The 72,089-nt window shown below is 44.1% G+C and overlaps 1 protein-coding gene across 2 annotated transcripts; it reads left to right on the plus strand.

Annotated features, from left to right (window-relative positions):
* The first annotated feature begins 1,026 nt into the window (after positions 1-1,026).
* On the plus strand, positions 1,027-53,223 carry LOC122922744 (carbonic anhydrase 13-like). Of its 2 annotated transcripts, none has more exons than XM_044273452.1 (7): positions 1,027-1,119; positions 25,451-25,660; positions 29,437-29,555; positions 31,743-31,838; positions 44,449-44,511; positions 49,203-49,358; positions 52,702-53,223. In XM_044273452.1, the coding sequence occupies exons 2-7, from the start codon at positions 25,468-25,470 to the stop codon at positions 52,837-52,839; spliced, it is 765 nt and encodes a 254-aa protein (XP_044129387.1). In that variant the 5' UTR covers positions 1,027-1,119; positions 25,451-25,467; the 3' UTR covers positions 52,840-53,223. The 2 variants fall into 2 exon arrangements, with proteins under 2 accessions (XP_044129387.1, XP_044129386.1); XM_044273451.1 differs by having other exon boundaries at positions 1,044-1,143.
* Positions 53,224-72,089: the final 18,866 nt, after the last annotated feature.

The raw sequence follows: 72,089 nt of genomic DNA on the forward strand, positions 1-72,089 counted from the left end.
AAATATGGCCAAACTGGTGGCAAGTGGCATCTTGGCAGCTGCACGCTTGACTTTTCTCAGTTCATGGGCAGTTATTTTGCGAATTGCTTTTTCCACACGCTTCTTGCGACCCTGTTGACTATTTTGAATGAAACGCTTGATCGTTCGATGATCACGCTTCAGAAGCTTTGCAATTTTAAGAGTGCTGCACCCCTCTGCAAGATATCTCACTATTTTTGACTTTTCTGAGCCTGTCAAGTCCTTCTTTTGACCCATTTTGCCAAAGGAAAGGAAGTTGCCTAATAATTATGCACACCTTATATAGGGTGTTGATGTCATTAGACCACACCCCTTCTCATTACAGAGATGCACATCACCTAATATGCTTAATTGGTAGTAGGCTTTAGAGGCTATACAGCTTGGAGTAAGACAACATGCATAAAGAGGATGATGTGGTCAAAATACTCATTTGCCTAATAATTCTGCACTCCCTGTACAGTTGAAACTTTGTTAAACAATACTGGTATATGCTATATACAATACATGATAAGGGTTATTTAACATTGAACTGCTTTTTCTCTCCATGCTAACAAGTTGAATAGGTTATCATAGTTTTCTGTCATTGTATGTGAGGTGAGATGTTAAATAACCTTTTGTTCAGGCAGGCTGCTATTGTGTCCAGCAACTTGCAGAGGTTGTGAGATATGTTAATTTGAGGTACTGTATTCCACAAGAGATGAGGGTTGTATAATATATATCTGTGATGTATCAAAAGTAAGATTATGAAAAATCCCTTCAATATCTCACCCGGTCATTAGAGATACATCTGACAAGCGATTAAAGACATGATACGCGTTACATTTGTAGAATGCTGCTAAAGATGACAGATCATTTGACTGATGATATATAGATAGTCTCAGCAATAAAAACATCAGACAAGGTCAGACATCTATGCTTTTAAAGGTGACATGTATTCTAGCTGTCCTGTCATCCTGTGCTGCTCCGCCCATTCCCCAGGCTTGGCTTGAAAAACCAGTCTGACTTACTGTGTCGGTGTTGTGCCACTGATGTATGTATAAAGAGCGTAGTAACAAGCAGAAGGGTGATAGAAGAAGAGACAAGTGACCGGACGTGCGAGCTGTGAGTACGGAGAAAACCATAACAGTATGTATGACAATATCTGATACATCGCTATTACTGGACGCTCATGATAATGGTCTTCAGGGAGGACTAATGGAATTCTAATGCTTTTTATTGTGTTTATTTTAAATTTTTATATAAAACGCCAGAAAGGTTAAGTCATTTGCGTAGAATTTAATTTTCTAGATCTACAGTAGTGGTAACAGAATATGAAGGAGCAGTGATGCAGTATTGGATAACTGCCAATAATCTTCACATTGCGGATCGCTGCTAATGACGAGGATGGAAATAACATTGTAACCGCTGCAATCCAATGGTTAAACGTATCTCCAGTGGATGTGTTATCTATCTCACAGACCAGAGTAACGCAACACGTTGCTGGCTCCGCGCTGCTCATCGTAATGTCCTAGGACGCTTTCCCAGACTGTAAAGGCATCGTACGGTGCTGACCAAATTTAAGCAATAGCTTGAAAAATATACAGCATGTTATTTAACCACCTCAGCTCCCCTAGCTGAAACCCCCTTAATGACCAGGCCACTTTTTACACTTCTGCACTACACTACTTTCACCGTTTATTGCTCGATCATGCAACTTACCACCCAAATGAATTTTACCTCCTTTTCTTCTCACTAATAGAGCTTTCATTTGGTGGTATTTCATTGCTGCTGACATTTTTAATTTTTTTGTTATTAGTCGAAATTTACAGAAATTTTTTCCAAAAAATGACATTTTTCACTTTCAGTTGTATTTAAAAAAACAAACAAAACATTTCTATATAAATTTTTCTCAAAATTTATTGTTCCACATGTCTTTGATAAAAAAAAAAAAAAATGGTTTGTGGAAAAGCTATAGCGTTTACTAAACTATGGTACAAAAATGTGAATTTCCGCATTTTGAAGCAGCTCTGACTTTCTGAGCACCTGTCATGTTTCCTGAGGTTCTACAATGGCCAGACAGCAGAAAACCCCCACAAATGACCCCATTTTGGAAAGTAGACACCCTAAGGTATTCACTGATGGGCATAGTGAGTTCATAGAACTTTTTTTTTTTGTCACAAGTTAGTGGAAAATTATGATTATTTTTTTTTCCTTACAAAGTCTCATATTCCACTAACTTGTGACAAAAAATAAAAACTTCCATGAACTCACTATGCCCACCACGAAATACCTTGGGGTGTCTTCTTTCCAAAATGGGGTCACTTGTGGGGTAGTTATACTGCCCTGGCATTTTAGGGGCCCTAAAGCGTGAGAAGAAGTCTGGAATATAAATGTCTAAAAAATTTACGCATTTGGATTCCTTGAGGGGTATGGTGAGTTCATGTGAGATTTTATTTTTTGTCGCAAGTTAGTGGAATATGAGACTTTGTAAGAAAAAACAAACAAAAAAATATATATATTTCCGCTAACTTGGGCCAAAAAAATGTCTGAATGGAGCCTTACAGGGGGGGGGGGGGGTGATCAATGACAGGGGGGTGATCACCCCATATAGACTCCCTCATCACCCCCCTGTCATTGATCACCCCCCTGTAAAGCTCCATTTAGAGGTCCGTATGTGTTTTGCGGATCCACGGATCCATGGATCGGATCCGCAAAACACATACGGACGTCTGAATGGAGCCTTACAGGGGGGTGATCAATGACAGCGGGGTGATCAGGGAGTATATATGGGGTGATCACCCCCCCTGTAAGGCTCCATTCAGACTTCCGTATGTGTTTTGCGGATCCGATCCATGGATCCGTGGATCCGCAAAACACAGAGTCTATATGGGGTGATCACCCCCCTGTAAGGCTCTATCCAGGCGTCTGTATGTGTTTTGCGGATCCGTGGATCTGCAAAACACGGACACCGCGGATCCGCAAAACACATACGGATATCTGAATGGAGCCTTCCAGGGGGGTAATCAATGACAGGGGGGTGATCAATGATGGGAGGGATCAGGGAGTCTATATGGGGTGATCAGGGGGTTAATAAGGGGTTAATAAGTGACGGGGGGTGTAGTGTAGTGGTGTTTGGTGCTACTTTACAGAGCTGCCTGTGTCCTCTGGTGGTCGATCCAAGCAAAAGGGACCACCAGAGGACCAGGTAGCAGGTATATTAGACGCTGTTATCAAAACAGCGTCTAATATACCTTTTAGGGGTTAAAAATCGCATCTACAGCCTGCCAGTCAACGATCGCCACTGGCAGGCTGTAGATTAGCTAGTTTACCTGCACTTCCTGTGAACGTGCGCGAGTTCACAGGAAATCTTGCGTCTCGCGAGAGGACGCCCCAGCGCGTCCAGGAGGAATAACAGGGCCGCCGCAAAGACGCAATCCTGCGTGCGGCGGTCCTGTAGAGTTTAAGGGACCCTGTTACCATGAAAATGCAGTGGAATTTTCAGCCATCTTGTTATGGAGCAGGAGGTGCGGATATACAGTACAGACCAAAAGTTTGGACACACCTTCTCATTCAAAGAGTTTTCTTTATTTTCATGACTATGAAAATTGTAGATTCACACTGAAGGCATCAAACCTATGAATTAACACATGTGGAATTATATACATAACAAAAAAGTGTGAAATAACTGAAAATATGTCATATTCTAGGTTTTTCAAAGTAGCCACCTTTTGCTTTGATTACTGCTTTGCACACTTTTGGCATTCTCTTGATGAGCTTCAAGAGGTAGTCACCTGAAATGGTCTTCCAACGTCTTGAAGGAGTTCCCAGAGATGCTTAGCACTTGTTGGCCCTTTTGCCTTCACTCTGCGGTCCAGCTCACCCCAAACCATCTTGATTGGGTTCAGGTCCGGTGACTGTGGAGGCCAGGTCATCTGGCGCAGCACCCCATCACTCTCCTTCATGGTCAAATAGCCCTTACACAGCCTGGAGGTGTGTTTGGGGTCATTGTCCTGTTGAAAAATAAATGATGGTCCAACTAAACGTAAACCAGATGGAATAGCATGCTGCTGCAAGATGCTGTGGTAGCCATGCTGGTTCAGTATGCCTTCAATTTTGAATAAATCCCCAACAGTGTCACCAGCAAAGCACCCCCACACCATCACACCTCCTCCTCCATGCTTCACGGTGGGAACCAGGCATGTAGAGTCCATCCGTTCACCTTTTCTGCATCGCACAAAGGCACGGTGGTTGGAACCAAAGATCTCAAATTTGGACTCATCAGACCAAAGCACAGATTTCCACTGGTCTAATGTCCATTCCTTGTGTTCTTTAGCCCAAACAAGTCTCTTCTGCTTGTTGCCTGTCCTTAGCAGTGGTCTCCTCTTAACAGTTGTTCTAGAGATGTGTCTGCTGCTAGAACTCTGTGTGGCATTGATCTGGTCTCTAATCTGAGCTGCTGTTAACCTGTGATTTCTGAGGCTGGTGACTCGGATGAACTTATACTCCGCATCAGAGGTGACTCTTCGTCTTCCTTTCCTGGGGCGGTCTGCATGTGAGCCAGTTTCTTTGTAGCGCTTGATGGTTTTTGTGACTGCACTTGGGGACACTTTCAAAGTTTTCCCAATTTTTCGGACTGACTGACCTTCATTTCTTAAAGTAATGATGGCAACTCGTTTTTCTTTACTTAGCTGTTTTTTTCTTGCCATAATACAAATTCTAACTGTCTATTCAGTAGGACTATCAGCTGTGTATCCACCTGACTTCTCCACAAGGCAACTGATGATCCCAACCCCATTTATAAGGCAAGAAATCCCACTTATTAAACCTGACAGGGCACACCTGTGAAGTGAAAACCATTTCAGGTGACTACCTCTTGAAGCTCAACAAGAGAATGCCAAGAGTGTGCAAAGCAGTAATCAAAGCAAAAGGTGGCTACTTTGAAGAACCTAGAATATGACATTTTTTTGTCATGTATATAATTCCACATGTGTTAATTCATAGTTTTGATGCCTTCAGTGTGAATCTACAATTTTCATAATCATGAAATTAAAGAAAACTCTTTGAATGAGAAGGTGTGTCCAAACTTTTGGTCTGTACTGTATAGTTTTATGGCACAGATTCAATACAATTTGTAGTTTTTTTTTTCATTTAAAGGGTAACTGTCATATTTTTTCTTAAAGTAATTGGCTTGGTCTCACTAAGTTCCCTAGGCAATACTTTTCAATAGGTATTGAATTACCTAGTAATAAACAACCTTTAGAGCACTGGTGTTGAGCACGAATATTCGAAAAGTGAATTTTAATCTCGAATATCGCCACTTCGAGAACTCTCGAATATAGTGCTATATATTTGTTATATCGAATAGTCGTCATTTTTTCCATCTAAACACGATTCCTCCTTGCTTCTTGCTTGTGGGCCAATGTGTCATTGGCCCAGAAGCAACTTAAATAGGGAGGAATCATGACTTCAGATGGAAAAAAAAGGCGACTATTCTAAATTACGAATATCTAGCACTATGATGAATATAGTGCTATATATTCGTTTTTAACACACGCCTGTATTGATTGCATAATATTCGCATATAACGCGATCATTACCTTGCCGATTTTCTAGTAAAAAAAAAAGAATGTCGAATATAACGAACATTTGAATCCGCAAATATTTGACAAATATTCTACAAAATATTTGCGAAATATCATGAATTTGAATATGACCCCTGCCGCTCATCACTGTAGACCTCAGCTGGGTGGCACTGCCCACGTTCCCCTTTCAGAATAACAGCTCTCCCAAGTCAGGTCTTTATTCCCATTATAGGTGGTGCGCTGCCTCCAAGCCTTTTGCAAATGTCCCGTGGAAGAAAAACACATAAGCGGCACTCACCAAAAATGGGTTTCTTTGTTCCAAAATTCTCACATTACATCGATATAGGCATGGGGCGGATCAGCATAACGCAGGCATGTAACTCGTGGCAATGGCCGTTTCGCACCTCAACGCTTTCTCAGGTCACTGACATTCTGACTTACATTCGTCATCTTTATGTGCCTGCGCCTCCGTGCGGCTCATATGAATTCCGTCACCGAGGAGTCGGCTCAATACATAAAAACATATCCTAAATATATAAAATAAAATCAAAATGAAAAAAAACAATCAAAAGGGTATGCTATTTACAAGAATACTCCCAAATCATTTCTGTCATTTAAACCTAATGGGCCCATAGCTCCGGATCATAGTGTCCATCTTGCTCCCCTTCTCAAGAGCTCTCAATGTCTGTCTCCCCCTTGTGGTGGTTTACATACTAGCTCAATCCCTGCAAACCTTAAAACTAGGTACATGGACGACGTGGGCCCTGCCTTCTATTCTGTCTCCTATTATTCCAATCAAAGACTCCGCCACGGTCATAAACCTGTTTGTCCCTCAAAAACTAGTAATTGCAGCTTGCTCTTTGCCCTCCCAGGCATTTCAGTGGTGCGGCTAAAACAGCGTTGTTAAGTGTCTTCCGTATATACAGAAGACGGAGGACTTAGCAGTGGTCAGTCCTGAACGCTGCGTGCGCGCTCCCTTCCTGTTCGATCGCTGAAGTGACTTGCTTCCAGAGCGATGTAATTCCCTCTCTAGGGAGTAATAAAGCGCCAAGCGCTCTCAGGAGGGAAAGCCGATTGGTTGGGGTGAGGCTGCTCATTCCCGAGATGATCCTAAGTAATTCTGGGTAGTTAGGGAGGGCGGTCTTAGCCTCAGGGTAAGGGCATCACCGGCCATCTTTAGAAGATTATCAGAAAGAAGTCTTGTGAGGAGCGGTTGCTACGGACGGAATCATATTAACAAGTGACATGTGAACACAATAATTAGTGATTATGGAATATCACCACAGCAGCAACAACATATATGAATATAGAATTTTTAGTGAAAATATAAGTTACCCTTTAAATCCCTGCTTTTCCTATGCTTAGGAGTCATGTGGGCGGTCCTAATCAATGGTTGACAGCTGACTTTGCATGAATAAGCATTCACAGATAGCTGTCAGTCAGTAAAGGCGGATTTTTTTTTAAAAGTGGGAATTGTGCAGAAATCTTTTTTTATTTTTTTATTTATTTATTCATTTTCAAATGCAACTTAAGCACAAAAACATCTCCACAATATATTACATATTTTCCCAACACCACAATCCATACCCCATGGAGAGAGAGGGAGGAGGTACAAAACAACAAAAAAAACACATATATTATTGAGCCATTGATTCCATATTTGTATAGTACAATCCTTCATCCCCCTGTTATCATATATTATCCTTTCCATTTTTATCATATTATTCACAGATTTCTTTCATTCATTCACAGAAGGCTGGGGTTTTTTTTAATCGATTTTTTCAGAATAAGCAAACTTGCCTGGAATAGCAGCTTGCAAAGTACTTGTTTCACAGCCTTCCCCAAGCTGATGTGAATTGTACCCCCCAATAGACAAGCCACAGGATCACCATATATCTGTACTCCTAGAGCTTTATCAATAATAACTGCTATTTCACACCAATAACCTAAACAGCTTGGGGCATCTCCAAATTAAATGCACTAGACCTGCCTGTTCTTCACAACATCTTGGATATTCATCTATGGCTCTTAAATCAATTTTTTAAAAATATTAGGGGTGTACGATGTAACCTATGAATAAGGAAAAACTGGGAAACCCCTTAGTGAGGCCCTTAGTGAGACCAGAGGCCTATTACTCAAAGCATCCTCCCATTTCTCATCTGACAAACCTTCAATATCCTTTTTCCATTTCTCTTTAGCTAATATTTTAATCTTTGTGATAACTTCATTAATATTTCATATCTCCTTGAAATATTCCCTCTAACCTTTCCATCCCTGAGAAACTGATCAATATTTTCTGAGGAGGCTTTTTTATATTTCTCTGAATCAGCTGATGAACTAATTGCATGCCTCATTTGTAAAACAAACTTAGGCCTCTTTCACACTACCGTTTTTTTTCCCGTTTTGCGGTCCGTTTTTGCGTTCCGTATACGGAACCATTCATTTCAATGGTTCCGCAAAAAAACGGAATGTGTTCCGTATGCATTCCGTTTCCGTTTTTCCGTTCCGTTGAAAAGATAGAACATGTCCTATATTTGGCCGCAAATCACGGTCCGTGGCTCCATTCAAGTCAATGGGTCCGCAAAAAAAATGGAACACATATGGAAATGCATCCGTATGTCTTCCGTATCCGTTCCGTTTTTTGCGGAACCATCTATTGAAAATGTTATGCCCAGCCCAATTTTTTCTATGTAATTACTGTATACTGTATATGCCATACGGAAAAACGGAACGGAACAACGGAACGGAAACGGAACCACAACGGATCCGTGAAAAACGGAACGCAAAACACTGAATTCAACATACTGTAGTGTGAAAGAGGCCTTAAAATAATCTTTTTTTGGGATCCCAAACGCCCTACTCAAAATTTCAAAATCCTTCAATTTATCTCCCTCAAAAATGTGACACAACAAACTTACACCTCTAATCTCCCAGTTTACATATTGCTTAATTTTTTGAATTTCACTCAAATTAATATTATTCCATATTGGAGTGCATTTTAAATAACCCTTTATACCCATTATATTTTTAATTTCACTCCAATTGTGATCCATTAAATTTTATATTTGATTATCAGTGCTTGTTTTCCCCAATATACCTGATTCTAAAACCTCCATTAATCTAAACTGCTTAATCTTAAAGGGTTTCTACCATCAGAATTACTGTTATGTAGCTGACTGACATTAGCAATGTGCTAATGTCAGCAGTACATAACAGTGTTCTTTTTGCATTTGTCCCTGCAGCCGTTCTCCTAATAAACACACTTTTACAATATGCTAATGAGCCTCTAGGTGCTATGAGGGCATTGATTCAGCACCTAGAGGCTCGGTCCACTCACCCTTTATCCCGCCCAGGTTCTCCATCTACCCCGCCCCGCTCCTCTTGAGTGACGTCCAAATTCACAGCATTGCTGACGAAATCCCGCGCCTGTGCCGTCCACTTCTGTATTCGGCGCAGGCGCAGTGATTTATTGACGCGCTCCTGTGCCGGCTTTCGCACTGTGACGTAGTAGCGCGTCCTTCACTTACTGCGCCTGCGCCAAATACAGAAGTGGACGGCGCAGGTGCGGGATTTCGTCAGCGATGCTGCGAACGCGGACATCAATCAAGAGGAGAGGGGCGGGCAGAACAGGGGACCTGGGTGGGATAAAGGGTGAGTGGACCGAGCCTCTAGGTGCTGAATCAACGCCCACGTAGCACCTAGAGCAGGGGTGTCAAACTCAAATTCATCGGGGGCCGCATCAGCAGTTTGGTCACCGTCAAAGGGCCGGTTGTATCGGACTTATGGGGGGAATCTGTGGTGACACTTATGGGGGGGGGATCTGTGGTGACACTTATGGGGGGGATCTGTGGTGACACTTATGGGGGGGATCTGTGGTGACACTTATGGGGGGGATCTGTGGTGACACTTATGGGGGGGGATCTGTGGTGACACTTATGGGGGGGATCTGTGGTGACACTTATGGGGGGGGATCTGTGGTGACACTTATGGGGGGGGATCTGTGGTGACACTTATGGGGGGGATCTGTGGTGACACTTATGGGGGGATCTGTGGTGACACTTATGGGGGGATCTGTGGTGACACTTATGGGGGATCTGTGGGTACTTACAACTACAAGCGCTCGCCGAGACTGAGAGGAGGGAGGAGGCAGGAGGCAGGCCGGGAGGACAGGCGCTGGCAGCTTGAGTCATACATCATGCGCCCACGCCGCCTGCTTCATTCATAAAGTGGGCGGCGCAGGCGTGTGACGTATGACTCACACTGCCAGCGCCCAGCCTGCCTCCTCCCTCCTCCCTCCTCTCAGTCTCGGCGAGCGCTTGTAGTTTTATTATCACTTCCTGCAGGGGCCGTCTGCAGGAAGTGATAATAAAAGGTGAATGCCGGCGGCCGGCGGCGGGCCACATGACAAGGTCTGGCGGGCCGGATTCGGCCCGCGGGCCTTGTGTTTGACACCCGTGACCTAGAGGCTCATTAGCATATTTTAAAAGTGTTTTTTTTAGGTGAACGGCCGCAGGGACAAATATAAAAAGAACACTGCTATGTACTGCTGACATTAGCACATCGCTAATGTCAGTCAGCTACATAACTGAAATTCTGATGGTAGAAACCCTTTAAGTCCCATTTTCACTAAATTCCATCTCAACAATGGACTCTCACTCTCCTTCATATGTCCAAATTGTGCCACTAAAAAATATAAATGCCAATTCGGAAGAGATAACCCCCCCCCCTTCAACGGGTTCCTCCTTTCCAGATAAACTCCCCCCCATTAACCTATCCATCATCTTAAAAACGTTATTTGGTAACCAAACTGGAGCATTTTGCAATACAAACAATACCTTAGGGAGAAAAAACATCTTTATCAAATTAATTCGACCCATCATTGATAATGGTAATCTTTTCCAAATATGGATTCTGTTTCTTAATTCCTTTAAAAGTGAAACTACATTTAGTTTTACATACTCCTCCAAATTTCTTGATATATTTATCCCTAAATATTTAAAACTACCTCCTTTATCCACTATGTGTACATCTAAGCTCATATTCAAGTTTCCCTCCCAGGGGCGGACTGAGAACCCTCAGGGCCCCCGGGCAAAATAAATCAAGGGCCCCCTTACAGGCCCCACCCATGTTCTGCTGCAAGCCCCACTCTTGTCCCGCCTCCAGCCACACCCTACACAATCTTTAATAAGATTTCAAAGTTAAAGTGACACAAAAGGCACCCAGACCACTTCAGCTCATTGAAGTGGTCGGGGTACAATGTCCCTTTTGCAAATCGAGCTGCAATGTTCTAGAGAAACTGCATTGTTTACGTTCCAGCAATAAGTCAGCCTCTAGCGGCCGGCAGCCACCTGAGGGCTTCCTGGATTATAACAGACCTTTGGTCCGGTATCTGACGCTGGACGTCCTCACACCCTGCATTATGACCTCCAGGGTCAAATTGATTCAATGCTCTCGTATGGGGTGATCTAATCTCAGCGTCCATTAGTGAGCCTCTGTTAGAAGCAGTGTGGGCATAACTACTGTGAAGGGGGCACATGTCTGGGCATAATTACTGTGAAGGGGGCACATGTCTGGGCATAACTACTGTGAAGGGGGCACATATCTGGGCATAACTACTGTGAAGGGGCACATATCTGGGCATAACTACTGTGAAGGGGGCACATATCTGGGCATAACTACTGTGAAGGGGGCACATATCTGGGCATAACTACTGTGAAAGGGGGGGAGGCCCTTCACAGTAGTTATTAATCCCTTTCAGTAGTCTCCCCTTCAGTGAATGGGGGACTGCTGAAAGGGGTTAATAACTACTGTGAAGGGCCTAGCTGTCTGGGCAACCCCACAGATCATCCCCCCACCCACCTTGTACTTGTTCCACTGATCTGCTACTTGCGGGCTACATGGGCATGAGTTTAGTCACTTCGGTGCGCAATCCCATCCAGCGGCAGGTCTTGCGGGATCACGCGCTGCAGGACGGGATTGCCCACCGAAGTGACTCAACTCATTCCCGCGTGCCCACAGGTAGCGGAACAATTACAAGAGGGGTTGGGAATAGCCAAATAAAAAAATATTTTGAACCAAAAGGTGTTATGGGGGCTCTGTGGATGGCACTGTTGTGGGGGGATCTGTGGATGACACTGTTATGGGGGGGATCTGTGGATGGCACTGTTATGGGGGGATCTGTGGATGACACACTGTTATTGGGGCTCTGTGGATGACACACTGTTATGGGGGCTCTGAGGATGACACACTGTTATGGGGGCTCTGTGGATGACACACTGTTATGGGGGCTCTGAGGATGACACACTGTTATGGGGGCTCTGTGGATGACACACTGTTATGGGGGCTCTGTGGATGACACACTGTTATGGGGGCTCTGTGGATGACACACTGTTATGGGGGCTCTGTGGATGACACACTGTTGTGGGGATCTGTGGATGACACACTGTTATGGAGGATCTGTGGATGTCACACTGTTATGGGGGATCTGTGTATGACACACTGTTATGGGGGCTCTGTGGATGACACACTGTTGTGGGGATCTGTGGATGACACACTGTTATGGGGGCTCTGTGGATGACACACTGTTATGGGGGCTCTGTGGATGACACACTGTTATGGGGGCTCTGTGGATGACACACTGTTATGGGGGCTCTGTGGATAACACACTGTTGTGGGGATCTGTGGATGACACACTGTTATGGAGGATCTGTGGATGTCACACTGTTATGGGGGATCTGTGGATGACACACTGTTATGGGGGCTCTGTGGATGACACACTGTTGTGGGGATCTGTGGATGACACACTGTTATGGGGGCTCTGTGGATGACACACTGTTATGGGGGCTCTGTGGATGACACACTGTTATGGGGGCTCTGTGGATGACACACTGTTATGGGGGCTCTGTGGATGGCACTGTTGTGGGGATCTGTGGATGACACTGTTGTGGGGGGGGGGGGGGATCTGTGGGTGACACATATATAGCACCTTATGCTATATATGTGTCATCCACAGATCCCCCCATAACAGTGTCCCTGTGAGTGAATGATCCCCAATACACTGCGCATGCGCGAAAAAGACGACTAGGTGCAGTAGAGGTTAACAAAATGCAAACAAAAATAAAGGTTAACAAAATGCAAATATCTAGACCTCTTCAGCACCTCTGTGACGTTTAATTGACAGTATTATGTCTATATCGTGGAAAATAGTTTTAAGGAAATGAAATAAAGATTTAAAATTTTATATTAGTCAGCACTTCAAGCTAGACGTAATGTAAAACTATCTCCCACGATATAGACATAATACTGTCAAGTAAACGGAACACCGGCATCTGGTGCTGTAATGGCAGCGGGGCCCGGTGCAGTCACTGTATTCTATTACACCGGGCCCCGCTCACTGTAATACTAATATTCCTATGTGAACAACTTGAAATCCTCTGCGATCCTCTCCCTCTGTCTCTGTACTCACAAACTCAGTAGCAGGCCGGGCGGCAGCGCAACTCACTGACGTCACGCGCCTGCTCCTCCCACTTTATGAATGAAGTAGGAGGAGCAGGCGCCTGACGTCAGTGAGTTGCGCTGCCGCCCGGCCTGCTACTGAGTTTTAGAGATGGGAAGTTCGGATCTTTTTCATGAATCGATTCATTTGAATCAGTTCATTCAAAAGAACCGATTCATGAATCGGATCTTCGGTTCACTTCCTGAGCCGGCAGAAGCAAGTGAACTGAAGATCAATGCGCATGCTCAGCTCATCGAATCTTCGGTTCACTTGCTGAGTCGGCTCTCAAGTGAACCGAAGGTCAGGAGGGACTCGCTCCTGGCAAACACAGCTCTGCTGCAGTGGAGCAGACTGATGTAATTACACTGGAAAATAATAAAGATCGGGTCCCCATCCTGATCATCTCCTAGCAACCATGTGTGAAAATCGCACTGCATCCGCACTTGCTTGCGGATGCTTGCGATTTTCACTCAGCCTCATTCACTTCTATGGGGCCTGCATTATGGGAAAAACACACAATATAGAGCATGCTGCGATTTTCACGCAACGCACAAGTGATGCATGCAAATCAACGCTCATGTGCACAGTCCCATAGAAATGAATGGGTCCGGATGAGTGCGGGTGCAATGCGTTCACCTTCCTTCAGCCTCCCCCCGCCGGGCTCTCCAGCAGCACATTCCTCCAGCCCCGCCGTACTTACTCTGCAGATAGAGTAAGACGGATATCCGGTACATCGCAGGCTGCTATCCCTATGCTGCACAGCCTGCGATGTGCCAGCAACATGCAATGTGCCGGACATTTTTTTCCCCCTGCACTGTATTCGCCCCATAAGATCCATTAACAATTTCCCCCCACTTTGGGGGGGGGGTGCGTCTTATGGGGCGAAAAATACGGTATATCTTTAACCTTCTCTTGTTCCTCCTCCCATTTTTTCAACCTTTCTATTGAGGGGTCAACCACACAACTCACTCTTGCCTCTTTTAACTTCTGTTCTGCAATCTTGGTTTTTTCTTTCACTTTTTTTTCTCCCAATAATTCACCTTATTAAACAAAATTCCTCTTAGAAAGGCCTTTGCCGTATCCCAAATCACTTGCTTATTAGTTGAGTCTGTATTCACCTGGAAAAAAAACTTTAGTTCTTCCTTATCTTTTAACAGAGTTAACCAATGAGAGTTGAACTTACACAGTGAAGGGCCCTGCCTAGTCCCAAGTTCAACCTCCATAACAACAGAGCAATGATCTGATAGAGTCATAGGACTGATTATTTTTTTTTGTTATATTTTTTTTCCAACAGTTTTCTACTTCCCAGGATCATATCAATCCTCGACCAAGTTTGGTGTGTTTTTGAATAACAGGAGTAGGTTCTTTCTTCCGTGTTTAATAGACACCAAACGTCGACCCAGTCAAACTCAGCTATCAGGTTGGCCAGTAGAGATTAGCAAATTTCTTAAAAGTTCAGTTCGGCTGATTCGACGAAATTCACAAAAAAATTCGCTTTGTGATGAATTACTTCACAGTAGCGGGTGCAATGACAGGGAGCTGCGATAGCGCCGCCCCATCATTGTACCCCTCAGATGCCGCATTCATACATGAACGCGGCATCTGAGTGTAAAATTAACAATAAAAAAAATGTAAATCAAACTTACCGCCTCCATTTGCTCACGACGGGCTACCCGCTGCCATCTTGCTTGAAGATCTCTCCCGAAATCCTGTGCGGCGCGAGATTACGTCATCACGCCGGCTGGTGTGGTGACGTATGACGTCATCACGCCGGCCGACGTGATGATCTAATCTCGTGCCGCACGGGTTTTCGGCCGAGATCACACCATGTAAATGCAGAGGTCTCCTTCACTGAGCAAGTAGCCGACTGTTGGGAAGGAACACTTCCTACCAGACAATCGGCCCCTGTAAACCTGACAAGTAGGACCCCACACGACCCCTAAGCACAGAAAGCGCAGAGTTGCACTGAATATTCATTATGTCAGTGTCACTTTAACCAAGAAAACACCTTTATATATATATACTGTATATATTGTCGAGATCTGTACATGTAGGTGGGGTCGGTGATGACAGACTTCACAGGCTCCAACAGTTGAAAAGTTCAAATCAAAGGTTATTTCGTCTAACACCAAAAAGATTTTAATCAGATATTTCTTTATTAAATTTCTCTATATTACATCGTGGACAACAGGAATTGTCTCTAACACCAATCCGGTATAGAAACATTGGGGTTCTATAGAGCCTATGTATAAATGGTTTACTTCATTGGGAGACAGATTTGAAACCACTTTCACTACTTCCATCCATTGATGTTCTGTAATCTCTCCCAGATCTGCCTTCCATTTTTCTCAAATATGCAAACAGGATTTATTTAATTGTTCTGGAACTTACACCTTATATAATTTAGATATACCGCCCTTACCTGTCCCAGGAGTCACTACCAAATCTAGCAACTTATGGGTCATAAATTCAAAAGAAAGTGTTTTCCCCTGAGTCTCGTAGAAATATGATGCCTACTACTGCATGGGCGTTGCCGACCATTACACACAGGAGGAGATCGAGAATAGATGAACTAATGTATGTATATTGTGCTTTCTGAGAAAGTTGTGTGAAAAGCACGATATGCTGCCCAAAAACGATCATTTTTATGCCTGCACGAATGACCTGATGAATGATTGTTTCATCCGTTCATCTGATAATCGGCTGCACCTTTAGACAGGGAGATTATTGGGAATGTTCATCTCCAACAATCAGGGCATGTAAAGCCACCATTAGGCTTTATTCATATCACATTCAAGCCCTACATTTGCCTATACATCGCAAAAGCTCTGGATGTACACACGTATGCTAAATATATCCATAGAGTTCTGTTTAATGGAGATCAAAATAGTGTCATAATTGCTAAAGATTTAGGCTTGGTCCTAAGAGTCTAATTTTTTTTGGTTAAACTGCCATATTCTTGCAGACTCAAAATTTGCAAGTTGAGATGATGAGAGGCATAGGGGCTGATATCGGGGCTGAGGAGAGATATGGGGGCTGATGAGAGGCATGGGGGCTGATAAGAGGCATGGTGGTTGATGAGAGGCATGGGGGTTGATAAGAGGCAAGGGGGCTGAGGAGAGGCACAGGGGCTGATAAAAGGCTCGGGGGCTGATATGAGGCAATGGGGGCTTGTGAGAGGCAAGGGGGCTGATATAGGGGCCAATGAAAGGCATGGGGGCTGATATGAGGCAAGGGGGCTGATATGGGGGGCTGATGAGAGACATAGGGGCTGATATGGGGGCTAATGAAAGGCATGAGGGCTTATATGGTAGCTGATGAGAGGCATGGGGCCTGATATGAGGCAATAAAGTTGATATGAGGCAATAGAGGCATGGGGGCTGATATGAGGCAATGGGGCATATGAGAGGCATGGGGGCTGATATGAGGCAATAGTGGCTGATGAGAGGCATATGGGGGATAATGAGATGCGTGGGGCTCTTATCTCAGGTCTGATTGGGGGTCATTCACATTAACCCCTTAAGGACACAGGGCGTACAGGTACGCCCTTGTGCCCTGGTACTTAAGGACACAGGGCGTACATGTACCCCTGTGTATTTTCAATCAACGCCGCGCGGCCGGCGCCGATCGGAACCTCGTGCCTGCTCAAATCATTGAGCAGGCACTTGGGGCAAATGCGTCGGGGGGTCCGGTGACCCCCCCCATGTATGCAATCGCAGAAAACCGCAGGTCAGTTCAGACCTGCGGTTTTCTGCGTTTCCGGGTTATTCGGGTCTCTGAAGACCCGATAACCCGGAACAGGATGGTGATGGTGGTGTGATTTCACTCCACCAATCACCATCCAGCGATCCTGAGTGGTGATGGTGACATCACCACTCAGGATCGCTTTCTGATTGGTCTGTGGGTGGTCCAGCGGCAGATTCAAAAGAGGCAGGCGCCCCTCTCCTCCTCCTTTTGTGTTCCGGAGCCGGAGGAGAGAGGAGCTGCCTGCACGTGCCTGCCACCACTGCCTGCACCCCGATCTGTGCCCCCAGGACCCGATCTCTGCCCCCAGGACCCGATCTGGTACATAGGGACAGCTAGGGAAAGTTTGGTATAGGCAGGGAAAAAAAGGGAAAGGTAGTTTTTTTGAACTTTTATTGCATCACCCTAGTTAGGGTGTCTGGGGTCCTAGACCCCCCAGGGGTGCTGCCACTTGCCCCCCCCCCACCTTTTTTGGGGTGCTTTTTTTCTTTGTGTACGCTGACTGTGGCCGGGACTTAGCGTCCGGCCACTGTTAGCGCATCGCACACCCCACCGCTGATCAACTTCGGACGGTTGATCAGCAGTTTTGAAATTTTTTTCCCCACATTTTTTGCCCTTTTTTTAGTTAGTTTATTTTTTTTTTCTGTTAGTTTTAGGGTGAGTTCGTGAACACCCGTGCCCCCACACACACGCACACCAAATAAAGAGTTACACACACGCACATATACACGCAGACACACACTCCCCTATGGCCCGCCGGACGTTCTCGGCCGAGGAGGCATACGCCCAGCTTGCCTCCGACTCCGAGAGTCCCAGTGAGGATGAGGATGACCCCACATTCCTGTTGTCATCCGCATCCTCCTCATCATCTAGCGATGATGATGAGCCCCCAAGGCGGCGGAGACGCCGCCAGGCGGAGCAAGGGGACCGCCATGTTAGGGACTCTGTGGCCCACACTAGTACGAGCAGCTCTGGGGCTCGTACTGGTTTCCTGGCCCACCAGTTAAATCCACCGGAGCACCCTGCCGGTGAACTTGTCTGGTGTAGCCCAGAGCGATACGAGCCCGTGATTCCTGATTTCGTAGGCCAATCAGGAATCCAGATTTCCACAGTGGGCTACACTGAATATGACTTTTTTTTGTCATTTTTTCAGTGACCCACTGGTAAATCTGATGGTGGAGCAGACGAATCTGTACGCCCAACAGTTGGTCGCTCAACACCCGGGCTCCTTTTTGGCCAGGCCCGGTGGCTGGACGCCGGTCAGTGCAGCCGAAATGAGGACATTTTGGGGCCTCGTGCTGCATATGGGCCTGGTCAAGAAACCCAGTGCCAGGCTGTACTGGAGTGGGGACGTCCTATATCAGACCCCACTTTACAGTACGGTTATGACACGCTCCCGGTTTGAGGCCATCCGGAAATGTCTGCATTATTCCGATAATGCAGCATGTCCACCCCGAGGTGATCCTGCCCATGACCGTCTGTATAAGATACGGCCGGTCATCGATCACTTTGGGGCCAAATTCATGGAGGCCTATGTACCTGGAAGGGAGGTCGTAGTTGATGAGTCTCTCATTGCGTTCAAGGGGAGACTCATTTTCCGCCAGTATGTCCCTTCCAAGCGGGCGAGGTATGGCGTGAAGCTATGCAAAATTTGTGAGAGTACCTCAGGGTACACTTACAAATTTCGTGTATACGAGGGGCGAGATTCCCGGATTCAACCCCCAGAATGTCCCCCCACTCTGGGTGTTACCGGGAAACACTTGTGTGGGACCTTATGCACCCACTGCTGGATAAGGGTTACCACTTGTACGTGGATAACTTTTATACCAGTATCCCCTTGTTCCAGTCCCTTGCCGCCAGATCCACGTCCGCTTGTGGGACCGTGCGGAAAAATCAACGCGGCCTCCCTGCCCACCCCCTCCAGGTACCTATCCCCAGGGGTGAGACCCGTGCCCTTACCACTGGAAACCTGTTGCTGGTCAGGTATAAGGACAAGAGGGATGTCCTTATACTGTCCACAATTCATGGTAACGGCATCACCCCTGTCCCTGTGCGAGGTACCGCGGCAACGGTCCTCAAGCCCGATTGTATCGTCGCCTACAATCGGTATATGGGAGGAGTTGATCTCTCGGATCAAGTCCTCAAGCCATATAACGCCATGCGCAAAACCCGGGCATGGTACAAAAAAGTTGCGGTCTACTTGGTACAGGTTGCCATGTACAACTCTTTTGTACTATCCCGAAGCGCTGGCAGCACAGGGACATTCCTCCAGTTGTATGAGGCAGTCATCAAGGCCCTGATCTTTTCGGACCGGGAAAGAGCAGGCCGGAGTACCTCGGGAACTGTAGGCGCCCAGATCGTCCCTGGCCAACACTTTCCAGGTGTGGTCCCCCATACTGGAAAGAAGGGACGAACCCAAAAAAAGTGTAGAGTGTGTCGCAGGAGGGGGATACGGAAGGACACGACTACTCAGTGCGACACATGCCCCGATAATCCGGGCCTCTGCATTGACGGTTGCTTCAGGGAGTATCACACTTCCATGGAGTACTAAATTTATATCCCAATTTAGCACTGACATCGGATAAAAAAAAAAATGGTTCTCAGACTTGAGACACCCAAAAAAACTAAAATAATTTATTAAAAGTAGACATATTAGGTATTGCCGCGTCGGTAATAATCTCCTCTATAAAAATGCCCCATGACCTAACCCCCCAGATTAACACGGTCCAGAAAAAAAAAAAAAAGTGCAAAAACCGTTTTTTTTTGTCACCTTACATAATAAAAAGTTTAATAGCAAGCGATCAAAAAGTCATATAGCCCCCAAATTAGTGCCAATAAAACCGTCATCTCATCCCGCAAAAAATGAGCCCCCACATAAGATAATCGGATAAAATACTCTTAGACTCTTAGACTCTTAGACTCTTAGACTTAGAGATACAAAAAATTTTTTAGGGTATCAAAAAGGATAATATAGTCTAAAACCTAAATAATTGTAAAAAAAAATAGACTTATTAGGTATCGCCGCGTCCGTAAGAATCTCCTCTATAAAAATACCCCATGACCCAACCCCCCAGATTAACACAGTAAAACAAAAAAAAAAATAGGTGCTAAAACCGCTATTTTGGGCACTTTTCCATTAATTTTTTTGTCACCTTACATAACAAAAAGTTTAATAGCAAGCGATCAAAAAGTCATATAGCCCCCAAAATAGTGCCAATAAAACCGTCCGCTCATCCCGCAAAAAATGAGTCCCCACATAAGATAATTGGATAAAATAAAATAAAAAAAATGACATTTAGACTTTAGAGATACCCAAAAAGAAATGTTGTATCAAAAAAGATAATATAGTCAAAAACCTAAATAATTGTAAAAAAAAGTAGACTTATTAGATATTGCTTCGTCCGTAAGAATCTCCTCTATAACAATATCCCATGACCTAACTACCCAGATTAACACAGTTTAAAAAAAAAAAAAAAAAAAAAAAACGGTGCCAAAACCGCTATTTTGGGCACTTTTCCATTTCAATCCGTTTTTTCCGGTAATAAAACAAGGGTTAACAACCAAACAAAAGTTAAAATTTATTACCCTGATACTGCAGTTTACAGAAACGCCACATTTGTGGTCGTAAACTGCTGTATTCCGTAAAAGGGAGGCCCCAAAGGAAAGGACCGACATGGTTTCTGGAAGGCAAAATTTTGATGGCCTTTTTTATTGACACCATATCCCTTTTGAAGCCCCCCTGATGCCCCCCTAGAGTAAAAACTCCCTAAAAGTGACCACATCTAAGAAACTACACCCCTCAAGGTATTCAAAACTGATTATACAAACTTTATTAACCCTTTAGGTTTTCCTCAACAGTTAATGGCAAATGGAGATGAAATATCAGAATTTCAATTTTTGGTAACCTTGCCTCACAAAAATGTAATATAGAGCAACCAAAAATTATATTTACCCTAAAAATACTCCCCCAAAAAATGCCACCTTATCCCTTAGTTTCCAAAATGGGGTCACTCTTAGGGAGTTTCGACTAAGAGTTTGGCTGTTAACCCTTGCTTTGTTAGTGGAAAAAATAGGTAAAAATGAAATATTAGACAGAAAAATGAAATTTTCAAATTTCATCCCCATTTGCCAATAACTCTTGTGCAACACCTAAAGGGTTAACGACGTATGTAAAATCAGTTTTGAATACCTTGAGAGGTGTAGTTTCTTAGATGGGGTCACTTTTAGGGAGTTTCGACTCCAGGGGTGCATCAGGGGAGTTGAAACAGGACACGGTGTAAATAAACTGGTCCATAAAAATCAGCCCTCCAAAAACCAAACGGCGCACCTTTCACTCTACGCCCCGCTGTGTGGCCGTACAGTAGTGTACGGCCACATATTGGGTGTTTCTGTAAACGGCAGAGTCAGGGTAATAAAGATACAGTCTTGTTTGGCTGTTAACCCTTGCTTTGTTAGTGGAAAACATGGGTTAAAATGGAAAATAAGGCAAAAAAATGAAATTTTCAAATTTCATCCCCATTTGCCAATAACTCTTGTGCAACACCTAAAGGGTTAACGAAGTATGTAAAATCAGTTTTGAATACCTTGAGGGGGGTAGTTTCTTAGATGGGGTCACTTTTAGGGAGTTTCGACTCCAGGGGTGCATCAGGGGGGTTGAAACAGGACATGGTGTAAATAAACCGGTCCATAAAAATCAGCCCTCCAAAAACCAAATGGCGCACCTTTCACTCTACGCCCCGCTGTGTGGCCGTACAGTAGTGTACGGCCACATATTGGGTGTTTCTGTAAACGGCAGAGTCAGGGCAATAAAGATACAGTCTTGTTTGGCTGTTAACCCTTGATTTGTTAGTGGAAAACATGGGTTAAAATGGAAAATAAGGCAAAAAAAGAAATTTTCAAATTTCATCCCCATTTGCCAATAACTCTTGTGCAACACCTAAAGGGTTAACGACGTATGTAAAACCAGTTTTGAATACCTTGAGGGGTGTAGTTTCTTAGATGGGGTCACTTTTAGGGAGTTTCTACTCCAGGGGTACATCAGGGGGCTTCAAATGGGACATGGTGTAAATAAACCAGTCCATAAAAATCAGCCTTCCAAAAACCAAACGGCGCACCTTTCACTCTACGCCCCGCTGTGTGGCCGTACAGTAGTTTTCGGCCACATATTGGGTGTTTCTGTAAACGGCAGAGTCAGGGCAATAAAGATACAGTCTTATTTGGCTGTTAACCCTTGATTTGTTAGTGGAAAACATGGGTTAAAATGGAAAATAAGGCAAAAAAAGACATTTTCAAATTTCATCCCCATTTGCCAATAACTCTTGTGCAACACCTAAAGGGTTAACGACGTATGTAAAACCAGTTTTGAATACCTTGAGGGGTGTAGTTTCTTAGATGGGGTCACTTTTAGGGAGTTTCTACTCCAGGGGTGCATCAGGGGACTTCAAATGGGACATGGTGTAAATAAACCAGTCCATAAAAATCAACCTTCCAAAAACCATACGGCGCACCTTTCACTCTACGCCCCGCTGTGTGGCCGTACAGTAGTTTACAGCCACATATTGGGTGTTTCTGTAAACTGCAGAGTCAGGGCAATAAAGATACAGTCTTGTTTGGCTGTTAACCCTTGCTTTGTTAGTGGAAAAAATGGGTAAAAATGAAATATTAGACAGAAAAATGAAATTCTCAAATTTCATCCCCATTTGCCAATAACTCTTGTGCAACACCTAAAGGGTTAACAACGTATGTAAAATCAGTTTTGAATACCTTGAGGGGTGTAGTTTCTTAGATGGGGTCATTTTTGGGTGGTTTCTATTATGTAAGCCTCGCAAAGCGACTTCAGACCTGAACTGGTCCCTAAAAATTGAGTTTATGTAAATTTCTGAAAAATTTCAAGATTTGCTTCTAAACTTCTAAGCCTTATAACATCCCCAAAAAATAAAATATCATTCCCAAAATAATTCACACATGAAGTAGACATATGGGGAATGTAAAGTCAACACAATTTTTGGGGGTATTACTATGTATTTCAGAAGTAGAGAAACTGAAACTTAGAAATTTGCTAATTTTTTAAAAAATTTGTTAAATTAGGTATTTTTTGTTGCAAAAAAAAAAATATTTTTTACTTAATTTGACTAGTGTCATGAAGTACAATATGTGACGAAAAAACAATGTCAGAACGGCCTGGATAAGTCAAAGCGTTTTAAAGTTATCAGCACTTAAAGTGACACTGGTCAGATTTGCAAAAAATGGCCTGGTCCTAAGGTGTAAAAAGGCTGTGTCCTTAAGGGGTTAAGGTCTGATTGCCAGCTGAGGTCTGATGAACATTGGGGGTCTGATTGGTGGTCTGACCTGAGGTCTAATGAAAAATATTTTTTTCTTATTGTCCTCCTCTAAAACCAAGGTCTTATGGGCTGGAGTGTTTTATAGAGTGAAAAATATGTTTTATAGATAGATAGATAGATATGGTACCCTTTACTTAATATTTTGAGACTTCTGCACCTGTCCAGGTATTTTGGCCCACTTTTAATGAGCAAACTACTCCAGTAGTAGTAGTTTCAGCTTTGAAGGGTGCCTTCTCCAGACTGAATGTTTCAGCTTATTCTGCAGTTGTTCAATAGGATTTAGATCCTGACTCATAGAAGGCCACTTAAGAATAGTTCAGTGCTTTGCTCTTATCCGTTGTTCAATGTTTTTTGCTGTGAGTTTTATCTTGTTGGAGGACCGATGACCTTCGACTGAGACCAAGCTTTCTGACACTGGGCAGCACATTTCACTCCAGTATGCCTTGATAGTCTAGAGATTTAATTGTACCCTGTGCTAAATGCCGCAAAACAGCCCTAAAACATAACGGAGCCTTCTCCATGTTCACAGTAGGTACAATGTTCTTTTCTTTGTATGCTTTAATTTTGCATTTGTGAACATAGAGCTGATGTGACTTGCCAAAAATCTCCTGTTATGTCACATCTGTCCAGAAGCTTTGTGGCTTGTCAATATGCATTTTGACAAATTCCAGTCTCGCTTTTTTATGATTTGCTTTCAACTATGGTTTCCTCCTTGATCGTCTTCCATTAGGTCCACTTTGGGTAAAACAGCAACTAATGGTGTAATCCGACTCTGATTTACCTTGACCTTGGAGTTCACCTCTAATCTCTGGAAATTGTTCTGGGCTATTTGGTTACCATTTGTATTATCCGTCTCTTCAATTTGTCACCAATTTTCCTCTTGCGGCCACGTCCAGGGAGGTTAGATACAGTAACAAGAATATCAAGCTGTTTGTAGATGGTCTTATAGCCCTTACCTTAATTATTTTTGTCTATAATTTTCTCTCTAACCTCCTGAGATAACTCTCTCCTTAGCTTTCTTTGGTCAATGTTCAGTGTTGTACGCACCATGATACCAAACAGAACACCGATTACAAGTTTGGAGACACACAAGATGCTAATTACAGGATACACCTTAGTTTAAAATGTCCCTATGGGGCCTCCTAAATTTTAATTTTCCTTCTAGTGCATCTAGTCTTTCCAAAACTTTCCTACCTACCCACTTGATCATAGCGGCCAAATTATTATTACCACTCCACTGGTTGAGCCCTATTCAGATGTGGTTGGACAAGATCCAGCAGATTTGTTGACCTGCAGAGATCTCTTGCTGGGAGGCTTGGTGAATGACAAGATTCTCAAATTGTGGGGTCCATGGAAGGCCTAGTCTGTGTCCACAGGGTCTACTGCCAGTCATGCGGATGCACCCGTTAGACTGTGCTCAGTTAAGGGGATTGTCTAACATGTCAGTCATCTTATCCACTGCTCTTGTAAATATGCCATACTTGAATTTTCAGTTTTGTGTATAGATTTGTGTTTTAGGTGTTGATGTTCCCACACCTTTATTTGTTTGCCATAATCTTAAATGTTGAATTAAAAAAAATATATAATATCCCTATGGTCCAATTATCTTCAAGCTTTTCAAGGGGTACAGGCTAGTTTCATTCGTTTTTTTTTATTTTTTTAATGATTCTGTTGAACCACAATTCAAAAGTAAATTCAAAAGCAATGTCTGATTTTACATATTTATTTATTATTACTTTTGTCAGTTTCAAGTTATTTCAGTGACTATTGTGGGTTTTCTTTCTTTAACCGAAGGGAACCAGCAATTGTGTCCATATGTGTAGATATTAGATGGATAGATAGATAGATGGTCTGCACATCTGTGCTGGTTTATGTCAGTTAACCTAAATAATCTATTTATAAAGGCAAACAAATCTCAAAGACTGCAGATACCTGAGAAAATAATATTGATTTTGCCCAGGTATTTTAAGCAGATAGCTGTTAGAATAGGCGTTGGAATGCATTCTGTGCATGAACCCGATTTCTCCCTCCTTACTGGATAACTGCAAAATTCCACATGGTCTGAGCGACTTTCACACAGGCATTACAGAGCTCTCACTGGCAGTATTACTCAAATGATTCAGCAAAGTGTGGAGTGTGGAATACGAATGCACTGGCTCATATTAACAATCAATAAATCTAGGCCTGGCGGCTGGTATCATGGTTGGTTCAGGGGTAATTATCTATAAATACTACATACAGAAATGCCTCAAAAATCCTGTATTCACTATGTCAATGTTCTTACTTTTCAGGGAAAAAAAGCCCGGAAATGGGTGTGTCTACCTCACGCAATGAACAGTGCCGCCCCCGTCAGTCCCCAATTACTATCTGTACCAAAAAAGTGAAATATGATTCCTCTTTGAAGCCACTGTACATCTACTACGATCCTAAATCATCACGAAGACTTGTTAACGTGGGTCACTGTTTTAATGTGGAGTATGACGACACCAATGATAGGTCAGGTAGGTCACAAACCGAACGATTTATATGATTGAGTAGGGACTATTGCCTCCATGGTGCTGGCTTTAGGTAACGGTAGAAAGGACTACACGCCCACAGGTTTCTGTGTGTGAAAAAGCCTGAGGAAGAGACCTATTGATTGTGTTCTCTAGAATCCGATCTTTTGGGATTATTCAAAAATATAAACATTTCTGTAGCGTTATGCTTAGTTCATATATGCGTATGTTCACACGTCGTGGATTTGCTAATGGATAATCCAGTGTGAATTTAGAAGATGATCTGCAGGAGAAATCCACGGCTCAGGCCTCATTCATATGACCGTGGGACAGCCGTGCAGGTTTTGCGGACTTCAAACCGGGAAACCACAAAACACTGGTCATGTGCATTCCGCATCGCAGTGCAGACCCATTGACTTCAATGGGTCCGCAATCCACAAGATGCGGCTGAAGATAGGACATGTGCTAGCTTTTGTGACTCGGAGGTGTGGACCCAGAAGCACATGGAAACCCTTCCGGAGTGCAAACAGCCGTTGTCCGTGGTTTGTGGATCCGCAGTTTGCAGTCTGCAAAACGGGCATGGCCAGTGTCGGACTGGGGTGCCTAGGGCCCACCAGTGGAAATCATTCTAGGGGACCACCCTACAGCTACCAAAATAAAATATTACTAGTTTATTTTTCGGGCTCTTGCAAATTAATATTTGCAGTTTTGCACACAATACAGTGTGCAAAACAGAACGGTATTGTGCTCTTCTCTATATCAGATTATTTCTCATTAAGCAGCTCATTGCAGTTGATGACCTAATCTGTTAAGGTCCCTTTACACAGGGCGACAGAGCAGGAGATTGTTGGGAAGTAAGCGTTCCTTCCCGACAATTGCCTCCTCTTTAACGGAGGAGAAAGCTGTATTTACATGCAGTGATCTCCATTGTATGGGGAGCAGTGATCACTACGTCATTGTTCTTCCCCATACTGACTACTTGTTTGCCAGCAGCAGATTACACAGCACAATCTACCAGTAAATTATAATTTTTTGTGCGCACAAACGATCGAATTACAGTACCCGATAAATGAGCGTTTAGTTCGTTCATCAGGTAATCAGCCTACGCGGCATCCACCGCAGCCAGTACGCCCAAGAGCTACTAAAGCGAGCAACACGGTAACCTGTGTCCCAGTGAACTACACTGCGACAATATGTCTATTTTAATTTTTATTTTACATAAAAAAGCTTTTTTTTCCATTCATGTTTCCATTTCTAAAAGCCATATATTTTTTATTTTTATGTCAATCATCTTGTGTAGGGACTCCTTTTTTGCAGTAAAGTTGACATATTTATTGTTGCATTTTTTTGGGTGCATATAAGTTTTTGATCATTCAATATTACACTTTTTGGGGGCAAGGGGACTCAAAAAAGGGGACCCTGAGGGGATAGATCATGTCTAGGGATGAGAGAATCGACTTCGGATGTTTCATTCGCATAAAACTTCGTTTCAATACTGTACGGAGCAAGAAAGTGGTGCCTTGGAACCGAACCCAAGTTCGGGAAATGTTTTTTTATAGTATAAATGAATTTTTGAAGTTATTATGCGAAGTCTCGAGAGACTTCGCGAAGTAATAACTGCGACTCATCGGAGCCAATACATTGTAATACTGTACGGAGCGCTCGCTCCATACAGTATTGAAACTAAGATTTATGTGAATCGATTTCGCTCATCCCTAGTCATGTCATATTTTTGTAGAGCAGGTAGTTACAGACGCAGCGATACCTAATATGTGTATTTTTTTTATTTCTGTTAAAGGGGTTGTGTCATCTCAGACATTGGGAGCATATCGCTAGGAAATGCCCCCATTGTCTTTTAGACGTGGATCTCACTGCTGCGACCCGCACCTATATTGAGAACGGAGCCCCAAAGGTGGTGGAAGGCGCCCTGCGCATATGCAGCCGCCCTCCATTAATTTTCTATGGGGTTGCCTCAAATAGCCGAGCACTGCTATTTCCGTCCGGCCCATAGAAGTGAATGGGAGCAGTGGCCTCTCATGCGCAGTGCGCTCCCATTCAATTTTATGCGGAGACCGCTTGGTGGTGGTCGGACCGGAGTCCTCCAGCCATCACCTTGCAGGGCTCCATTACTGATATAGGTGGGACCCACATGTGTAAGACAAGCCATATGCACCATTGTCTGTTTTACACAGTGAAAACATTTCTGAAAAGAAAATATCTTTTTGTGTTACCATTTTCTGAAAGCCATATTTTTAAAAATTTTTGGGGTGATTGTCTTATGTAGGAGTTTGTTTTTTGCAGGATGAGGTGCTGGTTTGATTGGTACCATTTCAAAGTACATAAAAAATTTTGATTGCTTGGAATTAGACTTTTTGTAAGGCAAGTTGACAAAAAAAAGGGGCTGTTATGGCACTGTTTTTATTTAGTTTTTTTATGGCAATCATCTGGGGGGATAGATCATGTCATATTTTTATAGAACATCGTTACAGACGCAGCGATACCTAATATATGTCTGTTTTTCTTTTTTTTCTGTTATTTATAATTTTATATGACTTTATTATGGGAAACCTGTGTTGTTTTTTTTACTTGAAACCTAGGTATCCTACAGGTTAATACAAAAAAAAACTAAACAAAAAAACAACTAAAGCACAAAATTAAACCAAAAATACTGTATTTTTTTTACATTTGCGTCTACGGAGCTGTGTGAAGACTCATTTTTTGGGGGCAGATCTGTACTTTATATTGATACCGTATGTTGGAGTGTGTATGACTTTTTTAGCAATAAAATTTTTGTAGCATGCAATCATAATTGTGATATAAAACTACAGCATGTTTCAGGAAAACTGCAACTCCCAGCAGGTCCTGAAGGTTTGCATCTTACAGGGCATGCTAGGAGTTGTAATTTCCAGAGGGGAATGCAGTAAAATGTGAAATTATATTTTTATTAAACTATAGATTTACCTATATAATACTGTCTTGGGGGACTAGCGGCAGTCTGTAATGTCCACAACTGAGTCACAGGCAGCTTCAGTTTCATGGGGGACACAGCAGCACCACCAGCACGTCTGCACACTCAGCAGCACAGTAAAAGCCCGCCCCCGCTCTCCGCAGACTCCAGAATACGGGCGGGCGGCAGGGCTCTGTGAGGATGCAGCGTGCATGTGTGCAGCGCAGGGAGTGAGAAGGAAGCGCAGGCACGTATCAAGAGGTGGGGCCCGCCGCCCACTGAAAGATAGTGCCAGCCTCACTGCAGGGCAAGTTAAGCAGCGAGATGATCGTGACAGTCAAGATCATCTTGCTACCTTCTGTATGTCTGTGTAGCTCTTCTCTGCCTATTGAAGCGGCAGGCTGCGGCGCTTGCCAGCAGAAAGCTGGGTCTGCCTGGCGCTGCTGATTAATATGTAGACTGTTACTAGACAGGGGCCCACCAAGGATTTCCCTGGCTCCCCGGTGGGCCAGTCCGAGCCTGGGCACGGCCATCCCACAGTTATGTGATTGCGGCCTTACAGTCAGATTTCTGGTGGATCCATGTGAGCATTAGCCCAATTCAATGGGGCTATATCATATGGAAGTCACCTGTGGCTTTTCTTGTGGAATATGCAAGAGGAAAGAACACAATTATTTTTCCACTGCCAGGACAAAAGTCAGCCTGTGAATGGTGTGTACAATATCCTAATCACTTGCGCTGAATGCAGAAAGTTAGTGAATCGATGCATGGAATTTGTGCTAAAAATCCTGAACCTGTGAACAGACCCTGATGCTTATTTTCTTGTGTGTTTCAGTTTTAGGTCATGGACCATTGATTGGTTATCATCGCTTACGTCAGTTTCATTTTCACTGGGGTTCTTCTGACAAGGATGGCTCGGAGCATGTAATAGACGGGCAGGAATATCCCGCTGAGGTAAGACAATGTGGTCTCAGGATAAAAAAATCATGTAATCAGTAGTTTAATAGCTGTTATCCTCAGGGATGGACTGACTATATACCTCACAGGGAAATTTCATGGTGGGCTGATAACCAGGGAGCTGCCTGAGCCCTCCTCATGGCTGCTGACCAGGTACATAATGATCTGATGCTCTAAGCATTAATGCTAGGAACATCAGTACTTGTACAATGGCCAGCAGCCGCAGGTGTCCTCCTGAACTCATCTGTATCGCCATCCTCAGTATGACAATAGGGCAGTATTTTATGCTGCACTGTGGTATTTGGTTCTGCTGGGGCGGTATTTTGTGCTGCACTATGATATTGCTGGCCCTGCCTACTTTTCTTGTCCCTGCCTACTTGTGGCTTTTGTTGGCCTTGCTCCATTGTCAATTTGGACTTGTCTACAACTTGGGGCCACTTTTCGGTTTTTTCCAGGGCCACTTGAGTTCGCAGTCAGCCCCTGGTTATACTAACCTCTCATACACTGATAGTCATTGAAAGAAAATAATTTGCATACCTATAGATGGGAGTTCATTGCTTACAGAGGTGTAAAAGCCCAATGAATTGTATGTACATATGTTTAGTAAGACATATATGCATGCACACTCACTTGATCTTGACCCTGAGATGTAGTTATCTTTTCCTGCAGGACAGCACATTTCATCCCTGCTTATAGGATTTCAGTCTTTAATTTTACACTTCAGTATGATTCCTCTTATGTCCCGTCTAGTGTTGAGCGAGCATGCTCGGCCGAACTGCTGTCCGGCTCGAGCATCGCTATGCTCGGCACATTCGAGTGCTCGGCCGAATACTGTGGGTGCTCGAGTACAATTTTATACAATGAAAGTCAATGGGAGACCCGAGCATCAAACCAGGCACCCCCTGCTCTGAAGAAGAGAGGGTGTCTGGTTCACAAAAAAAGGTTAGAAATTGATGGAAACCCCATCAAAATGTTTTGGAAACAGCATTAAGAGGATGGCTGGAGCATCTTGGACGCCTATTATCTACAACATACAATAGACAACCACACAAAGGCTATATGCCAAAATCCAAGTATATGCAAGCCATCAATCTATCCATGAGACAGATGACAGGCTGAGTCAGCATACCTTACAATGGCAGCTTTGTGCACTATGAGACATTCCAAACCAGCTCTCATCTGACTGAGAGCCATAAGCCTCAAAGTTACTTCAGATCTGTTGGATGGCTTGGGTGGACCTGCACACCTAGATCAATATCATTAGGGAGACAAAACGTTTTCTGATTGCCCTAACATAATATTCAATAACTTTTCTATACAGTTTTGTCATGTAAAAACTAATTTGCATAAACATGAGCATATGGGAAAGAAAATGCAAATTAGCAGAATCTGCCTTGTTTTTCAGCTGAAAAACTATTTGCATGGAAAATTTGAGATCTACACTACTCATGAACAGCGGCATCTATTGGTTTCATAGTCTTATGACAAGGGTAATAGTCTTGTCATAAGACTATGAAACCAATAGATGGCGCTGTTCATGAGTCAAATGCAGATGCCCCATTAAAAATGAATGGGTCCGCACCTGTTCCGCAAAATTGCAGAACGGATGCAGACCCATTTTGCGAACGTGTGAAATGGACCCTTAAGGCTCGTTCACATGAACGTTTTTTGCGTTCCGTATACGGGACATTTTTTGCTTTCCGTACACGGAAACATTAATTTCAATGGTTCTGCAAAAAACCTGAATGTACTCTGTATGCATTCCGTTTCCATATTTCCCTTTTTCTGTTCCGTTGAAAGATAGAACATGTCCTATTATTGCCCGCAAATCACGTACCGTGGCTCCATTCAAGTCAATGGGTCCGCAAAAAAAAAAAACACTTACGGAATGTACTCCGTATGTCTTCCGTATCCGTTCCATTTTTGTAGAACCATCTATTGAAAATGTTATGCCCAGACCAATTTTTTCTATGTAATTACTGTATACTGTATATGCCATACGGAAAAACGGAACCGGAAACACTACTGAAAACAAAAACGGCCCGTAAAACACTGAAAAAGCCATACAGTCGTGTGAACGAGCCCTAAGTATGTTTTCTGTGCAGTATTGTGTAACAATTACAGGTCTGGAGTGATGAACTAATACATAAGGTGTAAAATATGTCTTTCTGTTGTCTTTTGAAGTTACATATCGTGCACTGGAACTCACAGAGGTATCCATCCTTTAGTGAGGCTATGAAGCATACGGATGGCTTGGCTGTTATAGGTGTGCTATTGAAGGTACTGTGCACATTGCCAACTCCTGTCATCTTAATTTTATGTGCATTTACTTCTACAATAACATCAACATTCAGGACTTTTCTGTCCAAAATTAGAAAACAAATCTACAGTAAGCTAAAGGGATTGTGCATAAATGGAGGGGGGGAGGGTTGGCAAAATTCCCCCAACTTGGTCGGACCTGTAAAGGGAAGATCACTTACCTCCTTCCCGAAGCTGGCTTCCCGCTCCTCCCAGCCTGCGATGCTCTGCTGTGCTCCCTCGCTGTAAACATCTGGTTTGACATCTCCACAGCCAATCACCTGTGGCGGTGACTCGCTCCCCTTATGTCATGACAAATTGTCAAATGAGGCAAAGGGGATACGAGGAAGAGAAGAAGCAGGGAGCAAGGCAAGTAAGCTTCCCTTTACATGTCCAAGCAAGTGGGGAGTTTTGCCCCCAAAAAAACAAAAACATTCTTGCACAACCCCTTTAAGACTTTGAGTTGAAGGAGATCTCCAATTGCATAACCATTTGGTTGTCCTCCTAGTTTTTCCATAATGATATTTGGTTAAATGGGTTTTCCAGGAGTTGAAGATTGATGTACCCAACATCATCAACATATGATCTGTGGTTGAAGATACCGTGGCTGTCTGGTGATTGCTGTGGCCTCTTCTCACTGTACACTGTATAGCGGCTGTGCTTGATATTGCACCACAGGCTCGTTCACTTAAATGGGACTGAGCTGCAACTAGACTATGTGACCAATGGATGTGATGTCACTGGCCCAGGAAGAGGGGGGGACTCATTAGAGTACTGTGGCCTTTTCAAACAACTGATTGGCAGGAGTGCTGGAAGTCCCGTCCCCTCCCTCCCCCCCCATCAGATATTGATGAACTGTCATAAAGATAGGCCATCAATATTGAATCTCCTGAAAACCCCTTTAATAATTTGACTATATAATTTTATCACCTTCACAGGACTTATAGTTACTGATTATTTATTTTTTTGTGGTTGCATGTCCTGTAATGTTGTGGAGTTACTAGATTCTTGTAATAGACATACTCTGTATTAGTAGCAAAGTCAAATGCACAGTGAGGACATTTGATATTTTCATGGACTTTCCTAGGTCCTGCTAAATCGGCCTGAAGCTGACTCACATTAGGCTGCTTTCACACTAGCGTTCGCTGGTCCGCTCGTGAGCTCCGTTTGAAGGAGCTCACGAGCGGACCCGAACGCAGCCGCCCAGCCCTGATGCAGTCTGAATGGAGGCGGATCCGCTCAGACTGCATCAGTCTGGCGGCGTTCAGCCTCCGCTCCGCTCGCCTCCGCACGGACAGGCGGACAGCTGAACGCTGCTTGCAGCGTTCGGGTGTCCGCCTGGCCGTGCGGAGGCGTGCGGATCCGTGCGGATCCATCCAGACTTTCAATGTAAGTCAATGGGGACGGATCCGTTTGAAGATGCCACAATGTGGCTCAATCTTCAAGCGGATCCGTCCCCCATTGACTTTACATTGAAAGTCTGGACGGATCCGTACTAGGCTATTTTCACACTTAGCTGTTCTATGCTAAAAATAATGCAGACGGATCCGTTCTGAACGGAGCCTCCGTCTGCATTATTATGAGCGGATCCGTTCAGAACGGATCCGCCCGAACGCTAGTGTGAAAGTAGCCTTATTTGAATATATTGCATACCCATTTTTGGTTTGGGGAAGAAATGACTCCTAAGGCATTATGCAAAACATTCCTGTTCACAGATATGACCCAGATCATTTCTCTTTTTAACCCAAATCCAAGTTACCGGTTATACGGTATGAAACAGCTGATCTGAACATTTCGGGCTTCACCCTGTTTCCCTCATGGTTGTGGATGTTTCATGAGTGAAGTGGTTCAATTAATGGCTTCACATTAATGGTCCCAACACGGATTTACATTTGCATTTTCTGGGCTTTAAACATGCCAGAATAACCACATGCATTATTATACTCATATAGTGAATAATTTTTAATAAGAAGTAGATATTGTATTGTAACAAATATTGTGTTATGTGAAAACAGTTACAGACTTTTTTCAGTGAGATGCTGGGGTTCGGTTTCCAAACAGTCCTAAAAAATCTATCTATCTATCACCATAAGTATTCAGACCCTTTGCTATGACAGTTGAAATTTAGCTCTGGGGCCTCCCATTTCTCTTGATCATCTTTGAGATGTTTCTACATCTTGATTGCAGACACTCTTCAGTCTTCCTGTGATCTCTGATATGGCCAATATTACTACCAAGGCAGAACCTGCTTTTATCACTGAATACTATATGTCATTGATTGACATTTGTCAAAATAGTATTTGTCATCGATTGACATCAGAGTGCGCAGGAGGACTCGAGCGCCCACTGCCATCATGCAAAGTGCGGAGACACACAGGACCAACACTAAGTGTCTGATCTTGCAGTCATACTCTATTCCATTTGTCTCTCCTATTTTTTCCTAACATACATTTTGTATTTTAGCAGGAAATAGGAAACAGATAGAAGGGAGCATGACTGCAGGATCAGACTACACAGGGTTTATTTGTTGTCTGTTTCCAAGGAGATGCTAGGTCTGCATAGGTGCTATATACACAAAACTTTAGGACATTTTTAATTGTGTTGCTATATTTTTCTTTTTAAATGAACTGGGGCTATAAATATGGTTCAGAAGGTGGACCTTTGAGAAACCTATTCAGCTGTTGCTTTCTTATATCTGTGCTTATAAAAGATGGAATATGATAACCATTATGACCACCATTACAGACAATTTCCATAGGCGATCTCAACCCTATTTCTTTTTTTTTTTTATATATCTTTATTAGAGTAAAAATAGACAGAGCATCAAATTTTCATACAAAATTACAATATAGCATTATTATTTTACCTTAATCATAGCCACCCATCACCCAACCCTCCCTATCCTTGCGATGCGTCTCAACACCCTCTATCATTCCAATACAAGAAATTAGAAGAAGAGGATAAAAAAGAGGTCATGGAGAATTGAAAGTGGGAAGATTAAAACCTCCAAGCCTCTCATATCTTAGTCCATTTCTCCTGGCTATTTCTTTGATTATATAAGAAATACTCATAGCTTTTAACCCTATTGACCAAATTTATTAAATTTTTCAAATTTGGAAAGTTTCGTGAAAACCACACTCGGGAGATCAAAAGTCTCGCCAAGAACAGAATTCTATTCAGGAGAGTCTTTTTATATTTATGACAATTTACCTCGGAGAGATCGCTCAATATCCAACACTCAACCACAAATGGAATTGAGAGTCTTAACTCATAAGCAACAAAATTATTGATCGCAATCCAATACTGTTTTAATTCTGGGCAAGACCAGAGCATATGTAAATGATCAGCCCCAAAAAAATGACACAGTGGACACTTAGAACTATCTCTTAACTCACATTTATTAAGCCATAAGGTTGTGACATATAATCTATGCAGGATATTAAATTGTACCACTACATGATCAAAATTGTGAGATGTTAAACTCAAATTCCCAAATATATTTCACCATCCCTCCAATTGGATCCTTGGGCAATCAACTCCCCAGGCCCTTTGACCTGGTGATTGCATCTTAGTGAATAGTGCCTTAAGTAATAATTTATAAAAATGTGAAATCTTAAACTTCTGATCTAAATTCCCTATCAAATCATTTTAAAAAAGTAGAAGTATCTACCTCCAACATTGATTTGTTCTTTACACTAGTAAGTGCCGAACGTAACTGAAAATATCTAAACCAAGACAAACCCTCCATATTCTCCCTTTGTGCTAACACCGAGAATGGAAGTATCTCTCTATTCTTCACCACTTGTGTAACATAAAAAAAATTTCTTTGCCAAAACTGGTCCCCAGCTATTTTATCCAAGGCCGGTAATTGAAGATTATGCCAGAGGGGAGGATACTGAAGAGATCCTTTTATTCCTTGCCATCTTCTAATAGTATCCCATGCCTTAGATAATAGCTTTTTAGCTTCTCTATACTCCCGTTGTCCATTAGTCAATTGCCCCGATTCCAATAATGTGAATAGGTTGTCATAGGGGGATCTCCTCACCAAGGTAGTACACAGTACACTTTTCTCCCATTCACAATACAGCCATAATTGCCCCGCTATAAAATAGCCCTTAACCCCTTAAGGACTCAGCCCTATTTCACCTTAAGGACTTGGCCATTTTTTGCAAATCTGACCAGTGTCCCTTTAAGTGCTCATAACTTTAAAACGCTTTGACTTACCCAGGCCGTTCTGAGATTGTTTTTTCGTCACATATTGTACTTCATGACACTGCTAAAATTGGGTCAAAAAAGTTAATTTTTTTGCACAAAAAAATAAAATTTTTACAATTTTTTTTGAAAAATTAGCAAATTTCAAAGTTTCAGTTTCTCTACTTCTGTAATACATAGTAATACCCCCAAAAATTGTGATGGCTTTACATTCCCCATATGTCTACTTCATGTGTGTAGCATTTTGGGAATGATATTTTATTTTTTGGGGATGTTACAAGGCTTAGAAGTTTAGAAGCAAATTTTGAAATTTTTCAGAAATCTTCAAAATCCCACTTTTTATGGACCAGTTCAGGTTTGCAGTCATATTGTGAGGCTTAGATAATAGAAACCTCCCAAAAATGACCCCATTCTAGAAACTACACCCCTCAAGGTATTCAAAACAGTTTTTTCAAACTTTATTAACCCTTTAGGTCTTCCACAAGAGTTAATGGCAGATGGAGAAACAATTTAGAAATTTCTATTTTTGGGAAAATTTTCCAATATAATCAATTTTTTCCAGGAGTAAAACAAGGGTTAACTGCCAAACAAAACTCAAAATGGGTTGCCCTGATTCTGTAGTTTGCAGAAACACCCCATATGTGGTCGTAAACTACTGTTTGGCCAAACGGCAGGACATAGAAGGAGGGGAACACCATATGGGTTTTGGAAGGCAGATTTTGCAGGACTGGTTTTGTTTATACCATGTCCCATTTGAAGCCCCCTGTTGCACCCCTAGAATAGAAATTTCAAAAAAGTGACTCCATCTAAGAAAGTACACCCCTCAAGGTATTCAAAACTGGGTTTACAAACTTTGTTAACCCTTTAGGTGTTCCACAAGAGTTAATGGCAGATGGAGAAACAATTTAGAAATTTATATTTTTTGGAAAATTTTCCAATATAATCAATTTTTTCCAGGAGTAAGACAAGGGTTAACTGCCAAACAAAACTCAAAATGGGTTGCCCTGATTCTGTAGTTTGCAGAAACACCCCATATGTGGTCGTAAACTACTGTTTGGCCAAACGGCAGGACATAGAAGGAGGGGAACACCATATGGGTTTTGGAAGGCAGATTTTGCAGGACTGGTTTTGTTTATACCATGTCCCATTTGAAGCCCCCTGTTGCACCCCTAGAATAGAAATTTCAAAAAAGTGACTCCATCTAAGAAAGTACACCCCTCAAGGTATTCAAAACTGGGTTTACAAACTTTGTTAACCCTTTAGGTGTTCCACAAGAGTTAATGGCAGATGGAGAAACAATTTAGAAATTTCTATTTTTTGGAAAATTTTCCAATATAATCAATTTTTTCCAGGAGTAAGACAAGGGTTAACTGCCAAACAAAACTCAAAATGGGTTGCCCTGATTCTGTAGTTTGCAGAAACACCCCATATGTGGTCGTAAACTACTGTTTGGCCAAACGGGAGGACATAGAAGGAGGGGAACACCATATGGGTTTTGGAAGGCAGATTTTGCAGGACTGGTTTTGTTTATACCATGTCCCATTTGAAGCCCCCTGTTGCACCCCTAGAATAGAAATTTCAAAAAAGTGACTCCATCTAAGAAAGTACACCCCTCAAGGTATTCAAAACTGGGTTTACAAACTTTGTTAACCCTTTAGGTGTTCCACAAGAGTTAATGGCAGATGGAGAAACAATTTAGAAATTTCTATTTTTTGGAAAATTTTCCAATATAATCAATTTTTTCCAGGAGTAAAACAAGGGTTAACTGCCAAACAAAACTCAAAATGGGTTGCCCTGATTCTGTAGTTTGCAGAAACACCCCATATGTGGTCGTAAACTACTGTTTGGCCAAACGGGAGGACATAGAAGGAGGGGAACACCATATGGGTTTTGGAAGGCAGATTTTGCAGGACTGGTTTTGTTTATACCATGTCCCATTTGAAGCCCCCTGTTGCACCCCTAGAATAGAAATTTCAAAAAAGTGACTCCATCTAAGAAAGTACACCCCTCAAGGTATTCAAAACTGGGTTTACAAACTTTGTTAACCCTTTAGGTGTTCCACAAGAGTTAATGGCAGATGGAGAAACAATTTAGAAATTTCTATTTTTTGGAAAATTTTCCAATATAATCAATTTTTTCCAGGAGTAAAACAAGGGTTAACTGCCAAACAAAACTCAAAATGGGTTGCCCTGATTCTGTAGTTTGCAGAAACACCCCATATGTGGTCGTAAACTACTGTTTGGCCAAACGGGAGGACATAGAAGGAGGGGAACACCATATGGGTTTTGGAAGGCAGATTTTGCAGGACTGGTTTTGTTTATACCATGTCCCATTTGAAGCCCCCTGTTGCACCCCTAGAATAGAAATTTCAAAAAAGTGACTCCATCTAAGAAAGTACACCCCTCAAGGTATTCAAAACTGGGTTTACAAACTTTGTTAACCCTTTAGGTGTTCCACAAGAGTTAATGGCAGATGGAGAAACAATTTAGAAATTTCTATTTTTTGGAAAATTTTCCAATATAATCAATTTTTTCCAGGAGTAAAACAAGGGTTAACTGCCAAACAAAACTCAAAATGGGTTGCCCTGATTCTGTAGTTTGCAGAAACACCCCATATGTGGTCGTAAACTACTGTTTGGCCAAACGGCAGGACATAGAAGGAGGGGAACGTCATATGGTTTTTGGAAGGCAGATTTTGCTGGACTGGTTTATTTACACCATGTACCCTTTCAAGCCCCCTGATGCACCCCTAGAGTAGAAACTCCATAAAAGTGACCCCATCTAGGAAACTACGGGATAAGGTGGTTGTTGTTTTGGGACTATTTTAGGGGTAAATATGATTTTTGGTTGCTCTATATTACTCTTTTTTGAGGCAATGTAACAAAAAAATTTAATTCTAAAAAATGTTCTACATTCGCTATTTAGTTTTGTGGAACACCTAAAGGGTTAACATAGTTTGTAAAGTAACTTTTGAATACCTTGAGGGGTGTAGTTTCTTAGATGGGGTCACTTTTTTGGAGTTTCTAGTCTAGGCTACATCAGGGGGGGCTTCTAATGGGACATGGTGTCAAAAAAAAAAACTGTCCATCAAAATCTGCCTTCCAGAAACCGTATGGAGTTCCCTTCGTTCTATGCCCTGCCGTGCGGCTATATAGCCATTTACGACCACATATGGGGTGTTTCTGCAAACTACAGAATCAGGGCCATAAATATTGAGTTTTGTTTGGCTGTTAACCCTTGCTTTATTACCGGCAAAAGGGATTCAAATTGAAATTTTGACCAAAAATGGGTGTTTTGGCACCGTTTTTGTTTTATATTTTTAACACCGTTCATTCGAGGCGTTTGGTCAAATGTTATTTTTATAGCGACGACTTTTACGCACGCGACGATGCCCAATATGTATGGCTCTCAGACTTTGGAGACACTAAGCAGGCATCCTAAAAACTGCGGCCCTCCAGATGTTGTAAAACTACAATTCCCACCATGCCCTGCTGATGGCTGTAGGTTGTCTGGGCATGCTGGGAGTTATAGTTTTACAACATCTGGAGGGCCGCAGTTTGAGGATGCCTGCTCTAAAACTAATATTTTTTTGGGGAAAAAAAATTGTTTCTGTGTCTCCAAAGTCTAAGAGCCATAGTGTTTTATGTTCTCTAGTGGACTGTTGGGGATTATAAAAATTTAGTACTCCATGGAAGTGTGATACTCCCTGAAGCAATCGATAACGCAGAGGCCCGGATGATCGGGGCACGTGTCACATTGAGTGGTGGTGTCCTTCCGTATCCCCCTCTTGTGACACACTCTGCATCTTTTTTGGGTTCGTCCCTTCTTTCCAGTATGGGGGACCACACCTGGAAAGTGTTGGCCAGGGACGATCCGGGCGCCTCCAGTTCCCGAGGTACTCCGGCCTGCTCTTTCCCGGTCCGAAAAGATCAGGTCTTTGAGGACTGCCTCATAGAATTGGAGGAATGTCCCTGTGCTGCCAGCGCTTCGGGATAGTACAAAAGAGTTGTACATGGCAACCTGCACCATGTAGACCGTAACTTTTTTGTACCATGCCCGGGTTTTGCGCATGGCATTATATGGCGTGAGGACTTGATCAGAGAGATCAACTCCTCCCATATACCGATTGTAGTCGACGATACAATCGGGCTTGAGGACCGTTGCCACGGTACCTCGCACAGGGACTGGGGTGGTGCTGTTACCGTGGATTGTGGACAGCATAAGGACATCCCTCTTGTCCTTATACCTGACCAGCAACAGGTTTCCACTGGTAAGGGCACGGGTCTCACCCCTGGGGATAGGTACCTGGAGGGGGTGGGCAGGGAGGCCGCGCTGATTTTTCCGCACGGTCCCACAAGCGAACGTGGATCTGGCGGCAAGGGACCTGAACAAGGGAATGCTGGTATAAAAGTTATCCACGTACAAGTGGTAACCCTTATCCAGCAGTGGGTGCATAAGGTCCCACACGAGTTTCCCGCTAACACCCAGAGTGGGGGGACATTCTGGGGGTTGAATACGGGAATCTCGCCCCTCGTACACACGAAATTTGTAAGTGTACCCTGAGGTACTCTCACAAATTTTGTATAGCTTCACGCCATACCTCGCCCGCTTTGTGGGAATGTATTGGCGGAAACTGAGTCTCCCCTTGAACGCAACGAGAGACTCATCAACCGCGACCTCCCTTCCAGGTACGTAGGCCTGCTGAAATGTGGCCCCAAAGTGATCGATGACCGGCCGTATCTTATACAGCCGGTCATAGGCAGGATCACCTCGGGGTGGACATGCTGCATTATCGGAATAATGCAGACATTTCCGGATGGCCTCAAACCGGGGACGTGTCATGACCATACTGTACAGTGGGGTCTGGTATAGGACGTCCCCACTCCAGTATTGCCTGACACTGGGTTTTTGGACTAGACCCATATGCAGCACGAGGCCCCAAAATGTCCTCATTTCGGCTGCACTGACCGGCGTCCAGCCACCGGGTCTAGCCAAAAATGAGCCTGGGTTTTGAGCGACGAACTGTTGGGCGTACAGATTCGTCTGCTCCACCATCAAATTCACCAGTGGGTTACTGAAAAAAAAACTAAAAAAGTCTATTTCAGTAAACCCCACTGTGGGAATCTGGATTCCAGGATTGCCAGCGAAATCCGGAATCTCAGGCTCAAAGTCCACTGGGGGACACCAGCTAAGTTCATCGGCAGGGGGCTCCGGTGAACTTATTTGGTGGGCCGGGAAACCAGTACGAACCCCAGGGCGGCTCGTACTAGGGTGGGCCACAGGATCCCTAGCATGTGTGGCCCCTGGCTCCGCCTGGCGGCGTCTCCGCCGCCTTGGTGGCTCATCGTCATCCGATGATGATGAGGAGGATGCGGATGACAGAAGGAATGTGGGGTCATCCTCATCCTCACTGGGGCTCTCGGAGTCGGAGGCAATCTGGGCGTATGCCTCCTCGGCCGAGAACACCCGGCGGGCCATGGGTGTGTGTGCGTGTAGGTGTGCGTGTGTGGAAACCTTTATTATATGTGCGTGTGTGTGGGGGCAACGGGTGTTCGCGTACTAAAAAAAGGAAAATAAAGGGGCAAGTGTTAGGAAAAAAAAAAAAAAAAGTTCAAAGTTGCTGATCAGCGGTACAACGCTGATCAGCGGTGGGGCAGGCGATGCGCTAACAGTGGACGGACGCTAAAGTGCCGACCAGTCAGCGAACGCAGAAAAATAAAAAAAAAGTGGTGGTAAGGGGGCTAGTGGTGAGGGGGGGGGGGCTGGGGGAGGGCTGGTGGGGGGGATGGGTGGGGGGGGCTGGTGGTGGTGGGGGGCTGGTAGGGGGGGGCAAGTGGCAGGGGGGGCTCTGGGGTCTGATAGATGGATCAAAAAAGTTTTGTGTAAAAGTTCTTTTTTTTTTTTTTTTTTTCCTAACTAACTTTTCCCTTCTTTCCCTTCCTAATGGTGCCTCTCCCTCACTGACCCTAACCTACCTGAGTGGCGATGGGTGCAGGAGGGTGATGGATGCCGATTAGGGGGACACAGGAGCTGGTGCTGGACGATGCTGCACGGTCAGGGTGCTGGACAGGAAGAGGAGGGGAGAGAGGAGCGCAGGAAGTTTGAATCTCGCGCCTCTCTCCCCTGCACCAATCAGCACCCTGGACAGCAGTGTTCAGCACCAGGGCCAGCACCGCCTCCTCAAATCCTCGGACTGCGATTGGTGGTGTAAAATTACGCCACCGATCGCAGTCTTTTTCCGGTTCATCGGGTCACAGCACACCCGAATGGACCGGAAACGCAGAAAACCGCAGGTCTGAATGGACCTGCGGTTTTCTGCGATCGTCTATACGGGGGGGTCAAATGACCCCCCCCTGCGTTGTTACGGGATGCCGGCTGAATGATTTCAGCCGGCATCCCGTTCCGATTAACCCCCGCGGCGCCGGAATCGCGAATTAAAGCCATGACGTACCGGTACGTCATGGGTCCTTAAGGATTCGGGAAACATGCCGTACCGATACGTCATGGGTCCCTAAGGGGTTAAAATAGGGGAGATTCAGTCCTCCCTGTTCCAACGGCCTGTATAAGTATTCCAAATTGAGCCTTCCCCGCTTTCTTCCCCACAACAAATCGTTAATAGTTCTCTCAATAAGCTTAAAAAACGTATCCTCTATCCATATAGGTGAGTTCCTAAGAATATAGAGGAGTTGGGGCAAAATCACCATCTTGACCAAGGAGACTCTATCAGCTCTAGATAAAGGAAGTCGGAGCCATATCCCAATTTCTTGATGGGCAGCTCCTTCAAGTCATATACTGTACATATTACTGCATGACTAGGATCCTGGGCAAGCTGGTTTAAAATCCTTGTGGGAACTATGACAGAAACTACAGTATATTGGTTGTTATCACGTTTATCAGAAAGAGGTGTACAGTAAAATACATTTTTAAAGGTTATCTGTCAACACAATCTTGGACTATTACCTGCTGTAATACATGAATTGTACTGCCGATAAGAAGTCCAGACCGCTACTTTTTTACATTTTCCTCCTCTCAACATTTAAAGCTGCACTGAAATACATTTTCAATACTGCTGTGCATGCGTACATGATTCTTTATGTTAGCACTGAAAAGAATTCAGAATTGTGTATTTCATCACAGCTTTGAACAGGGAGCAGTGGGAGAATAAAACATGATGATCTGCGCTCCTTATGTGTAGCTTTACTCATGTATCACTGCAAATAATAGTCTAAAATCATGGTGACAGACTCCCTTTAACAACTACCTGATGCAATAGCACTTCAAAGTATTCTAATTCAAAGTATTATAATCCTAGATGAAATGACCTTTAAGGCATTCACATGATAATAAACCCATAAATATTAACTAGAAGTAATAACAGAGATAACTGTGAATTCCTGCAAAATTTATAGTGCCTTGAAAAAGTATTCATACCTAGTCTTGAACTTTTCCACATTTTTTCATACCCACAAACCTAAATGTATTTTATTTGGATTTTATGTCATAGACCAACACAAACTTTTTAATAAATAAAAATGTAAGTCTGGTGTGCATTTGTATTCAGCACCCCTTATGTAAATAAGGCCTAAGCTGGTGTACAATGTTTAAAGGCCCATCAGATCTTAAAAAAAATTATAGCATACCTGCTAGGTTATGCCATCACTTTATGATTGATGTGTTTGATCTCTGGGACCCCTACCCATCCTGAGAAAATAAAGTAGTGCTGCGTCTCCTTCACTATTTTTAAAAGGGGTTCTGCACTTTGTTTAAACTGATGATCTATCCTCTGGATAGATCATCAGCTTCTGATCGACGGGGGTCCAACACCCGGGACCCCCGCCAATCAGCTGTTTGAAAAGGGAGCGGCGCTGCCTTCTCACTGTTTACCGCTGGCCCAGTGACATTACGACTAGTATCACTGGCCTGGGCGCGGCTAAGCTCTGTTCACTTGAATGGAGCTTAGCCCTGCCCAGGCCTTCTCAAACAGCTGATCGGCGGGGGTCTCGGGTGTCGGACGCCGCTGATCAGAAGCTGATGATCTATCCAGAGGATAGATCATCAGTTTAAACAAAGTGCAGAACCCCTTTAAGTGGATAGGGCAAGCACAGTTGGCCATGACTACACCTGAGCAGTGTAATCTCAGGATTGATGGGGGCCCCAAAGGTCATACCCGCATAAATTGATGGCATATTCTAGTGATATGTCATCTTCTTATAAGGTGATAATATCCCTTTAATGACCTCAGGTTTACTCAAGCAGAACAATTGATAAGCTTCACTGTTGAATTGTAGATCATAGGTTAGGTTGTCTTATCAGATTGTTTTGAATAATAAATATTATCTAAGAATAATAAATTACAATTTATTGTGATTTTATTTTTACAGATTGGAGAGCCGAATCCAGCAATCCAAAATATAATTGACAGTCTAGGCCAGGTAAAAACAAAGGTATGTGTAGTACCCCAGAGCTCGACACTTGCAAATTGTTTTGTTCTGTAATGCCATTTAATGTTACTTAGTATTATTTTATCTCATATCTTGTAATGTACCCAGCATAGCTGTGGTATGGATGAGATGGGGTTAACTACCCTGCCTTAGCCACTGCAGCAAGTTAGGTTTGGATCCTGGATCTGCCCTTAGCTTAGTTAGTCTAGTCAGTCCAGTGTGTTAGCAGAAGAGGAGGCTGCTATACCGTATGTACACCACTCCTCACAGGACTAGACCAAAGTTACAGAGAATCACCTTCTCTGAGGATTATCACCTTACCATTTCTACAAGAGAGATAAAGCAAAGAGCCAAGAAGGTCTAGAAACTGCATGGCCAAGCATTGGAGTCAACTAGGAAGCTATTTGGATTACCGTTAGATGTACTACAACTCTCCTGGCCTGGTTACTGACTCCTGTACCATACGTTGGCCATTGCACCCCCTCATCTCCTGCCTTGCACCCGCAACAAACTCACAACACCAACGGCACCCCAACTACCATCAGGCAGGATCCCCAACATAAGGGAAGGGTGCACCCTCCTTTCATTGGCGTGGTCCTAGGAAGCATTGGTGTGAGGATTGCCACTCTGATTGACAGTTACATGCAGAGCTACTACCACTCTAATCCTCCGCTCCGCTTTTCTTGGGCTGGTTGTAGCATATGTACCAACTAGCGCCGGATCCTGTATATGCCAGGCACCCGCTGGATCCCATGAAGTGTTTCTTTTTGTCCGGTATTTTTCATGGAATCTGCAACTGAGGCTCCAGCCGCAACTTCCACTACAGATGTGAACCTAACCCAAGGTATATTAAGTCTATGAGCAAAAAAAATCTCAAGAAGAAAGTAATGCATACAAAAATTATCACCAGGTTCTGACATGATGCAGCTTTTATTGGCCTGTACGGCTGAAGTTCTTCTAAAGCATTTTGGTGTAGAGAAAAAAAAAATGCTTAGTTCAACACCCTCCTCCCATCTGCAACTGTAAGACATGGGACTTTTTAATACTTTTTGCCTCCAAATGTTATCTGGCCCTGGAATAAAGATGGGGGTTCACAGTAAGAAGTGAATAAAAGCTGAGAGGTGGGAAGTGAAGGAGATGTTCACATTCCATGCAGATCTGTCAGGTGACAGTATATATATATTCTGCCTGCAGTACATTGGCAGATGATAGATTTCTGTATATAGCAGGGTATAGCACGCTGACAGAACTGCAGAAACCACAGGGAATCCTACCAGCTAATCTGCTTTATGTTTGACACATACTTCTCACTAAAGTTACTTGCTTTTGTTGTTTTTTTATTATCTCCTTCACAATTTTGTTTAGCAATAACTTTTTTTTTTATAGGAAATCGGTCTGTTAGCATTATATTAGAGCCGCATACTTGACATACTGTATATGTTTTATTTACCTTGTTTTAATTATACGGTCAAAACTCAAAAGGGATGCAAACCTATGCTTTTATGGTTGAATATGCCTACCAGTGGGGAATTGAGACAACAGCACTCTAGTTGAATGCAAAGTGATAGATTTATTCATAAGGCAATCTTCTCAATAAAGTGTGTGACGTTTCAGTCAATTACGACCTTCTTCAGACACTGTGAACATAGTCAAAAATACAGTATATTTGGGTGACATCAAGTCTGAACATATAGTCCTAAAGGAATGCATCCTAATCATATTTGGAAGTTTCTCCATATCATTGGAAACTTAGTAACAGAGTCTATGAGCATAGGTTTACTAGAGCAGAAAATGTCATCTAAATATACGAGGTCACAAAGATATATTAGAAAGCCTGGTTTAAAACAAGGAAAATAGCAGGCCCGGTGCATGATGAGAGAAAATCTGAGGAAGCTCATTATACGATGAGGAGAATCTCTAACAGCCCAGTACATGGTAGAAAAAACTCAGAAGGTCCGGTACATGGTAAGGAGAAGTGGTCCCCTGGTCTTCATTGTGACTAAGAGGTATATATAGTAGTTAAAAAGAAAATACAAATGTATATCAATGTAGTAATTACTACAAAACTGGGACATAATGGCAGAAATTAAAATGAATAACCACAGTAAAGTACACATTAGTACTAACACTGGAAATGGAACCGGGTGCCCCCAATTGGGCTGTTGCCAATAGAAATCTCAGAAGATAGAAAAGTTAGAGGTGCGGCAGGCTGTAGAATGGTGTACATAACACCAGGGAAAAAACTGCTGTTGACTGTGGGAACTCTGTCCACTTAAAAGGCACGGCGACCGGAAGTGAATGTCCAGACGGAAGTAAGAAGGTACACTAGGCTAATAAAGGTAATAGGCCGATTATATAGTAAAATAGATCGTCAGCCTAAAAAAGCGGCTGGGTGAGTGGATTCTGTTCTCATTTCTGTTCTGGAACCTGAGGAGGATCTTCTGAGGTTGTAAGCTGGATATGATTCTTGCCATTTGTAGACCCGGATGTTCCTGTAATCTTCAGAATCCCTAAAAAACGTCTTCCTTTTAGCCTCTGCTTCCTTCTTCTGGTTTGCGAGAGTAGTTGACACTTATTCCTGTAGCTGTAAAAAGGCTTCTGGTGACAGGGTAGCCCTTAGTTGATGTTCAGCTGTCTGGACGGAGTCTTTAACTGTTTTGATGGCTTTTTGTAAGTGAGCTATTATAAGGGTCATGAGATCCAGAGAACACTTGTTAAGAATTTATTCAAAATGCTCGCAGAAGGTAGGATCTTCCTTGAAGATCGTTGGTCGTTTCGACATCTGAAGACCTCTAGGAATTATTTGAACCCTCGCGTACTCCGCTAGCGTGACACAGTGAAGTTCATAATTTTGTAGTTTCATGGATTCCCTTTTGTAGTCTCGAGCTCTATATTCAGACGCAGGTGTTTTGTAGGAACTCACTGGGAAGGGTGACTTGTGTTAAAATGGATGCTGTTTCCCATTCGTTGTATGAAAAGGTCAAACTTGACATCTTGGACCGGTGCCTTCGTCAAGGAAGAATAAATATATAAAAGGGTGCGGCACTCTAGTCTGTAATGATGTAGGTGCGTGTTGCCGTGGTTTCCCGGCCTAAACACAGTGGTGAATTGAGACAACAGTAATCTAGTTGAATGTAAAGTGATAGATTTATTCATAAAGCAATCTTCTCAATAAAGCGTGTGACGTTTCGGTCAATTATGACCTTCTTCAGACAGGTATGTCCTCGCGCTCCTGGTGCCAGCTTCCTCACTGTGACATAGTGGGCGCAGGCACAGTGAGGAAGTCGGCACCAGGAGCGCGTCCTTCACTCACTGCACCTGCGCCGAATACAGAAGTGGACGGCGCAGGCGCAGGATTTCTTCAGCGATCCAGCTAACTCAGACGTCACTCAAGAGGAACCGGTCCGGCTAAACGGAGGACCTGGGCGGGATAAATGGTTAGTAGACCGAGCCTCTAGGTGCTGAATCAACTCCCTCATAGCACCTAGAGGCTCATTAGCATATTTTTAAGTGTGTTTTTTAGGAGAACGGCGGCAGGGACAAAAGTATAAAGAACACTGTTATGTACTGCTGACATTAACACATCGCTAATGTCAGTCAGCTACATAACAGAATTTCTGATGATATCAACCCTTTAACTACTATATATACCTCTTAGTCACTATGAAGACCAGGGGACCACTTCTCCTTACTATGTACCAGGCCTTACGAGTTTTCTCTACCATGTACCGGGCTGTTAGGGATTCTCCTCATCATATATTGAGCGTCTTCTGATTTTCTCTCATCATGCACCGGGCCTGCTATTTTTCTTGTTTTAAACCGGACTTTCTAATATATCTTTGTGACCTCGTATATTCAGATTACATTTTCTGCTCTAGTAAACCTATGCTCATAGACTCTAAGTTTCCAATGATATGGAGGCTAATTTGCATATATTAAAACATCATTTTTCTCAGTAATGCGGACACATATAAACATGGGACCAACACAGATGCCTTCAGCTGCCAAGCGCACATGCAAAAGGTCAGCCAGTTTCATAAGGACAAATCTGCTGAGAGATGCCCTTGAAAGAGGTTGTCCCGTTTCCCATATTGACGGCCTATCCTCAGGATAGGTCATCAGTATCAGATCAGCGGAGGCTAACTCCCAACATCCCCGCTGATCAGCTGTTTGAAGGGAATGCAGCGCCCGTGCAAGCTCTGCCTTCTCTTCACTGTTTACCTGCTTGGTATCGACATCCCAGTGGAGAGCAGATGTAATTACAGCTCCTCAGTCCCCATTCACTTCAGTTACACTCCGTCTGCTCCTTTCCATTGAAGTGAATGGGGCCGGAGATGCTGCACTTACACCAGCTCGCTGCTGCGATGTTGACTATGAGCAGGTAAACAGTGAAAAGAACGCAATGCTCTCTACAAAGCTGATCAGCGGGGATGCCAGGAGTCGGACAACCAATCTGACAATCTGATATTGATGACCTATCCCGAGGATAGGTCATCAATATAGGAAATGGCACAACCCATTTAAGTCAATGGTTTACAAATAGTATAATTTTTATCTAAACAAAACAAATGGATACTGAAATGTAAGACCAAACTCTCAACATATATCTGTTTCTCTACTTCTTCGAGCAGATCTAATCATATATACTTATATGATGTAAACGTTTTAATAACCACATATTATATATTTCCTAGGACAAAGAATGTCCATTCACACGATTCGATCTTTCAAGTTTGCTGCCAAATGACCGAGACTACTGGACGTATCAGGGGTCCCTAACAACAAGTCCTTACCTAGAATGTGTGACATGGATTATCCTCCAGGAGGCCATACCTATTAGCTCAGATCAGGTGTGTAATATAAACTCATTATTATTTACTTTGTAATTCGCATGTAACACTTAGACCCTTTGCATGTCTCTCCCAGACTGTTGTGGGGGCAGTGGCATATTCTTACCACTAGACTGCTGCTGCCTTTATGTGTCTTCATAGGTGCTGCACGTCATGTACATGTCAATTACAGGAGAGGGTTGATATGCCGTTATATGGGCACAAAGCAGGGGGCAGTATAAAATAAACAAAAAAGAACAAGTGGAGAAAGAACAAGATCATATGACAGTGACATTAGAGTTATCAGGTTTCTGACTATAAGACACTTTTTTAGCAAGAAAAAAAATCAGCTCTATCTCAGGATGTGAGCCAGGTCTTGTTTTAAAGCTAAGAATTTAAGCCGTGAAACAGCTGGAGATAGAACCATTAGAAACCAGGTCACTCCTGATCCAGTTTCCAAAAGCTATGGAGGAGATTTATCAAACTGGTGTAATGAAAAACTGGCTAAGTTGCCCATAGCAACCAATCAAATTTCACCGTTCATTGTCCAGGGGATCTTTTAAAAATGAAAGGTTGAATCTGATTGGTTGCTACAGTTTTTCTTTACATCAGTTGTGATCAATCTACCCGTATATCTCCATCTGTACAGTGGTTAATACTTTAATCCAAGCCTTGTTTCAAAGGTTAATTTCTTAGCTTTAAAACCTGGCTCACAACTCTAGCTGACATATGGCCTGAGATAGAACAGATCGACTTAGGCTACTTTCACACTAGCGTTTTTGCTGAACCCTGCCGGATCCAGTAAAAACGTTTCCGTTACTGATAATACAACCATCTGCACCCGTTATTAATGGATCTGGTTGTATTATCTTTAACATTGCCAAGACGGATCCATCATGAACTCCATTGAAAGTCAATTGAGGATGGATCTGTTTTCTATTGTGGCAGAGAAAACGGACCCGTCCCCATTGACTTGCATTGGGGGGTCATGCCAGATCCGTATTGCTCCGCATCCAAGGACGAAAAGCAAACTACAACATGTTGCGGTTTGCTCTCCGGTATGGGAACGCAACTAAACTGAACGGAATGCATTTTGGAGCACTCTGTTCTGTTCAGTTCAGTTTTGTCCTCACTGAATGAGGACAAAACTCAAGCGTTTTATTTCTGGTATTGAGCCCCTATGACAGATCTCAATACTGGAAAACTAAAAAGCTAGTGTGAAAGTAGCCTTTGGGTCTGCAGGGAGAGGCGGAAAGGCAAAGATCTTCTTATCTCTCTGTAGCTATACATAACCCCAGGGGGAGAAGTAATATGGACTTCTGTGCATGTTATCAACCCCTCACCATCAATTCAAGAGCATATGTGCTCTCTGATTGTCACATATGGAGGGGAGGCTTTATTCCAGATAAGACCTAGTTCACACTTCAGTTATTTGGCCAGTTATTTCCATCAGATATTGTGAGCCAAAACCAGGTGCAGGCCAAAAACACAGAACAGGAGCAGATCTTTCCATTACACCTGATCTCTAGTAGTCTTCACTACTGGTTTTGGCTCACAATCACTGATGGAATTCACTGACGAAATAACTGATGTGTGAACTGGGCCTTACATGTTATTCAAGGTAAACTAGTATGAAATATGTTTTACAATTTCTAGCTGTCTACCTGGGTGTGTCCTATAGGAAATAAGTATGGTAAGTTATCTTCAAAGTAGGGAGGTTGCTGCTACCTCCTAGTCAGAGACATAGTCTAAATTTAAATAGACGGAGAAGGAGATTGAGATAAAATTAATGTATTAAAAGGGTTTTCCATCCTTTAGATATTGATATCTTATCCTTAAAGGGATTCTGTCACCTCGTTTTAGGTTATAGAGATGCGGACATGCACGGCTAGATCGCCGCTAGCATGTCTGCAATATACCCTATAGGGCTGTGTCCTTTTATTTTGTTTAAAAAATGATTTTAGAGATATGTAAATGAGCTTTGTAAGGAGCCCAAAGGGCTGTACTAACCTCCTGGTGCCCAGCCACGCCCCCCTGTGAAGGAGCCCAGCATCACCTGCGTCCTCCGAATCTCCTCCTTTCGTCACTGTTAGATTACCGTAATCTCGCAATGTGTGAGCTCGCGCATGCGCAGTTCCTTCCCTGAGGCTGATGCCAGCATAGGGAAGGAACACTATATTGGCACTGCGCATCGCGAGATTACGGCAATCTAACTGTGATGAAAGAAGGAGATTCGGAGGACATAGGTGGTGCTGGGCTCCTTCACAGGGGGGCGTGGCTGGGCACCAGGAAGGTTAGTACAGACCCTTGGGCTCCTTACCGGGCTTATTTACATATCTCTAAAATAATTTTTTTAACAAAATAAAAGGACACAGCCCTATAGGACCGGTATATTGCGGACATGATAGCGGCGATCTAGCCGTCCATGTCCGCATCTCTATAACCTAAAACGAGGTGACAGAATCCCTTGAAAGCAAATAGCATTTAGTATGTAGAGGAATTTAATACAAGCCACTTGCTAATGTATTGTTATTATCCATATTGCTTCCTTTGCTGGCTAGATTAATTTTCCATCACATTATATACTGCTCGTTTCCATAGTTACAACCACCCTGCAATCCATTATTATTATTATTTATTATTAAAGCGCCATTCATTCCATAGCGCTGTACATGTGATAAGGGGGTGCACATACATAACACAGACAATTGCACTAATCATAAACAAGATGAGTTACAAACTGGTACAGAAGTAGAGAGGGCCCTGCCCGTGAGGGCTTACACTCTGCATCATCAGTGGTGTTCGTGCTTGCACACTATAGGAAAAAGCACCAGGCTATGTGAGCTCCCACGGTCCCGACCAGCAGAGAGGCCAACGCTTTTTCCTAGGCCAACGCTTTTTCCTATAGTGTGTATATAGATGACCACCACTGATGGATAGCAGTGTGGTTGTAACCATGGAAACGAGCAGTGTATAATGTAAAGGGAAAATTCATCCAGCCAGCAAAGGAAGCAATATGGACAATCACAATACATTAGTAAGTGGCTTATATTAACTTTCTCTACATGATAAATGCCACTTGCTGATGTGACACAACCCCTTTAAGTTAGGTCATTATCATCAACATCAGATCAGTGGGGGTCCAATACCCGGCCCCTCCACTATCAGCTATTTTCGGCAGCCGGCTGGAAACAAAACAGTGGATGAAACTGGAAGCAGAAGGCTTTGTCCACTGTGTAGTCACTGTGTAAAACGAAGCTGCAGTAAAACGTGGAAAATCCCTGTAAGCAAAATATAGCTGGAGAATAAAACAAGGTTACATGAATGCTCTGTATGTGTAATACACTCCTTTTCTTTTCACCAGCTTCACCATTTTCGGGGTTTACTCTGCAGTTCAGAGAATGAAGTTCCCAGCTTCATATTAGAAAACCACAGAGCCCTTCAACCTCTCGCAGCCAGAGTTATCAGATCCTCATGCAAAAATAAGAGACACAAACCTTAAATCTACATTTCTGACCTTATTTCATCTATGAACGTGGCCAGATAATGCCCATTTTACTGGAAGATGATCGCTACAGACTGTTGTGGATTTCTCTTTTGAATGAACCGTTCCTCACTTTCCTAACTGATTACAATGGGCAGGGGCGTACATAGAAATCACTGGGCCCCATAGCAAAAATCTGAATTGGGCCCCTTAACCCCGCCCACTACCCGTCATGGCCCCTCCCACTTCCTGACCTGGCAACTCCCATGCCACACCCCCATTAAATAAATTTATACATGACCTACAGAAACTGTTAGGGATAAACATTTTTACTTTATTATTAACCAACTTTGTTGCAGTAACGTATAAAATGTACATGTATTTTCCAATAAGGGTTTGTTCTGTGAAATGGTGGCGGTACCAGATTAGAGGTGCCCTATCATGTGGAAGATCTGCTTGGGGTTTCCTCATTGGTGGGGGGTACCCTGTCACATAGAACATCTGCCTGGTAAAGGCTCCAGATAGGGGTGACCTGTCACACGGGACCTTCAGGATAAGAGCTGCAGATCAGGGTTGTCCTTTCACATGGGATAAACTTTCACATGTAATATCTGCATCTAGATTCCTTATCTGGGGTGTTCTGTCACATGGGTTATTTTCTGGGTGAGAGCTCCAGATCTGGAGGAACCCTTTCACAAGATTTGTAAGGGGTTTTCTGATCTGGGGGTGTCTTGTCACTTTGGGACATCAGTTGGAGGTTTCTTGATTCAGGAGTGTCCTATTACATATGACATCTGCTGACTAGAGGCTCCAGGGTGTCCTGTCACATGGGACATCTACTGGATAGCGGCTGCAGATCAGGGGGGTGTCCTGTCACATGGGACATCTACTGGATAGCTCACAAGAAAAAACAATCGGCACTCACTCTGTTTGCACGTTGCATGGGATAGAAATGGTATCCACGTATGTTCAAAGAAGGATCCCAGCAATCGTGTCTTCAATCAATGGGATATTTATTTCATCAAATTAGAAATGTCCACAATCCTGGACGCGTTTTGGCTAGCATGCCTTCATCAATGATGTTGATGAAGGCATGCTAGCCGAAACACGTCCAGGATTGTGGACATTTCTAATTTGATGAAATAAATATCCCATTGATTGAAGACACGATTGCTGGAATCTACTGGATAGCGGCTGCAGATCAGGGGGGTGTCCTGTCACATGGAACATCTACTGGACAGCGGCTGCAAAATCTGCTTAGTGTTTCCTGATCTGGAGGTTCTTGTCAAATAGGACATAAGCTAGGGGTTTCCTGGGGGTGACCTGTCACATGGGATATCTGCTGCAGCCTGCAGGTCTCCTTATTTGGGGTGCCCTGTTAATCGGGACATCTGCTAGATTTTTTGGACCTGTCACATGGGACATCTGATGGTTGGGGCACTATTTCTGGGGTTCCATGTCACAAATAAGATCTGCTGCAGGTCTCCTGATTTGGGGTGCCCTGTTAAACGAGACATCTGTTGGAGTTTTTTGGACCTGGGGGCACCCTGTCACATGGGACATCTGATGGTTGGGCCACTATATCTGGTGTGGGTTTCCTGATCTGGAGATACCCTGCCATATGATAAATCTGTTGAGAGGTTCCTATTCTGTTGGTGCCTACTTACAGGTAACATCAGCTAGAGGTTTTCTGTTTTTAGGGATGTTCTCTCTCATACCACAGCTCCTGGGGGATCTCTGATTTGGGGGTCCATTGTCTTATGAAAATTGCTGGAGGTCTATTGATTTAGGGGGGCTCTATCACTTGGGACATCATATAAGGATTTCTTGGTCTGCGGGTATCTGGTCATATAATACTAGAGGGTTTGATCTGAAGAGCACAGTAATAATACATGAACTCTCCACATGGGTAATGGCGTACTACATGCAGCATATGGGCCGAGCTCCCTGCAGAGATATCACCCTGCCCCCCAGAGATTTGTAAACTAACGGGCCTCAGCATAATATATAGTCATATGTCAGAGTCGGCCAGGCACTGCTGCAGGGAGTGCAGGCAGTGACACGGCAGGAAGAACGGTTCTGAGTCTGACTTACTTCAGGCCAGGAGCCAGGGACACACACACACAGGTGCTTGCTTCAGAATCTTCGCCTCCTCAGCTCAGGCACACTGGCGACGGCCGACGGCGAAGTTTGAGCCGATTCTCCCGCCTCCCTTGCGCCACTGGCCAATCAGCAGCTGCCTCAACAGAGTTGCCTTGTGCTAATTGGCCAGCGACTCGAGCTCTACATGCAGGCTGGGTTGATCCTGATTCCGCGTCAGGATCAAGTCAGGAGGTCAGGATCAGGTCAGACGGGGGGGGGGGGGGGGAAGACGACTTCGGCTTGGCGGCGATTGCAGAAGAAGAGTTGGGGCATAAGAAAAGCAGCCGCATAGCCGGCCGCATGTCATGAGTGGGCGGGACCAAATATTGTGGGCGGGGCCTTCTCTGCGCTACGGGCCCCCCAGTGCCGCGGGCCCCATAGCAGTGGCGTGGTCTGCCTCTATGGGCGGTACGCCACTGACAATGGGTATTGCTAATGAAACACCCAGGACACTCGGATGTGGAATCAGAACATCACACGCCGTCGCCGAATATAGTTCTATTCTATTTATCTATCTTAGTAATAAGCATGCATCTCTGAAAGCATTTCTGGTAAAGCCCAGTGGCATGCTAATACTCCCTTATAGATGTAAAATGTACCGTATAAATAGGCCGTAATGTATTGATCTGACGAAAAAAACTTCCGTAGATTGGGTGTTAATTTTCAAGATGATAATTGTTAAATATTGATTTAGCCCAGAAAGAAAGACTAGATACGAGACTCTCTACTATGCAAAGTAAAGGAGAACTATGGGGGAGATTTATCAAACTGGTGTAAACTAGAACTGGCTTAGTTTCCCCTAGCAACCAATCAGATTCCACCTTTCATTTTCAAAAGGAGCTATGAAAAATGAAAGGTGGAATCTGATTGGTTGCTATGGGCAACTAAGCCAGTTCTACTTTACTCCAGTTTGATAAATCTTCCCCTATGTCTGTAAATTCAGCTTTGGAAAGTAAACAGCTTTTTTAAATTCTGGGATATGTGTATTTATGGAACACCATTACTGCAAAGAGCGGTACATGCTGAGTGCTTTTATACAGGCTTCAGTTCTCTATGGTGACTCCTAAAAACATAATACTTAAAGGGGTTTAACGGGAGTACAATATTGATGACCTATCCTATAAATAGTGGGGGGTCCGGCTACTGGCACCCCCACCGATCAGCTATTTGGGCACTGCAGTCTCCTCGCTGCATACCAAGCACAGCGCCGTACATTGCATGGTGGCTGTGCTTGGTATTGCAGCTTGAGCCCATTCACTTGGGACTAAGCTGTTTGAGCTGTACATAGGCCATATGACCAATGAATATAACGGAGCACTGCAGCCTGTTCAAACTGCTGATCAGCAAGGGTGCTGGGAGTCGGACCTCTCATCAAACAGATATGATGACATGTCCTGAAGAAGGCTCATCAGCATTGTACTCCCGGAAACATTATTATTATGGATTATATACACAATCCAGCTGTGCAAATGGAAGGGTAACTTTATGTCTGTCACCGATTGCCTCATATAAAACTCCCTGCGGGGATATGATTTATGCCATGGAGGAGTATGTGAGTAACAGAGGGTAAGGGTCCATTGGGACATTTGTCACTGCTGCTGAGGGTAGCCCCCTTCACTGTCATGTTCCATAGCAATACACTGCTAGTTCTTTATAATCAGTGTTTGGGTCATGCTCTTCTATGTCCAATTACAGTTTATGATGGAAAGAGATTGCGTTTCTCCTTGTATTTGAATGGTTTCTGTTCCTTGTACAGCGTCTGGCCAGGAGCACAGATAATTCTGGACTGTGGCCCCTTCTTAGCGTCACTTTCTGCAATGTGGAAATCACTTGTACAGCGTTACCTTTGTATAAATGAATGTACATGGCTGATCGTTTGGATCTGGGGACCATGGCGGGGGCCAAGCAGTCATCGATTTCCCATCTGATAAAAAAAATCATCATCAAACTAAAAAATCTAATAACTTTGTAGAAGAAGAATTTCCAAAACTGATTTCTCTCGATTCTCTGGAGATGTACAAAAATGTAACTTTATTTTTGAGAATAAAAACGAACACAATTCTGGTCAATCCATACATCCAGTATTAAGTATCATATTACAAGCACTTGTTGATTCTGCAAGTCAGCAACACTCCCAATGTACAAGCAAAATATCCAGTATAATGTAAATAATAAGTCAGCGGGATCTCTACATCTGATCTCAAAAAGAAGGTCAAATGATTTCACTATAAAAATAAAACAAAGTCCCTAAGGGACTGACACACTGAGCGATGGTGTCTGTACTGTAGATGACACAGCACGGCATTACTCGCTAGTAAAAGAGACTCGGAAAAGGAAGCTTCTCCGTTGGTTAAGGTCTGTAGTCAGCAAATAATAAATTAAAGGGTCACATTTATTAAGACCGCCATTTTTAGAAGCCGGTCTTTATAAGCCCTATACCTGGTGGTGGATCCGCCAGCGTTATGTAGAAGGGGCCAGCCTCTACATAACTTTGGCGTATCCTCCGCCGCTTCTAAATCTAAGGCTACTTTCACACTAGCGTTCGATCAGATCCGTCTGCATTATATTGGCAAAAAAAAGCTAAGTGTGAAATTAGCCTGAGCGGATCCGTTCAGACTTTTACATTGAAAGTCAATGGGGGACGGATCCGCTTGAAGATTGAGCCATATTGTGGCATCTTTAAACGGATCCGTCCCCATTGACTTACATTGTAAGTCTGGACGGATCCGCACGCCTCCGCACGGCCAGGCGGACACCCGAACGCTGCAAGCAGCGTTCAGGTGTCCGCCTGCTGAGCGGAGCGGAGGCTGAACGCCGCCAGACTGATGCAGTCTGAGCGGATCCGCATCCACTCAGAATGCATCAGGGCTGGACGGAAGCGGTCGGGTCCGCTCGTGAGCCCCTTCAAACGGAGCTCACGAGCGGACAGCCGAACGCTAGTGTGAAACTAGCCTAAGACAGCTTCTGAGCTGTCTTACATTTAGACCATTTTCTACGCCTAAAACAGACATGGAAAATGGTAAATGAGACTGGCCCACCAGCCCCTCCCGGCCTACACCACGCCCACTTTTTTAGACCTGGCGTGAGCGTTAGGCGGATTTCTGTTTAATAAATGACGCCCAAAGTGTTTATCTATTTAACCTTTATTACTATTTTCACTTATTTGTCAGTAAAGTTCACTCTGTGCACTGTAATATGCAGTTAGGCTACTTTTACACTAGCGGCAGGACGGATCCGACAGGCTGTTCACCATGTCGGATCCGTCCTGCCGCTATTTTGCAGTGCCGCCAGCCTGCCGCTCCGTCCCCATTGACTATAATGGGGATAAGGGGCGGAGCTCCGGCGCAGCACGGCGGTGCACGGCGAGAGGCCGCCAGACTAAAAGTACTGCATGTCCGACTTTTTAGTCTGGCGACCCAATGAACCCAATCAGTGGATACCTGTGTGAAGACATCCACATTGAAACCGTTCATTTTGCTCTGACCGGTGAATACTATGAGTTTTTGAAGGGACGTCTCACGGATGATGTCTCTGCGCAGTCCATTTTTCTTGAATGAGTAGGGGAGCTGAATAGTACATACTGTGATCTTCTCGGTATAGACCAATGGCCCATAGGGACAATCTCTCATGCCATTTCACCAATTGACTTTATTGGTCAGTGTTCAGTCCGGGTGCTGTCCAAAGTGTAGACCGTTTCCGTACGTGAATATCGTTCATCTGGATGCAGTGTTCGGTGGTAATGATCCGATGATATCGACATCTAATTCACATAAGAATGCCAGTCATTAAAGGTGCACTTTTAGGAATTTAATCAGACGGTTTTATAAATCCCATTCACTTCCCTTAACAGCTGTTCACCTTTAGGGCTCATGCACACGGCCGTTGCCGTTTTTGTGGTCAGCAAATTACAGGTCCGCAAAACACGGACACCGGCCAGGTTTTGCAGAATGGGACATCCTGCCGTCTGGAGAACTGTCCTATCCTTGTCCGTAAAACGGACAATAATAGGGCATATTCTTTTTTTTGTGGGTCCCGCGGACGGGCATACGGTTGCAGACAAAAACAATGGCCGTGTGCATGAGCCCTTACTCTGAGAACAAGGAACAGGAACTTGTTCTTTGGCGTGCTGGTGGCGGCCAGACTTCCCAACCCCATTTTATGGCATATGTGTCTTATGTTTCATGCAAGAATATCGCTGGAAATCTCCTTTAATATCTCAGAGTAGATATGAAAAGTAGGGTAACCATTGCTTCTATGAGGCCTACTGTAGTCTCCTAACGTTCAGAAAAACAAACAAAGGCAGTAAATCTACTGAATGTACTTAATTTGAACTGCTCATTTGTACACGAGAAGTCACATGGCAGTATCTGAAAGCCCTTGTTGTGGGACTTATTTTAGTTAAATCCCTCACCCCTCCATAGTTGCAGGATTTTCATGCATCCTGAGTTCACATGACTCAATGAAGTATGAGGAGAAAATTCTGTGTGTGAATCAGGAGCACATCTGTGAGTGGAGGTTACATAGGCAAATATACCGGAGATTTATAGCTGGTTCTATGATATAATTGCCTTAAAAAGAAGTATGTAGCCTACGCTAATCGCCAAGAAACAGGGGAATTGGGGTAACCTTACAAATTCTGTTGTAATTTACCTGACAAAAAAACTCACTGAAAAAAGTGGCCTAAACAGGTGAAAATGCTCCAAACCCAGACACTGTAGCGCGTCTATAACCGGGGGAGCAATTCCTCCGCATGCGGTCCGCAGATAACGGCAATCCCCAAAAAAAAATGCGTACAATGGAGGATGCCAGGGCGGACCGGATGCACCACGAGGACATCTTACACAAAATGATACATTGTGCAGATGAAAAAATATATACATACACAAATCACTGCAAAAAATGCACCAAAATGATATGCAACTGACAATACTAGCTAATTCCTCAGGCCGATGTTAAATGCTGAGAACAGGAACATATCGGAGCCCCTCATACACCACGTCACGGTGTCTCAGCACGCATGGGGTCCTACCACTCACTGCCCGTGGTGTGTGACCAGGGTCTGACTCAACTCACAGCCAGACTCTCACAGGCCTCCATAGTGGTATCACCAATGCACTGTGAGGTAGGATAAAGCTGCGAGCCGCACCCACAACAGACCATGTGACACCATTGTTGGTAACATTTTTTTTTGCACCTGGTAGCTTCTGTGTCACATGATCTGTTATGGGTGCAGCTCGCAGCTTTATCCTACTTCACAGTGCATTGGTGATACCACTATGGAGGCCTGTGAGAGTCTGGCTGTGAGTTGGTTTCTAGCACTGTTCAGACCCTGGTCACACACCACGGGCAGTTCAGTGGTAGTGCCCCATGCGTGCTGAGACACCGTGACGTGGGGCATGAGGGGCTCCGATATGTTCCTGACTGGAAGATATTGGCAAAGTTCTCGGCTTTTAACATCGGCCTGAGGAATTGGCTAGTATTGTCAGTTGCGTATCATTTTGGTGCATTTTTTGCAGTAATTTACCTGACATAATAAATTTCCTCTGCGCACCTTACAAAGTGGCTGCTAAATATATTCTCACCATATATAAAAACATAAAATCAATGTAATAAATACATCTAAGGAGCAACTGCACTTGTCTTATGACAGACGTAGACCTACAGATGAGTACACATAACAACATAACAAATAACCATGGGACACACCCTGATCACCATTTTGTTTAGGAATTGGAAAGGTTTTGATTAATAAGCTTCATGCGTGCACCCAGGACTGAAGTGTATTGGGGGCCACCATATGGTGCCTCCAAGAGGCTCTGTGTGCACCTTTACAGTATGTAACAGAGCAGGTATTACAGCATGCAAGAGTACTTTTTTTTCCATATGAATCTGTGCGAAAAGGTCTCCATGTGACGCTAGAACAGTCTACAGGCACTGTATTGTGGATGTGTACCACATACATGGACTTTATTCGGTGTCATGGTCTTTCTGCTATTTCAAGGCTCCATCGATCTCTGCATTAAGATTTTCCTGTTGCCTTGTCTTCTCCTGTCTACTAGTATTGTTTAGGGAAGTTCCAATGCAACTGCCTTCTGTGTGATCCGTTAATCTGGGTCAGATGACCACTTTGCTGAGCTTAGTTAGTTTAGGGAGGAGATCTTGATTGGTCAACTTTATTCCTGCTTTCTCCACTAAAAGTGTGGTGTATAGTGCGAGCTCTACACATTTGTATCCAGAATCCTTGTTATTCCTTGTATTCTGTTCCTAGCCTAGATTTGTGTCTTGTCAGTGTAGTTTGCTTCTTGTAGTCCTCCTACCCCTTGCCTTGCTTCTAGTCTTGATGTTTATTGTTTGTTATTTCCTTGTGGAATCTGTTAATTGTTTACTTAGTTTATTTATTTTATTTCATTTTTCTTGTCTCTGGGTCCTAGAGCCTTCTACGTATCTTGCTAGTGTCACTTTCCGTCAGTGTCTCTTTTATTTTTGTTTATCGAGATTCATCTGGTCCTAGTCTGTATACCATCACCATCTTCCATCTGCTGCATTACTTGACTGACATCTCTTTCATTCATTTGTGCTATCATCTGTTTACCATCATTATTCAGTTCCTATCATCTAGTAGTAAGTTTTACTTCTTTGTATTTGTTACCTACCTGGTTGATATGTGCTTCATAATATGCCTTGCAAATGTCTGGTCATCCTACTGTAAGTCAAGGGGGTATCTGAGTAACAGGAGACACGGTTGGTACCTGGGAAAGGTGACTGCTAAAGGTGAAGTCCAGTTCTGCAGTCTTTTGAATAACCGGTGTCGTTATAGCATTCTTTTCTGTATTTGCTTTTGTCTTACAAGTTCCTTTAATATTGAAGGTAGCCCCCTCGGCTACGGGGACCCATAGCTTCTTTGCCTGCTACTCTAGTAGCTGTGTCCTTGAACAGGGATATTGGATTTGTCAGGTGCAAACACTCAAGTAATGACAGAGCCATAAAACAAGAATGCTGCTCCCAGTCACCTGAAAACGACAAGCACGGCAATAACCAGCTCCATAGACCTGGCACCTGTGTTCAGTGTCGGAGCTGCTTGGGAACAGCTCATTAATGAAAGTTCAGACCCCATCAATCTGATATTGATGGCCTATACTAAAGTAGGCCATCAGTATAAAAATCCTGGAAATCCCTGGAAATGTGTTGGGTTATGCCCATTTGTGGCCCAATGAGAAAGCAAACATTTTGCTTTTATTTGAAAATTATGTATGTGTTCTCTGTGACATCAGAGGTCTACACTGACTGAGAGGGTTCCATGGTTCATGGTTTTCTATTTAAAGGGTTTCTGTCATGAGAAAAATCGTTATGTATCTGGATGACATTAGCGATGTGCTAATGTCAGCAGTACATAACAGTGTGCTTTATAACTCCCTGCCTGCCGTCCTTCCCTCAAAATAAAGATTTTTATATTATGCTAATGAGCCTCTAGGTGCTAGTGGGGCGTTGCTGCAGCACCTAGAAGCTCCGTCTTCTCACCCTTTGGAACACCCATATACAGTTGGTTGACGTCCGAGTTCTCCCCAGTGTCCCATAAATCTCACGCCTGCGCCGTCCCGTTTAGTATTTGGCGCCGTGAGTGAAGGACGCGTTCCTGCTGCTGACTTCCTTCCTTCGGCGCAGGCGAAAAGCCTTGTTGATAAAGACTATTGAGCCGAAATGCGTCATGAGAGACAATATTATGACAAAAATAAAAGAATACTTTGAATAGAAACTGACGGCTGCCGGGATCCCTTTTGATTTACACGTGGAGTTGTACTCCTTCCTGCTGCAGCGCAAACGTCAAAGGTTGAGTACCGGCAGATTTGAATTGTTGGATACTTCTCTACCCTGGCTGCTCTGGTGCCGGGGCTCTGACTAAGCCACACATCTGGTCTCTGCACACGCGTGCACACACTGCAGCAGTATATCCTGTTCACTTACTGTCTGCCCTGACTCTCCTTCCCTGAGTCTCTATATGAATGGAGTGGTATTGCACAGGCACGACCACTGCTCCAGTCACTTGCTATGGAACTGACAGACATAGCTTGGCTATCTCCATCAGTCCTGTAGAAAGTGGCTGGAGTGGTGGTCACACATGTGCCCTACTGCTCCATTCATACAGGGGATTTGGGGTCTTGTGATTGGTAAAGGTCCCAGTATTTGTGTTTATCACCTATCCCGTGGATAGCTGAAGAAAGTTGTGTATGGGAAAACCCTTTTTACGTTATGAGCAATTAATTAGGCAACAATATATTAAAGGGCTTATCCCATGACTAGTGTAAAAAATTAAAATCAGACATCATATAATACATGGCAATCTCTTTCTAACAAAGCTGGAACCAGCCCTGTACCTCACATGGGTCCAGAGATCTCGCCATTCATTGCTCTGCTAGCTTTATATCAAGCTGGCAGCTGAAGGGGAGTGTCTTTTGTGTTACAGCTAAGGGGGCGTGTCCGTGTTCTCCCTATCACTGTTCAGGAGGCGTGTCCATGATCTCCCTATCACTGTTCAGGAGGCAGTTGAAGGATGAAACTGAGCAAGTGCGGCCTTCTCAGTGAGCAGCACAAAGAAATAAGAAAAAAACAAACAGCAGGTGGCGCTATACAGATACATTTTATTGAATAACTCGGCGGCTATGCTAAATCTTTAATTACATGCAATTAGAAAAGTATTCAGCTCCAGATGTTGGTTTGAAAACTGTCGAATATTTTTTGTGGGACAACCCCTTTAAACAATTATTCATAATACATTTTCCCTGATATAAAGTCTATTCTTAAATCGCTTCAAGTCCGAACTTCACTTTCTTATATGATTTCTTTGAATGTTCTATGAGAATCATTTAGATCCTAGTGAGAAGTAAAGGCAATCAGAGTTACATGAACTTGGTTACTTATTGAACATAACTCATTATGTCATTTCTTCATTTTTGCACTAAGAGCATTCGCCTCTCCTTATCTGTTCAGACTCATTATATTGACGTACAGTAAAGCAGTGGGCAGGATCCGGCACTCTGACATGTATAAACCATTGCTGCAAGTTAGAAAAGCCACTACCTTCTAACCAGCCTGCTAAGAAGAGGTCCTGCCGCTGCCTGCAAGAGGAGCAAGTGGAACTTGCAGACATCTCTGACCTCTCCAGTGAGGAATTCAGCTAAGGCAAATAGGATCAAGCGATTGAAGTGCGCTGCTAGACTTCACTCCTGCTCTCAACAAAGGCGGCAGAAACTTTGTGCAGTTCCCCAAGAAGCAGAAGTATGGACGACTGGGGGTACGCTGACCACAATGGTAAGCTTTAAGTAATGCATAATGAATGATATTGTACAATTATTACTTGGCCTACAAGGGATTGTTTATGATGGGCTTCTGAAAAGTGGTCCACCGTCCAGCTGGCAATGGGACCCCCTCTATTACCTCCATATGCACTAAAAGTATACATCCCCTTTAATGGCAACACCATTGCTACAACATAGAAAAAATGCTCATTGAGCCATTGCTACCTAAACTGCACACACAATGTGCACATAGTTAAAAGCCTATGTATGCATCCTCATCTGTCAATGATCTTCATGGAGTAAATGAAGGACCATCGATAGCTGTAGTCCACAGTATCCACTGTTCTGTATGACGTCCATACTGGGAAAACTTTAATGTGGTTTGTCTCACCTCAGCAAATGGAATTTATCTTTGTAGACAAAGTTAATACAAGGTACTTACTAATGTATTGTCATTATCCATACTGCCTCCTTTCACTGCTCATATCAAGGGATTACGACCACCCTGCAATCCAGTAGTGGTGGCCGTGCTTGCATGCTATAGGAAAAGGTGCCAGCCCCTCTGGTGGCCGGGACCAATGGAGTGCACATAGGCTAGAGCTTTTTCCTATAGTGTGCAAGGACGGCCACCACTGCTGGACTACAAGGCGATTGTAACTAGAGTAGAGCGAACCTGCCTTTTGGCAGGTTCAGGTTAAGGGTTTAGGTGAATTCTGTAACAGAATCCTTTATGTAATTCACCTAAAATCCGAACTCGAACCTACCAAAAGGCATGTTTGCTCAACTCTAGTTGTAATCATGGAAACAAGAAGTGTATAATGTGATAAAAAATGAATCAAGCCAGCAAAGGAGGCAATATGGACAATCACAATACATAAGGAAGTGCCTTGTAGTAACTTTCTCTACATGATAAATGCTATTTGCTGTAGTGAGACAACCCCTTTAAATGTTAAATTTTTTAGTTTTATAAATAATCTTTATTCAGGTATAACAGCAAAGAAAGACTAACATATACAACTATACCCTCTCCACCAAGCCCAACCTAGGAAGGAAAAAAAATAATCACAATAAATATCTGATGGGGTCTCATCGAATATCTCAAGAGTTGATGGTAATAATACCACTTTGATTAAAGCAGGGATGTTTGTTCCATGGCCCACTAACTATTGGAAAACTACAACTCCCAGCATGCCCTTCTAGCTGTAGGCTGTCCAGGCATGCTGGGAGATGTAGTTTTGCAAGAGCTGGAGGGCCGTAGGTTGGGCATCCCTGGATTATAGCAATGCAATCAACTATTTTCAAGGGAAGTACCAGATCTTGGTTTTTTTCTCTAAACCATTTAAAAAAGGAAAAATATTAAGATTCTCATATTTTTTATAGCCTTCTTGGAGACAAAAATTCTCAAAAATTTTAAGTGACCCTTAGAATCAAAAGGAATCCCTGCCTAATCCAGTAGTTATAAATCAGATTTATCTTTGCTTCTCCCAATCCCTAATAATTCCTGAAACTGAGAACCTCAAAACATCTATTCAGAGACTGATTCACAATGTAAGGCTGAATTTAAGTATTAAAAAAGACTTCCCCTTATACAGTGATCCCTCAGGATACAATATTTTCAACATTCAATGATCTTTTCTGACCCATCGTAAATTTAAACCAGACTCAACACACAATTCCTCAGACTCAGATCCAACCAATCAAGGCCACTTCTCTGGTAAAATAGCTGGATTAGGTGCTGGTTAGTAGCTATTCCTGACTGTCAGAAGTAAGGACTTGTTTTATCTGTCTTAGTTATCTGCTTATTTTTCACTTTCTCTTATCTTGGATGACATTTTGGGGCTTTGGAACCGATTACTCAAGTTACAGTTGTTTCAAAATACAATGGTCGTCCTGGAACCAATTATTATTCTAACTTGAGGGACCACTGCATTAGTCAAGGATGTTTTAGATGGCACAAAGTCTGTTTGATCTTGTTTAATATGTGTTTCACCAGTGACTTTAGGCAGACGGACTGCCAACAACTTTAGCCACTGCATTGACATTCAAGTTTATTAAAGAAATCAGTCTGTAAGCATCCGCTCTATCTAATGGGTTCTCCAATTTTGGAATCAATACAATAGCTGATTGCTTCATAGCTGGTGGAAGATCATAATGTTTTAAGCATTGTTCAATACCATTAAAAGACTAAAGAGCAGAGGAGAAATACAGGGGAAACTCGAAAAATTAGAATATCGAGCAAAGTTAATTTATTTCAGTAATGCAACTTAAAGTTAAAAGGTGAAACTAACATATGAGATAGGCTCATTACATGCGAAGTGAGATATTTCAAGCCTTTATTTGTTATAATTTGGATGATTATGTCTTATATACATATATATATATATATATATATATATATATGTACAGCTTATAAAAAACCCAAAGTCACAATTTTGAGGTCCCCTTTGCTCAGGGGGTATGGATTAATTAGCTGACTAGACTGTGACACTTTGAGCCTAGAATATTGAACCTTTTCACAATATTCTAATTTTAAGTTACATTATTAAAATAAATGAACTTTTGCACGATATTACATTTTATTTTGTTTCACCTGTATATTGTGCATATACTCATCTGTAAACATAGTCTTATTGTTACAGAGCACAACCACCTTGATAATATTTAGAAAGATTCAAAACAAGGGTTATTCACCCTGGAGAACTTTTCTGCAGATTCCCCGGCATGACCGGACCTGCAGTGGATTTCCGGCTCCATGGCTTCCTCTCAGGTGCCACAGGTCTTAAGTGTTCCCAAGTCAACATCTAGTTTGACACTGGTCACGTGGCCGCTGCAGCCAATGACATGCAGCAGTGGTGACATTTCACCCATGCGTCAAGTGAGCCAGTGACCTGACGTATGGTATGCTGCGGCCTGTCTATCCCTACAGCAGCCACGTAAACCTGCATCAAACCGGATGTTGATGCAGAGAGACCTGCGACACCTGAGGGAGAGAGCGTGGAGCCAGAACTCAGGAGCGGGGTTCAGGTAAGTATGATTGCCACTGCAAAACAAAGGTACCCAGGGGGTGAACAAAATGAATGGAGCGACAGGTTGAGCCGGCAACTGTATGGGACTGCCGCAGATGGCTGAATATGAAGCACTTGACCTGCTGCTCCTTTCATTTGGGGATCCCAGAGGGTCAAGGCCCCTGTTCTCATGATCGATGGGGATCTCTACGGTCAGACACCCCCCAATCTAATAGTTACCCCTTATTCTGTGGATAGCGAATAACTGGAATACCTCTTTAGGTTTAATAGTCTTTGTAACCAGAGGTTGTCAGCTCCGGTGTCCCTACTTATATATCTTTTATAAAGTATACTAAAGGCGCTTCTACATACCCTGTTGTGGGAGTTCACTTTTTCTAATGTTCTACAACCTTCAATAGGATCCTAACCTGGTAATGGCCTTCAAGAATTTTAAGATCTCAGACTGAGGTTGGACTTTGCAATTAGTTAAAATTCTTGTACAAAATGTCATGTCATAATCAAGCGTTTAATCCTACAAGGGATTTGGGCAATCGGGATGGAGAATTTGCTTATCTTAGTGCAAACACAAAAACTGAAGGCCCCTTTACACAGGCCAATGATCACGGCGTTGATCAGAAAGGAGCGTTCATAAGAATGCTCATTCCTGATTATTGCCATTTATAAAAGTGCTACTGATCGCTGATACAGACACCACAATCTTTGAACAACCAGGCTATTATAACTCCGGCCCACAGGAGAGGCAGGTGGTGGCTGTGGCAATGAAGGTGGTTGTAGCCCTCACGATGGCCAACCCTGTTCCAGTGCTCCCCCAGTTCACGCATGCAGAGGTCGGAGGGGCAAAACCATTCTTCCCCACGGGGCATACTATGGATCTTTGGGTCTTTTGCCTGGGGGTGGCTGGGGTGACCTTGGTGTTGGATGAGCAGCGGGGTACAAGGCAGTAGAACAGGGACCAGGTGGTCGGATATGGAGACCAGTAACTAGGCTGGCTTGGTCATAGTAAAATAAAGTTTTTCTTTTACCGAGTGAATGATGGGTGGCAAAATAAAAATACAGGTAGTAGGCACAATTCTCCGATATCTCTCAGGGTAGGCTTTTCCCAAAGGCTGGATATGATTGCATATGGTAACAGTACCGTCTGAGTCTTTCGTCAGAGAAAAAAACAATTTTCCCAAATGACCAAAGCATGCAAACTCTCCTAATGTTTCTCTGCAGTGCCCAACTGAGGGACGCAATCCTAGAACACATGGCCAGTTGTCATGGTCTTACCTCCTTGCTGTTCCCTTCGTTTGACATGTGCTGGCGGCCATCTTGGTTTCTGGGTTTTCTTGTAGCCTCCCACCCTGCGGCTCCTCCTTCCCACTGGGAGGAGCTGGATGCCTAGCTCATATATATAGGAGGTCTGTGGCTTCAGTTCCTTGCTTGGTCCTCCTGTGTTCACATGCTTCCAAGACTGCTGCTGCTTCTGGTTCCTGATCCTGGCCTTGTCTGACTACCCCGTTGGTTCCTGATTCCGGCTTCGTCTGACTACCCCGTTGGTTCCTGATTCCGGCTTCGTCTGACTACCCCGTTGGTTCCTGTTCCTGGCTTCGTCTGACTACCCTTCTGGTTCCTGACCTCTGTCTCCGCAAGACCCTGCTTCGGTTTAGCCATCCGTTCGGACTTTGCTTACGGCTTGCTCTTCAATAAAACCTTCTTATTTTCCACTTATCTCTTGTTGTACGTCTGGTTCATGGTTCCATGACATTAGGACCAAGCCATGAATTCTGACGGTACAGGGCCACCCTCGCTACCTACGCTGGTTGCCAGACTTGATCAGCAGGATCACCTGTTGGGTCGGTTCGCTGTGGCGTTGCAAACCCTGCTTGAACGCACGGCTCATTTAGCTTCCGTTGCCGATGGGTCGGTTGTCGCTCCTGGGCCCGCTCCTACTGCCGCTCCGGTTGTTGCGCCAGAGTCTACCCTGACACCTGTTGCTGCGCCTGTGGTGTTTCAGGGTATGACCGGTTCTGCCCCCCTTCCACAGCGCTTTGGGGGAGAGCCAACTCAGTGCCGAGGTTTCCTTAACCAGGTGGGCATTTACTTCGAGTTGCTGCCACATGCCTTTCCTACTGAGAGATCAAGGGTGGGCTTCTTGATCTCGCTGCTCTTGGACAAGGCCTTGGCCTGGGCCAGCCCTTTATGGGAGAACAACAATCCGGTGGTTGCCGAGTTTTCCGGTTTTGTTGCTTCTCTTCGGAAGGTATTCGATGTGCCGGCTCGTGCTGCCTCTGCTGCGAAGCTCCTTATGTCCATCAGACAGGGTTCACGATCCGTAGCTGAATACGCCATTGAGTTTCGTACCCTGGCAGCAGAGGTGGGCTGGAATAATGAGGCTCTGGTCGCTGCTTTCTCTCATGGTCTCTCGGATGCCTTGAAGGATGAGGTTGCAGCTAAGGACCTACCAGTGGAGCTCGAGTCTCTTATTTCTTTCCTGATTTTGATTGACACCAGACTCAGGGAGAGACCTTCCTTTAAGGAGAGCCTGCGGAGGTCTCCTAACAGATTGGCGCCTACGTTTGCTGTCCCACCCGTGCCTCCCTCTCCTCCCACGCCTCCTGGGGATGACTTGTCTGGGGGTGAACCCATGCAGCGGGGGTTTGCTCGCCTGTCTGAGGGGGAGAGGGTACTCCGGAGACGCGAGGGCCGATGCATGTACTGTGGTCTCGGTGGGCATTTTCGGTTGGCATGTCCGAACCGTCCGGGAGAACGCTCGCACCTGAGGTCCTGTCGGGGGCAGATCTTGGGTGGAGTCTCCTCGTCCCCGGTTTCCCGTGTTGACAAACCACTGATCACGGTTGTCCTCTCCTGGGTCGGGGGCTCGGTGACGACCCAGGCGTTGGTGGACTCTGGTGCTGGTGGTTTGTTCATTGATAGAGTGTTCGTTGCCGCCAATTCCATTCCTCTGCAGCCTCGAGGTTCCCCACTGGCTCTTGAGGCGATAGACGGCAGACCCCTTCTGCCGCCACACGTGACTCATGAGACCCTTCCAGTGGGGATAGCCATTGGTGCCGTTCACAGAGAGTCGGTCTGTCTCCAGGTTATTTCGTCTCCACACTACTCGGTGGTCTTGGGGTACCCCTGGCTCCAGAAGCATAATCCGACTTTCGATTGGAGATCGGTCGAGATCCTCTCGTGGTCACCGCAGTGTGGGGCTAGTTGCATCCATGGGCCTGTCAAGTTGCTGTGTACTTCCTAGGACTCTCTGTTGCCTCCTGAATACGAAGAGTACCGGGATGTATTCGATAAGGTGCGCGCGGTTGCCCTACCTCCGCACCGCCCATACGATTGTGCCATAGAGTTACAATCCGGTGCCGTTCCTCCTCGTGGCAAAGTCTATCCACTGTCGGTAGCGGAGAATGAGGCCATGGAGCAGTACGTGAGGGAGGCGCTTTCACGCGGACACATTCGCAAATCCTCGTCCCCGGCAGGGGCTGGATTTTTCTTTGTGAAAAAGAAGGGCGGCGAGTTGAGGCCTTGCATCGATTACAGGGGTCTCAATCGCATCACGATCAAGAACGCTTACCCGATACCCTTGATTTCCGAGCTGTTCGATCGCCTCAAAGGGGCCACGGTCTTTACCAAACTCGACCTGAGGGCGGCATATAACCTGGTAAGGATCAAGGCGGGCGATGAGTGGAAGACCGCGTTTAACACCAGGACCGGTCATTATGAATCCTTGGTTATGCCCTTTGGGTTGTGCAATGCGCCCGCAGTCTTCCAGGAATTCATCAACGATGTTTTCCGTGACCTGTTGCAGCAGTGTGTGGTGGTCTATTTGGATGACATCTTGGTATATTCTGCATCCATGGAGGCCCACATTCTGGATGTCAGACGAGTGTTGCAACGCTTACGAGAGAACAAGCTGTTCGGTAAGCTTGAGAAATGCGAATTTCACCGATCCCAGGTAACCTTCTTAGGTTACATCATTTCCGCTGAGGGGTTCTCCATGGATCCTGAGAAGGTTTCGGCTGTCTTACAGTGGCCCCAGCCCAGTGGGCTTCGTGCCCTGCAGCGCTTTTTGGGCTTCGCCAATTATTATCGGAAGTTCATCAGGGACTTTTCCATGCTAGCCAAGCCTCTCACGGATCTGACCAGGAAGGGCAGTAATCCTCAGGTCTGGCCGCTCGAGGCCATCCGAGCTTTTGAGGCTCTAAAGTCCGCCTTTGTGTCGGCTCCGATTCTGTCGCATCCCAACCCTGGGTTGCCTTTTGTCCTCGAGGTGGACGCGTCTGAGACGGGAGTAGGCGCCCTCCTGTCTCAGCGTAGAACACCAGAGGGTCCTCTGCTTCCTTGTGGGTTTTACTCCCGGAAACTGTCTTCCGCGGAGTGCAACTATCAGATTGGTGACAGGGAGTTATTGGCCATCGTGCAGGCCCTTAAAGAATGGAGGCACTTGCTCGAGGGCTCGGTGGTTCCGGTTCTCATCCTGACGGACCACAAGAATCTGACCTACCTCTCTGAGGCCAAGAGATTGACACCACGTCAGGCCAGATGGGCTCTGTTCTTGTCACGTTTTAATTACGTGGTCTCCTACCTACCCGGCTCCAAGAACATCAGAGCGGATGCCTTATCACGGCAGTACTCCGAGCTGTCCGGGGAGGAGTCGATTCCGACTACGGTCATACCCCCGAATCAGATCCTGGCCGCTATTCGCACCAGCCTGACTTCTCCTCTGGGTGAGCAGATTTTGGCGGCTCAATCTGGTGCTCCCTCTGGGAGACCCAACGGCAGATGTTTTGTGCCTGAGGAGTTGCGCACTCGGTTG

The sequence above is a fragment of the Bufo gargarizans genome, unplaced genomic scaffold, assembly GCF_014858855.1.
Source record: "Bufo gargarizans isolate SCDJY-AF-19 unplaced genomic scaffold, ASM1485885v1 fragScaff_scaffold_685_pilon:::fragment_4:::debris, whole genome shotgun sequence".
NCBI lineage: Eukaryota > Metazoa > Chordata > Amphibia > Anura > Bufonidae > Bufo > Bufo gargarizans.

Excerpts from the sequence above, each read along its gene's own strand:
- LOC122922744 (XM_044273452.1), top strand. The coding sequence starts at position 25,468 with ATGGGTGTGTCTACCTCACGCAATGAACAGTGCCGCCCCCGTCAGTCC. Across the intron at positions 25,661-29,436 it reads CGACACCAATGATAGGTCAG|TTTTAGGTCATGGACCATTG; the intron begins GTAGGTCACAAA and ends TGTGTGTTTCAG. Across the intron at positions 49,359-52,701 it reads TACCTATTAGCTCAGATCAG|CTTCACCATTTTCGGGGTTT; the intron begins GTGTGTAATATA and ends TCTTTTCACCAG.